Source organism: Triticum urartu, chromosome 2A (assembly GCF_056163025.1).
Source record: "Triticum urartu cultivar PI428250 chromosome 2A, HENAU_Tu73, whole genome shotgun sequence".
Lineage (NCBI taxonomy): Eukaryota > Viridiplantae > Streptophyta > Magnoliopsida > Poales > Poaceae > Triticum > Triticum urartu.
Window position 1 is genome coordinate 676672032 of NC_141874.1, and position 72089 is coordinate 676744120.

Consider the following 72089-nt stretch of genomic DNA (forward strand, 5'->3'; position numbering starts at 1 on the left):
TGAGCATAATAATTTCTTTAGAAACGAGCTTAAAGAACAAAAATATTTTATCGGTTTCATGAATAAAGATCTCGATGATATGCCTAAGGAATTTTATGGTTTGAAATCTCAGTTTGCTCATCTTGAAAAATTAATTGCCCAAATTTCTGATAAGTATACCACTTTAGTTAATAAGATGGCCGCTAAACCAGAAGAGTATGAAAATAAAGATGAAGATCTAAAAGTTATTGATTTGTCTCCTATTAAATCTTTGTTTTGCAATATGAATCTTGATAATGATGGGACTGAAGATGAACCACCTTTACCTAGAAGGCATTCCAAAAATTCGGAGTTTTTAGATCTTGATGCAAAAATTGTTAAAAGTGGGATTGAAGAGGTTAAAACTTTAAATAGCAATGGACCCACTATCTTGGATTTCAAGGAATTTAATTATGATAATTTCTCTTTGATAGATTGTATTTCCTTGTTGCAATCTGTGCTAAATTATCCTCATGCTTATAGTCAAAATAAAGCTTTTACTAAACATATCGTTGATGTTTTGATGCAATCTTATGAAGAAAAACTTGAGTTGGAAGTTTCTATCCCTAGAAAACTTTATGATGAGTGGGAACCTACAATAAAAATTAAAATTAAAGATCATGAGTGCTATGCTTTGTGTGATTTGGGTGCTAGTGTTTCCATGATTCCAAAAAACTTTGTGTGATTTTCTAGGTTTCTGTGATTTTGATGATTGTTCTTTAAACTTGCACCTTGCGGATTCCACTATTAAGAAACCTATGGGAAGAATTAATGATGTTCTTATTGTTGCAAATAGGAACTATGTGCCCGTAGATTTCATTGTTCTTGATATAGATTGCAATCCTTCATGTCCTATTATTCTTGGTAGACCTTTCCTTAGAACGATTGGTGCAATTATTGATATGAAGGAAGGGAATATTAGATTTCAATTTCCATTAAGGAAAGGCATGGAACACTTCCCTAGAAAGAAAATTAAATTACCATATGAATCTATTATGAGAGCCACTTATGTATTGCCTACCAAAGATGGCAATACCTAGATCTATGTTCGCTTTTATGCCTAGCTAGGGCGTTAAACGATAGCACTTGTTGGGAGGCAACCCAATTTTATTTTTATTCCTTGCTTTTTGCTCCTGTTTAATACTAAATAATTTATCTAGCCTATGTTTTGGTTGTGTTTTTTATGTTTAATTAGTGTTTGTGCCAAGTAGAACCGTTGGGAAGACTTGGGGAAAGTCTTTTTGATCTTGCTGTAAAAAAACAGAAACTTTAGTGCTAACGAGAATTGCTGCCATTTTTATTTGGAATGTGCTATTTAGTTAATTCTTTTTGCAGATGATTAATAGATAAATTCCTCACGTACATAAATTTATTTTTGAATTTTTGGGGTTCCAGAAGTTTGCGTTAGCTACATATTTACAGACTGTTCTGTTTTTCGTGTGTTGTTTGCTTATTTTGATGAATCTATGGCTAGTAAAAGAGTTTATAAACCATAGAGAAGTTGGAATACAGTAGGTTTAACACCAATATAAATCAAGAATTAGTTCATTACAGTACCTTGAAGTTGTGTTTTGTTTTCTTTCGCTAACGGAGCTCACGAGATTTTCTATTTTGAGTTTTGTGTTGTGAAGTTTTCAAGTTTTGGGTAAAGATTTGATGGATTATGGAACAAGGAGTGGCAAGAGTCTAAGCTTGGGGATGCCCATGGCACCCCAAGGTAAAATTCAAGGACACCAAAAAGTCTAAGCTTGGGTATGCCCCGGAAGGCATCCCCTCTTTCGTCTTCGTCTATCGGTAACTTTACTTGGAGCTATATTTTTATTCACCACATGATATGTGTTTTGCTTGGAGCGTATTGTATGATTTGAGTCTTTGCTTTTTAGTTTACCACAATCATCCTTGCTGTACACACCTTTAGATAGAGACTCACATGATTTGAAATTTATTAGAATACTCCATGTGCTTCACTTATATCTTTTGAGCTATATTGTTTTTGCTCTAGTGCTTCACTTATATCTTTTAGAGCACGGTGGTGGATTTGTTTTATAGAAACTATTGTTCTCTCATGCTTCACTTATATTATTTTGAGAGTCCTTTAGAACAACATGGAAATTTTCTTTTAGTAATAATATAAAAACTTTTATAGAAGTGCATTGAATACTATTAGAAGTTTGATACTTGATAATTGTTTTGAGATATGGAGATGGCGATATTAGAGTCATGCTAGTTGAGTAGTTGTGAATTTGAGAAATACTTGTGTTGAAGTTTGTGATTCCCGTAGCATGCACGTATGGTGAACCGTTATGTGATGAAGTCGGAGCATGATTTATTTATTGATTGTCTTCCTTATGAGTGGCGGTCGGGGATGAGCGATGGTCTTTTCCTACCAATCTATCCCCCTAGGAGCATGCGTGTAATACTTTGTTTTGATAACTAATAGATTTTTGCAATAAGTATGTGAGTTCTTTATGACTAATGTTGACTCAATGGATTATACGCACTCTCACCCTTCCACCATTGCTAGCCTCTCTAGTATTGTGCAACTTTCGCCGGTACCATCAACCCACCATATACCTTCCTCAAAACAGCCACCATACCTACCTATTATGGCATTTCCATAGCCATTCTGAGATATATTGCCATGCAACTTTCTACTGTTCCGTTATTATGACACGCTTCATCATTGTTATGTTCTTGCATGATCGTGTAGTTGACATCGTATTTGTGGCAAAGCCACTGTTCATAATTCTTCATACATGTCACTCATGCATCATTGCACATCCCGGTACATCGCCGGAGTTATTCACATAGAGTCATATTTTGGTCTAAGTATTGAGTTGTAATTCTTGAGTTGTAAGTAAATAAAGTGTGATGATCATCATTATTAGAGCATTGTCCCAAGTGAGGAAAGGATGATGAAGACTATGATTCCCCCACAAGTCGGGATGAGACTCCGGATGAAAAAATAAAAAATAAATAAATAAAAGAGGCCAAAAAAAGAGAAAAGGCCCAAATAAAAAAATGAATGAGAGAAAAAGAGAGAAGGGACAATGCTACTATCCTTTTTCCACACTTGTGCTTCAAAGTAGCACCATGATCTTCATGATAGAGTCTCCTATGATATCACTTTCATATAATAGTGGGAATTTTTCATTATAGAACTTGGCTTGTATATTCCAATGATGGGCTTCCTCAAAATGCCCTAGGTCTTCATGATCAAGCAAGTTGGATGCACACCCACTTAGTTTCTTTTGTTGAGCTTTCATATACTTATAGCTCTAGTGCATCTGTTGCATGGCAATCCCTACTCACTCACATCGATATCTATTGACGGGCATATCCATAGCCCGTTGATACGCCTAGTTTTTTTGACTATGTTTGATACGCCTAGTTGATGTGAGACTATCTTCTCCTTTTTGTCTTCTCCACAACCACCATTCTATTCCACATATAGTGCTATAACCATGGCTCACACTCATATATTGCGTGAAGATTGAAAAAGTTTGAGAACATCAAAAGTATGAAACAATTGCTTGGCTTGTCATCGGGGTTGTGCATGGTTTAAATATTTTGTGTGGTGAAGATAGAGCATAGCCAGACTATATGATTTTGTAGGGATAACTTTCTTTGGCCATGTTATTCTGAGAAGACATAATTGCTTAGTTAGTATGCTTGAAGTATTATTATTTCTATGTCAATATTGAACTTTTGTCTTGAATCTTTCATATCTGAACATTCATGCCACAATAAAGAAAAATTACATTGAGAAATGTGTTAGAAAGCATTCCACATCACAAATTCTTTTTCATCATTTACCTACTCGAGGACGAGCAGGAATTAAGCTTGGGGATGCTTGATACGTCTCCAACGTATCTATAATTTTTGATTGCTCCATGCTATTACATTATCTATTTTGGATGTTAATGGGCTTTATTTTACACTTTTATATCATTTTTGGGACTAACCTATTAACCGGAGGCCCAGCCCAAATTGCTGTTTTTTTCCTATTTTAGAGTTTTACCGAAAAGGAATATCAAACGGAGTCCAAACGGAATGAAACCTTCGGGAACGTGATTTTCTCAACAAACGTGATCCAGGAGACTTGGAGTGGGCGTCAAGAAACAATCGAGGAGGCCACGAGGCAGGGGGCGCGCCCTCCACCCTCGTGGGCCCCTCGTTGCTCCACCGATGTACTTCTTCCTCCTATATATATCCACGTACCCCCCAAACATCCAGGAGCACCACGAAAACCTAATTCCACCACCGCAACCTTCTGTACCCAAGAGATCCCATCTTGGGGCCTTTTTCGGAGCTCCGTCGGAGGGGGCATTGATCACGGAGGGCCTCTACATCAACTCCATGGCCTCTCCAGTGATGTGTGAGTAGTTTACTTCAGACCTTCGAGTCCATAGTTATTAGCTAGATGGCTTCTTCTCTCTCTTTGGATCTCAATACAAAGTTCTCCTCGATTTTCTTGGAGATCTATTCAATGTAATCTTCTTTTGTGGTGTGTTTGTCGAGATCCGATGAATTGTGGGTTTATGATCCAGTTTATCTATGAACAATATTTGATTCTCCTCTGAATTCTTTTATGTATGATTGGTTTATCTTTCCAAGTCTCTTCGAATTATCAGTTTGGTTTGGCCTACTAGATTGATCTTTCTTGCAATGGGAGAAGTGCTTAGCTTTGGCTTCAATCTTGCGATGCTCGATCCTAGTGACAGAAAGGGAAACGACATGTATTGTATTGTTGCCATCAAGGATTAAAAGATGGGGTTTATATCATATTGCATGAGTTTATCCCTCTACATCATGTCATCTTACTTAAAACATTACTCTGTTCTTATGAACTTAATACTCTAGATGCATGCTGGATAGCGGTCAATGTGTGGAGTAATAGTAGTAGATGCAGAATCGCTTCGGTCTACTTGTCGCGGACATGATGCCTATATACATGATCATACCTAGATATTCTCATAACTATGCTCAATTCTATCAATTGCTCGACAGTAATTCGTTTACCCACCGTAATACTTATGCTCTTGAGAGAAGCCACTAGTGAAACCTATGGCCCCCGGGTCTATCTTCCATCATATTAATCTTTCATCACTTAGCTATTTCTATTGCCATTTATTTTACTTTGCATCTTTATTTCTCTTTATCATAAAAATACCAAAAATATTATCTTATCATCTCTATCAGATCTCACTCTCGTAAGTGACCGTGAAGGGATTGACAGCCCCTTTATCGCGTTGGTTGCGAGGTTCTTATTTGTTTGTGTAGGTGCGTGGGACTCGAGTGTGATCTCCTACTGGATTGATACCTTGGTTCTCAAAAACTGAGGGAAATACTTACGCTACTTTAATGCATCACCCTTTCCTCTTCAAGGGAAAACCAACGCAGTGCTCAAGAGGTAGCATCTTTCAAAATATCAACGCTAAAATAAGCTATCCCTAGCTCATCATGCTCAATCATTGATAGATTCATGAAACACACTCGCATATTAACTACACCCAATGCTCAAGTACGATCATAGTGCCTCCTAGTTGGTGCTTTTATAAGAGAAGATGGAGACTCAAATTCAAAAATAAAAATTGCATAAAGTAAAAGAAAGGCCCTTCGTAGAGGGAAGTAGGGATTTGTAGAGGTGCCAGAGCTCAAAGCGAAAATTGAGAGATAACAACATTTTGAGAGGCATACTTTTCCCAACAATGAAAACGACTTACAGTTCCCAACACTTTCCATGCTAGATATATCATAGGCAGTTCCCAAACAGAAATTAAAGTTTATTCCTTTTTCCACCATACTTTCACTTTCCATGGCTAACCATATCCACGGGTGTCTTCTATACCAACACTTTCCAAGGAATTTATTATTTGACAACATAAAGTAAATTTATTTTTTCATTTCAGGACTGGGCATCCCTAATACCTTTGCCTTACTCTTGTGCAATGACAAGTGAATAAACACTCATCGTGAGAATAACACATCTAGCATGGAAAATATTAGCCACCCCTCACCACCTAACGAGCGGTACAAGCACACAAAAGAGAAAATTATTTTGAATATTAGAGATGGTACATACAAATTTGCTTAGAACGACAAAATAATACCGCATATAGGTAGATATAGTGGACTCATGTGGCAAAACTGATTTAAAGGGTTTTGGATGCACAAGTAGTGATCATACTTAGTGCAAAATGAAGGCTAGCAAAAGATTGAGAAGCGACCAACCAAGAAACGAATAATCTCATAAGCGAGCATTAAGCATAATTAACGCCGAGTAATGCACCACAAGTAGGATATAATTTCATTGCATGACTATTGACTTTCGTGCTTGCATAGGGAATCACAAACCTTAACACCAACATTCTTACTAAAGCATAATTACTCATTAAAATGACTCACATATCACATCATCATATCTCAAAACTATTACTAAGAATCAAGTTTATTTTGTGCAATGATCTTCATGAAAGTTTTTATTATATCCTTCTTGGATATCTATCACTTTGGGACTAATTTTCATGTGTTTCTTTTGACAACCTCCAACAAATATAAGTGAAGATCATGAGCATAATATTTCTTACTCTCAAATTAATTTAAGTGAAGCAAGAGAGAATTTCTTAAAAAATTTATTAACTCTCAAATAAATCTAAGTGAAGCAAGAGAGCATTTCTTCAAAAATACTAAAGCACACCGTGCTCAAAAAGATATAAGTGAAGCACTAGAGAAAATCCATAGCTCATAAAAATTTAAGTGAAGCATAGAGAGCAATTCTAACAAGTCATGGCATAATTTTGGCTCTCTCAAATAGGTGTGTCCAACAAGGGATCAAGACTTAAAACACAAAATAAAACAAGCAAAAACTCATATCATACAAGACGCTCCAAGCAAAACACATAGTATGTGACGAATAAAAATATAGCTTCGAGTAAAATACCGATGGTCGTTAGAAGAAAGAGGGGATGCCACTCGGGGGCATTGATACGTCTCCAACGTATCTATAATTTTTGATTGTTCCATGCTATTATATTATCTGTTTGGGATGTTAATGGGCTTTATTTTATATTTTTATATTATTTTTGGGACTAACCTATTAACCCAAGGCCCAGTGCAAATTGCTCTTTTTTGCCTATTTCAGTGTTTCGCGGAAAAGGAATATCAAATGGAGTCCAAACGGAATGAAACCTTCGGGGGCGTGATTTTTGGGAGAAACGTGATCCAGAGGACCTAGAGTGGACGTCAAGAAATGGATGAGGTGTCCACGAGGCAGGGGGCGCGCGTACCCCCCTGGGCGCGCCCTCCCCCCTCCTGGGCCCCTCGTGGCTCATCCGACCTACTTCTTCCTCCTATATATGTTCACATACCCCGAAAACATCCAGGAGCACCACGAAACCCTATTTCCACCGCCGCAACCTTTTGTACCCAAGAGATCCCATCTTGGGGCCTTTTCCAGAGCTCCGCCGGAGGGGGCATCGATCACGGAGGGCCCCTACATCAACTCCATGGCCCCTTCGATGATGTGTGAGTAGTTTACTTCAGACCTTCTTGTCCATAGTTATTAGCTACATTGCTTCTTCTCTCTCTTTGAATCTCAATACAAAGTTCTCCTCGATATTCTTGGAGATCTATTCGATGTAACTCTTTTTGCGGTGTGTTTGTCGAGATCCGATGAATTGTGGGTTTATGATCAAGTCTATCTATGAACAATATTTGATTCTTCTCTGAAATCTTTTATGCATGATTGGTTATATTTGCAAGTCTCTTTGAATTATTAGTTTGGTTTGGCCTACTAGATTGATCTTTCTTGCAATGGGAGAAGTGCTTAGCTTTGGGTTCAATCTTGCGGTGCTAGATCCTAGTGACAGAAAGGGAAACGACACGTATTGTATTGTTGTCATCGAGGATAAAAAGATGGGGTTTATATCATATTGCTTGAGTTTATCCCTCTACATCATGTCATCTTACCTAAGGTGTTACTCCGTTCTTATGAACTTAATACTCTAGATGCATGCTAGATAGCGGTCCATGTGTGGAGTAATAGCAGTAGATGCAGGCAGGAGTCGGTCTACTTGTCGCGGACGTGATGCCTATATACATGATCATGCCTAGATATTCTCATAATTATTCGCTTTTCTATCAATTGCTCGACAGTAATTTGTTCACCCACCGTAATACTTATGCTATCTTGAGAGAAGCCACTAGTGAAACCTATGGCCCCTGGGTCTATTCTCCATCATATAAGTTTCCAATCTATTTTACTTTGCAATCTTTACTTTCAATCTATATCATAAAAATACCAAAAATATTTATCTTATCATTATTATCTCTATCAGATCTCACTCTTGTAAGTGACCGTGAAGGGATTGACAACCCCTTTATCGTGTTGGTTGCGATGTCTTATTTGTTTGTGTAGGTACGAGGGACTTGCGTGTGGCCTCCTACTGGATTGATACCTTGGTTCTCAAAAACCGAGGGGAATACTTACGCTACTTTGCTGCATCACCCTTTCCTCTTCAAGGGAAAACCAACACAATGCTCAAGAGGTAGCAGGCATCCCCAAGCTTAGTTGCTTGCTCTCTTTTGGATAATAGCTTGGGATGCCGGGGCATCACCAAGCTTAGGCTCTTCTTACTCCTTATTTCTTCATCCATCGTAAGATGACCCAAAACTTGAAAACTTCAATCACACAAAACTCAAGAAAAGCCTTCGTGAGATCCGTTAGTATAAGAAAACAAATCACTGCTATAAGTTTTGTAGTAAACCAATTCATATCTTGTTATTGCATTATATCTACTATATTCCAACTTTTCTATGGCAAAAACTTATCAAAGAAACCCTAGAATCATTAAAACAAGCACACAACACAAAGAAAACAGAATCTATCAAAAATAGAATAGTCTGTAGAAATCTGGATATTTCAAATACTTTTGTAACTTCAAAAACTCTGGAAAATGAGGACGACCTGGGAAATTTGTATATTAATCTACTACAGAAGAAATTTGTATTTTATCGATCTCTGGTTAAAAATGAAATTATTTTCGCGAGAGCAAAAGTTTCTGTTTTTTCAGCAAGATCAAACAACTATCACCCAAGAAGATCCTAAAGGCTTTACTTGGCACAAACACTAATTAAAACACAAAAAACACAATCATAAGAGTATCATAATTGTGCTAACACTCAAGAACAGAAAGAAAAAAGCAAAAATAAATTTTATTCATTGGGTTGCCTCCCAACAAGCGTTATAGTTTTACGCCCTTAGCTAGGCATAAAGCAAGGATCTAAGTTCTGTCATCTTTGTTTCGAGATCCATAAGATGCCCTCATGATTGATTCATATGGTGTCCTAATTCTTGTTCCAGGAAAGTGTTCCATACCCTTCCTCCAAGGAAATTGGAACTTAATATTGCCCTCTTTCATATCAATCATGGCACCGATAGTGCGTAAAAATGGTCTACCAAGAATAATTGGACAAGACGGATTGCAATCAATATCAAGAACAATAAAATCTATGGGCACATAATTCCTATTTGCAAGAATAAGAACATCATTAGTTCTTACCATAGGCTTTTTAATAGTAGAATCCGCCAAGTGCAAATTTAAAGAACACTCTTCAATATCGGTAAGACCAAGCACATCACATAAAGATTTCGGAATCGTAGAAACACTAGCACCCAAGTCACACAAAGAAAAACACTCATAATTTTTTATCTTGACTTTGATAGTAGGTTCCCATTCATCATGCAATTTTCTAGGAATTGAAACTTCTAATTCGAACTTTTCTTCTAAAGCTTACATCGTAGCATCAACAATATGTTTAGTAAAAGCTTTATTTTGTTCATAAGCATGGGGTGAATTTATCATGGATTGCAACAAAGAAATACAATCAATCAAAGAGCAACTATCATAATTAAAGTCTTTGTAATCCAAAAGAGTGGGCACATCACTAGTTAAAGTTTTGACCTCTTCAAACCCACTTTTATCAATTTTCTCAACAAGACTTTCACCCTCTGAAATATCGGGACGCCTTCTAGCTAAAGTTGACTCTTCTACAGTCCCTTTTCCATAAATCTTAACTTTACTAAACAAGGAATCAATAGAAGAAACACCAATCATTTTAAGATCTTCATCACTTTTACGAAAATAGTCACTAGAAAACGGTTTTTCTAAAAATTCTCTTTTAGCTCTAAGCATAGCGGTTCTTTTCTTACTTTCATCCATAGAAACATAAAGAGCTTTAATTGATTCCTAAACTTTAGGCACAAAAATTTCATCTTGAGATTTTCTACATCATGAGAAATTCTATCAACACTTCTGGACAAATCATCAATCTTATTCAACTTTTTCTACTATGGTAGTGTTGGAAACTTTTTGCGTGTTGATAAATTTTTTAATAGTATTCTCAAGATCAGAGGTGTTCCTATTATTATTATAAGAAGGATTTCCGTAGGAATTACCTTAATTATTAGAGGAATTATTAGGAAAAGGCCTAGGATTAAAATTACCTTTATAAGCATTGTTATTGAAATTGTTTCGTGAGATAAAATTCACATCTACGGCATCACTATTTTGATCAATCAAAGTAGACAAAGGCATATAATTGAAATAAACAGGAGCACTTTTACTAGCAACCAATTTCATAAGAGCATCAACTTTTTCACTCAAAGAAGAAATTTCTTCAACCGAATTAACTTTTTTACTACTAGGAGCTCTTTCGGTATGCCATTGTGAATAATTTGCCATAATATTATAAAGCAATTTGGTGGATTCACCCAAAGTAATTTCCATAAAAGTACCACCTGTGGCGGAATCTAAAAGATTACGAGAAACAAAATTCAACCCGGCATAAAAAATTTGTATGATCATCCAAAGATTTAACCCATGAGTTGGGAAATTCCTTAGCATCATTTTCATCCTTTACCAAGATTGTGCAACATGCTCATGTTCAAGTTGCTTGAAATTCATGATCTGCGTTCTAAGGGAGATAATTTTTGCGGGCAAAAAATACTTAGTGATAAAAGCATCTTTGCACTTATTCCAAGAATCGATACTATTGTGAGGCAAAGAAGAAAACTAAATTTTTGCAGAATCACGCAAAGAAAACGGAAATAATTTCATCTTCACAATATCATTGTCCACATATTTTTTTCTTTTACATATTACATAATTCCACGAAGGTATTAAGATGGTACACGTCATCCTCATTAGGAGTACCGGAAAATCGACCTTTCATAACAAGATTTAGCAAAGCGGTATTAATATCACAAGACTCCGCACTAGTGGTGGGAGGAGCAAGAGGAGTGCCAATAAAATAATTGTTGTTGGTATTTGAGAAATCACACAACTTGGTGTTCTCTTGAGACATGATGAATACACAACAAGATTTCACTCAAAAACAGATCCGGCAAGAAAATGGCGAACGAAAAAGAGGGCGAATAAAACAGCAAATTTTTGTGAAGTGGGAAAGAGGAAAATGAGAGAAAATGGAAAATAGTGTAAATTACGAGGAGATGAGGTTTGTGATTAGGAACCTAGTATATGTAGATGATCTCCCTGGCAATTGCGCTAGAAATTCCTTTTGATGGTGGCTTGAAGCTACGTCGGTACTTCCCCAAAGAGGAAGGGATGATGCAGCACAGGGGCGGTAGGTATTTCCCTCATATATGAAACCAAGGTTATCAAACCTATAGGAGGACCAAGCAACAACACGTAAACATCACCTGCACACAAATAACAAATACTCGCAACCTGATGTGTAAAAGGGGTTGTCAATCCCTTTCGGGTAACGGTGCCACAAATTGGCAAACAGACGTGAGAGAGTTGTAAATATTGATAGATCGAACGCCAAATAAAATAAATTACAACAAGGTATTTTTGTATTTTTGGGTTTAATAGATCTGAAAATAAAAGCAAAGGAAAATAGATCGCAAAGACAAATAATATGAGAAAGAGACCCAGGGGCCGTAGGTTTCACTAGTGGCTTCTATCGAGAAAAATAGCAAACAGTGGATGAACAAATTACTGTTGGGTAATTGATAGAACTTCAAATACTCATGATGATATCTAGGCAATGATCATTATATAGGCATCACGTCCAAGATTAGTAGACCGACTCCTGCCTGCATCTACTACTATTACTCCACACATCGACCGCTATCCAGCATGCATCTAGTGTATTAATTTCATGGAGAAACGGAGTAATGCAATAAGAATGATGACATGATGTAGATAAGATCTATTTATGTAGAAATAGACCCATCGTTTTATCCTTAGTAGCAACGATACATATGTTGTCGGTTCCCCTTCTGTCACTAGGATCAAACACCATAAGATCGAACCCACTACAAAGCACCTCTTCCCATTGCAAGATAAATAGATCAAGTCGGCCAAACAAAACCCAAATATCAGAGAAGAAATACGAGGCTATAAGCAATCATGCATATAAGAGATCAAAGAAACTCAAATAACTTTCATGGATAAAAAAGAGATAGATTTGATCATAAAATCAAAGTTCATCGGATCCCAACAAACACACCACAAAAGAGTTACATCATATGGATTGCTACCTCTTTTAACACTGCGTTGGTTTTCCCCGAAGAGGAAGGGATGATGCAGCAAAGTAGCATAAGTATTTCCCTCAGTTTTTGAGAACCAAGGTATCAATCCAGTAGGAGGCTACGCGCGAGTCCCTCGCACCTGCACAAAACAAATAAATCCTCGCAACCAACGCAAATAGGGGTTGTCAATCTCTATAGGGCCACTTACGAGAGTGAGATCTGATAGATATGATAAGATAAGATTTTTGGTATTTTTATGATAAAGATGCAAAGTAAAATAAAGGCAAAGTAAATAACTAAGTAGTAGGAGATTGATATGATAAAGATAGACCCGGGGGCCATAGGTTTCACTAGTGGCTTCTCTCGAGAGCATAAGTATTCTACGGTGGGTGAACAAATTACTGTTGAGCAATTGACAGAATTGAGCATAGTTATGAGAATATCTAGGTATGATCATGTATATAGGCATCACGTCCGAGACAAGTAGACCGACTCCTACCTGCATCTACTACTATTACTCCACTCATCGACCGCTATCCAGCATGCATCTAGAGTATTAAGTTAAAAACAGAGTAACGCCTTAAGCAAGATGACATGATGTAGAGGGATAGACTCATGCAATATGAAGAAAACCCCATCTTGTTATCCTCGATGGCAACAATACAATACGTGCCTTGCTGCCCTTACTGTCACCGGGAAAGGACACCGCAAGAATGAACCCAAAGCTAAGCACTTCTCCCAATGCAAGAAAGATCAATCTAGTAGGCCAAACCAAACTGATAATTCAAAGAGACTTGCAAAGATAACCAATCATACATAAAAGAATTCAGAGAAGATTCAAATATTATTCATAGATAGACTTGATCATAAACCCACAATTCATCGGTCTCAACAAACACACCGCAAAAAGAAGATTACATCGAAAAGTTCTCCACAAGAGAGGGGGAGAACATTGTATTGAGATCCAAAAAGAGAGAAGAAGCCATCTAGCTAATAACTATGGACCCGTAGGTCTGAAGTAAACTACTCACACTTCATCGGAAGGGCTATGGTGTTGATGTAGAAGCCCTCCGTGATCGATGTCCCCTCCGGCGGAGCTCCGGAACAGGCCCCAAGATGGGATCTCGTGGATACAGAAAGTTACGGCGGTGGAATTAGGTTTTTGCCTCCATATCTGATCGTTTGGGGGTACGTGGGTATATATAGGAGGAAGAAGTACGTCAGTGGAGCAACAGGGGGCCCGCGAGGGTGGAGAGAGCGCTTGGGGGGGGGTAGGCGCGCCCCTACCTCGTGGCCTCCTGTTACGTGTCTTGACGTAGGGTCCAAGTCTCCTGAGTTGTATTCGATGAGAAAATCACGTTCCCGAAGGTTTCATTCTGTTTGGACTCCGTTTGATATTCCTTTTCTTCGAAACCCTAAAACAGGCAAAAAAACAGCAATTCTGGGCTGGGCCTCCGGTTAATAGGTTAGTCCCAAAAATAATATAGTAGATAATATAGCCCGATAATGGATAATATGTTAGTCCCAAAAATATAAAAGTGGATAATAAAGCCCGATAATGTCCAAAACAGTAGATAATATAGCATGGAGCAATCAAAAATTATAGATACGTTGGAGACGTATCATGGATCTCCAAGAGATCATTGTATTAAGAATCAAACAAGAGAGAGGAAGCCATTTAACTACTAACTACGGACCCGAAGGTCTGCAAAGAACTACTCATGCACCATCGGGGAGGCACCAATGGAAGTGGTGAACCCCTCTGTGATGGTGTCTAGATTGGATCTGGTGGTTCTAGACTCTGCAGCGGCTGGAATTGATTTTCGTCGACTCCCCTAGGGTTTCTGGAATATTGGGGTATTTATAGATCAAAGAGGTGGTCCGGGGGGCACCCGAGGTGGGAACAATCCACCAGGGCATGCCTGGGCCCCAGGCGCACCCTGGTGGATTGTGCTCCCCTCGGAGCACCCCCAAATGCTTCTCCGGCCCATTGGGTGTCTTCTGGTCTAAAAAAATCCAAAAAAAAAGTTTCGCTACGTTTGGACTCCGTTTGGTATTGATTATCTGCGATGTAAAAAAACATGAAAGAAACAGCAACTGGCACTTGGCACTATGTGAATAGGTTACTACCAAAAAATGATTAAAAAATGACTATAAAATGATTATAAAACATCCAAGATTGATAATATAACAGCATGGAACAATAAAAAATTATAGATACGTTGGAGACATATCATCCATCCAGGTAGATGGTGAACTCCCCTATCACCTCCTGTGGCACTCCCATGAGTGTCCCGGGGGGGCCTAGACGCCGTCTCTCCCATCCCCTCTCCCCCACCTTCTCCCGACAGGCGCCACCGAGCGAAACCATATTTGCATTGGCAGCGGCAGGGCCTCTGCTCCCCTCTTGCTCGTTTCCTAGAGGTTGGTGTGGGACGACCTTGACGAGTAGAGGCACCGTGATATCGTGGGGTGCGGCGGCGCGATGACGGGTGCTTGTGGCAGTGGCGTGCGCACGTGTTGCAGGGCAGCGGCGGCCTGGACACGCACTCGCAGCGCAACGGCTGCACTTGGGTGGCTCCTGGAGGTGGCGTGCTCCACCTAGATCAGGGTCGGACCTCCTGGCTCTGGTGCTAGACATGGGAAGCGGCGCGGGGTGGAGGCAGCGGCTAGGTCGCACTGGGCATGATCTGCGGCAACGCAACATCGCTCCTGCTACAGTGTGTCAGATTCGCAATGAGGAGCAGGTTGGGCGGTGACTGGATTTCCGGCGTCAGCGCGTACGCGGCCGGCTTGTGGTGGTCCTCTTGGATGTCCCTCTTTGGCTACGGGCAGCGGTTGGTCCGGTACTCTCCCGTCATGGGCGAGAGGCTGGACCTTGCCACTTACGGATCTCGCCTAAGAGCCGTGATGGGGCGCCACTGGGAGTGGTTTGTGGGGAGGCCAATGTGAGGGATGGGTGGCTCTAACACGGTTAGGCCACCCATCACCAGCGCAAAGGTGAGTCGGTCATGGACGAGGTCTGCTCCCTTTCCTCCCTCTTTCCCTATTCTGGGGTCTCCTGGATCTACTTTGGTCAAGCTGGTCTCTAGCGGCTCCATCGGTGGTCTGGCTTGTCGGTCGGCGCTCGACTCATGCTCACGGATGTGCTCTGGGAGGTCTGGGTGCCGGGCAGCGACTCGACTGGTGGGAGGTGCGGTGCTCGTGACCGGGGCTCGCAGCTCGGGTGCTAGTTGGCCGTCATGGCCATGTGGGCGGTGTGGAGGCTAGTGCTTGGTGTTCCATGCCTGGGTGGCACGTGTTGCCAAGGTGAAAACCTTGTCTAATTCTAGTTAGATAGACGGAGGCGGCACCCATGGGCGTCACTCCCTTCTTGAAGGCCTCATCGCGGTTGCTCTTTGACCTCCGTATCTCTCCGAATGAAAAACTTGATCCTTTGGATCGGGCGGTGGTGGCGTTCCAGCATCGTGCCCTTCCTGAAGGCACCGCCTGTGGGAGTTCACGGATCATCAACGTTCAGCTTCATCTCTTAGTGTGTGCTTTGATAGCTTCATCATCTCCTAGTGTTGCCTAGTGTTTATCGTGTGTTTGTTGGAAGTCTTACGGAGTGGTGTTGTTGATCATTAACACCTTTGTATCTTGGCTTGGGTGTGTTGTGGTGAAGTGGTGTATTACTCGAGTTGTTCATTGCTTTATAATATAAAGCGGGGAGATACCCTTTCTCGTCAATGTCCATCCAAGTCCAGCCTCGTTCATTTCAAATGCATAGCAACATGAACAAATTAAACTCCAGTGTTCATAGCGTCCGATCACAAAGACGGATGTTTATAGTTTTTACATGTGCGTGATGACAAAAGTTTCAGTCCGTGCAAATAAAGCAATATTTTTGCATTGTCCATGCCTCCTCACTCGCTCAGCCGCCAGCTCCTCCTTTGTTGGGAAATGTAGTAATTTCAAAAAAATTCCTACGCACACGCAAGATCATGGTGATGCATAGCAACGAGAGGGGAGAGTGTGATCTGCGTACCTTTGTAGATCGACAGCGGAAGCATTAGCACAACGCGGTTGATGTAGTCGTACGTCTTCACGGCCCGACCGATCAAGCACCGAAACTACGGCACCTCCGAGTTCTAGCACACGTTCAGCTCGATGACGATTCCCGGACTCCGATCCAGCAAAGTGTCGGGGAAGAGTTCCGTCAGCACGACGGCGCGGTGACGATCTTGATGTATTACCGTCGCAGGGCTTCGCCTAAGCACCGCTACAATATTATCGAGGATTATGGTGGAAGGGGGCACCGCACACGGCTAAAAATATGATCACGTCGATCAACTTGTCTAGAGGTGCCCCCTTGCCCCCGTATATAAAGGAGCAAGGGAGGAGGAGGCCGGCCCTAGGAGGGGGCGCACCAAGTGTGGAGTCCTACTAGGACTCCCTAGTCCTAGTAGGATTCCACCTCCCATATGGAATAGGAAAAGAGGAAGGGAAAAGGAGAAGGAAGGAAGGGGGCGCCCCCCTTCCCTAGTCCAATTCGGACCAGACCAAGGGGAGGGGTGCGGCCACCCTTGAGGCCCTTTTTCTTCTTTCCCGTATGGCCCAATAAGGCCCAATACGTATTCCCGTAACTCTCCGGTACTTCGAAAAATACCCGAATCACTCGGAACCTTTCCGATGTCCGAATATAGTCGTCCAATATATCGATCTTTACGTATCGACCATTTCGAGACTCCTCGTCATGTCCCCGATCTCATCCGGGACTCCGAACTCCTTCGGTACATCAAAACTCATAAACTCATAATATAACTGTCATTGAAACCTTAAGCGTGCGGACCCTACGGGTTCGAGAACAATGTAGACATGACCGAGACACGTCTCCAGTCAATAACCAATAGCGGAACCTGGATGCTCATATTGGCTCCCACATATTCTACGAAGATCTTTATCGGTCAGACCGCATAACAACATACGTTGTTCCCTTTGTCATCAGTATGTTACTTGCCCGAGATTCGATCGTCGGTATCTTAATACCTAGTTCAATCTCGTTACCGGCAAGTCTCTTTACTCGTTCCGTAATACATCATCTCACAACTAACTCATTAGTTGCAATGCTTGCAAGGCTTATGTGATGTGCATTACTGAGAGGGCCCAGAGATACCTCTCCGACAATCGGAGTGACAAATCCTAATCTCAAAATACGCCAACCCAACATGTACCTTTGGAGACACCTGTAGAGCTCCTTTATAATCACCCAGTTACGTTATGACGTTTGGTAGCACACAAAGTGTTCCTCCGGCAAACGGGAGTTGCATAATCTCATAGTCATAGGAACATGTATAAGTCATGAAGAAAGCAATAGCAACATACTAAACGATCGGGTGCTAAGATAATGGAATGGGTCATGTCAATCACATCATTCTCCTAATGATTTGATCCCGTTAATCAAATAACAACTCTTTTGTTTATGGTTAGGAAACATAACCATCTTCGATTAACGAGCTAGTCAAGTAGAGGCATACTAGTGACACTTTGTTTGTCTATGTATTCACACAAGTATTATGTTTCCGGTTAATACAATTCTAGCATGAATAATAAACATTTATCATGATATAAGGAAATAAATAATAACTTTATTATTGCCTCTAGGGCATATTTCCTTCAGTCTCCCACTTGCACTAGAGTCAATAATCTAGTTCACATCGCCATGTGATTTAACAGCAATAGTTCACATCACCATGTGATTAACACCCATAGTTCACATCGATATGTGATCAACACCCAAAGGGTTTACTAGAGTTAGTAATCTAGTTCACATCGCTATGTGATTAACACCCAAAGAGTACTAAGGTGTGATCATGTTTTGTTTGTGAGATAATTGTAGTCAACGGGTCTGTCACATTCAGATCTGTAAGTATTTTACGAATTTCTATGTCAACAATGCTCTGCACGGAGCTACTCTAGCTTATTGCTCCCACTTTCAATATGTATCTAGATCGAGACTTAGAGTCATCCAGATCTGTGTCAAAACTTGCATCGACGTAACTTTTTACGACGAACCTTTTTGTCACCTCCATAATTGAGAAATATTTCCTTATTCCACTAAGGATAATTTTGACCGCTGTCCAGTGATCTACTCTTAGATCACTATCGTACTCCCTTGCTTAACACAGTGTAGGGTATACAATAGATCTGGTACACAGCATGGCATACTTTATAGAACCTATGGCTGAGGCATAGGGAATGACTTTCATTCTATTTCTATCTTCTGCCGTGGTCGGGCTTTGAGTCTTACTCAATTTCACACCTTGCAACACAGGCAAGAACTCTTTCTTTGACTGTTCCATTTTGAACTAATTCAAAATCTTGTCAAGGTATGTACTCATTGAAAAAACTTATCAAGCGTCTTGATCTATCTCTATAGATCTTGATGCTCAATATGTAAGCAGCTTTACCGAGGTCTTTCTTTGAAAAACTCCTTTCAAATATTCCTTTATGCTTTCCAGAAAAATATACATTATTTCCGATCAACAATATGTTGTTCACATATACTTATCAGAAATGTTGTAGTGCTCCCACTCACTTTCTTGTAAATACAGGCTTCACCGTAAGTCTGTATAAAACTATATGCTTTGATCAACTTATCAAAGTGTATATTCCAACTCCGAGATGCTTGCACCAGTCCATAGATGGATCGTTGGAGCTTGCATATTTTGTTAACACCTTTAGGATTGACAAAACCTTCTGGTTGCATCATATACAACTCTTCTTTAAGAAATCCATTAAGGAATGCAGTTTTGTTTATCCATTTGCCAGATTTCATAAAATGCGGCAATTGCTAACATGATTCGGACAGACTTAAGCATATATACGAGTGAGAAAATCTCATCGTAGTCAACACCTTGAACTTGTCGAAAACCTTTTGCGACAATTCTAGCTTTGTAGATAGTAACACTACTATCAGCGTCCGTCTTTCTCTTGAAGATCCATTTATTTTTTATGGCTTGCCGATCATCGGGCAAATCCATCAAAGTCCATACTTTGTTCTCATACATGGATCATATCTCAGATTTTATGGCCTCAAACCATTTCGTGGAATCTGGGATCATCATCGCTTCCTCATAGTTCGCAAGTTCATCATGGTCTAGTAACATGACTTCCAGAACAGGATTACCGTACCACTCTGGTGCGGATCTCACTCTGGTTTACCTACGAGATTCGGTAGTAACTTGATCTGAAGTTACATGATCATCATCATTAGCTTCCTCACTAATTGGTGTAGTAGTCACAGGAACAGATTTCTGTGATGAACTACTTTCCAATAAGGGAGCAGGTACAGTTACCTCATCAAGTTCTACTTTCCTCCCACTCACTTCTTTCGAGAGAAACTCCTTCTCTAGAAAAACTCCGAATTTAGCAACAAAAGTCTTGCCTTCGGATTTGTGATAGAAGGTGTACCCAACAGTCTCCTTTGGGTATCCTATGAAGACATATTTCTCCGATTTGGGTTTGAGCTTATCAGGATGAAACCTTTTCATATAAGCATCACAATCCCAAACTTTAAGAAACGACAACTTTGGTTTCTTGCCAAACCATAGTTCAGATTGTGTCGTCTCAACGGACTTAGATGGTGCCCTTTTAAACGTGAATGCAGCTGTCTTTAATGCATAACCCCAAAACGATAGTGGTAGATCGATAAGAGACATCATAGATCGCACCATATCTAATAAAGTACGGTTATGATGTTCGGACACACCATTATGCTGTGGTGTTCCAGATGGCATGAGTAGTAAAACTATTTCACATTGTTTTAACTGAAGGCCAAACTCGTAACTCAAATATTTTACCTCTGCGATCATATCGTAGAAACTTTTATTTTCTTGTTACGATGATTCTCCACTTCACTCTGAAATTCTTTGAACTTTTCAAATATTTCAGACTTGTGTTTCATTAAGTAGATATACCCATATCTGCTCAAATCATCTGTGAAGGTCAGAAAATAATGATACCCGCCGCGAGCCTTAACACTCATCGGATCTCATACATCAGTATGTATTATTTCCAATAAGTCAGTTGCTCGCTCCATAGTTCCGGAGAACGGCATTTTAGTCATCTTGCCCATGAGGCATGGTTCGCAAGCATCAACTGATTCATAATCAAGTGATTCCAAAAACCCATTAGCATGGAGTTTCTTCATGCGCTTTACACCAATATGACCTAAACGGCAGTGCCACAAATAAGTTGCACTATCATTATTAACTTTGCATCTTTTGGTTTCAATATTTTGATTATGTGTATCACTACGATCGAGATCCAACGAACTATTTTCATTGGGTGTGTAACCATATAAGGTTTTATTCATGTAAACAGAACAACAATTTATTCTCTTACTTAAATGAATAACCGTATTACAATAAACATGATCAAATCATATTCATGCTCAACGCAAACACCAAATAACACTTATTCAGGTTCAACACTAATCCTGAAAGTATAGGGAGTGTGCGATGATGATCATATCAATCTTGGAACCACTTCCAACACACATCGTCACTTCACCCTTAACTAGTCTCTGTTTATTCTGCAACTCCCGTTTCGAGTTACTAATCTTAGCAACTGAACTAGTATCAAATACTGAGGGGTTGCTATAAACACTAGTAAAGTACACATCAATAACATGTATATCAAATATACTTATGTTCACTTTGCCATCCTTCTTATCTGCCAATCACTTGGGGTAGTTCCGCTTCCAGTGACCAGTCCCTTTGCAGTAGAAACACTTAGTCTCAGGCTTAGGACCAGACTTGGGCTTCTTCACTTGAGCAGCAACTTGCTTGCTGTTCTTCTTGAAGTTCCCCTTCTTCCCTCTGCCCTTTTCTTGAAACTAGTGGTCTTGTCTACCATCAACACTTGATGTTTTTCTCGATTTCTACCTTTGTCAATTTCCGCATTACGAAGAGCTTGGGAATCATTTCCGTTATCCCTTGCATATCATAGTTCATCACGAAGTTCTACTAACTTGGTGATGGTGACTAGAGAATTCTGTCAATCACTATCTTATCTGGAAGATTAACTCCCACTTGATTCAAGCGATTGTAGTACTCAGACAATCTGAGCACATGCTCACTAGTTGAGCGATTCTCCTCCATCTTTTAGCTATAGAACTTGTTGGAGACTTCATATCTCTCAACTCGGGTATTTGCTTGAAATATTAACTTCAACTCCTGGAACATCTCATATGCTCCATGACGTTCAAAACGTCTTTGAAGTCCCGATTCTAAGCCATTAAGCATGGTGCACTAAACTATCAAGTAGTCATCATATTGAGCTAGCCAAATGTTCATAACGTCTGCATCTGCTCCTGCAATAGGTCCGTCACCTAGCGGTGCATCAAGGACATAATTCTTCTGTGCAGCAATGAGGATAAACCTCAGATCACGGATCCAATGCGCATCATTGCCACTAACATCTTTCAACACAATTTTCTCTAGGAACATATCAAAATAAACACAGGGAAGCAACAACGCGAGCTATTGATCTACAACATAATTTGCAAAATACTACCAGGACTAAGTTCATGATAAATTTAAGTTCAATTAATCATATTACTTAAGAACTCCCACTTAGATAGACATCCCTCTAATCCTCTAAGTGATTACGTGATCCAAATCAACTAAACCATGTCTGATCATCACGTGAGATGGAGTAGTTTCATTGGTGAACATCGCTATGTTGATCATATCTGCTATATGATTCATGCTCGACCTTTCGGTCTCCGTGTTCCGAGGCCATATCTGTATATGCTTGGCTCGTCAAGTATAACCTGAGTATTCTACGTGTGCAACTGTTTTGCACCCGTTGTATTTGAACGTAGAGCCTATCACACCCGATCATCACGTGGTGTCTCAGCACGAAGAACTTTCACAGCAGTGCATACTTAGGGAGAACACTTCTTGATAATTAGTGAGAGATCATCTTATAATGCTACCGTCAATCAAAGCAAGATAAGATGCATAAAAGATAAACATCACATGCAATCAATATAAGTGATATGATATGGCCACCATCATCTTGTGCTTGTGATCTCCATCTTCGAAGCACCGTCATGATCACCATCGTCACCGGCGCGACACCTTGATCTCCATCGTAGCATCGTTGTCGTCTCGCCAATCTTATGCTTCCACGACTATCGCTACCGCTTAGTGATAAAGTAAAGCATTACAGCGCGATTGCATTGCATACAATAAAGCGACAACCATATGCCTCCTGCCAGTTGCCGATAACTCGGTTACAAAACATGATCATCTCATACAATAAAATTTAGCATCATGTCTTGACCATATCACATCACAACATGCCCTGCAAAAATAAGTTAGATGTCCTCTACTTTGTTGTTGCAAGTTTTACGTGGCTGCTACGGGCTTAAGCAAGAACCAATCTTACCTACGTATCAAAACCACAACGATAGTTTGTCAAGTTGGTGTTGTTTTAACCTTCGCAAGGACCGGGCGTAGCCACACTCAGTTCAACTAAAGTTGGAGAAACTGTCACCCGCTAGCCACCTTTGTGCAAAGCACGTCGGGAGAACCGGTCTCGTGTAAGCGTACGCGTAATGTCGGTGCGGGCCGCTTCGTCCAACAATACCGCCGAACTAAAGTATGACATGCTGGTAAGCAGTATGACTTATATCGCCTACAACTCACTTGTGTTCTACTCGTGCATATAACATCAATACATAAAACCTAGGCTCGGATGCCACTGTTGGGAAACGTAGTAATTTTAAAAAATTTCCTACGCACACGCAAGATCATGGTGATGCATAGCAACGAGAGGGGAGAGTGTGATCTGCGTACCTTTGTAGATCGACAGCGGAAGCATTAGCACAACGCGGTTGATGTAGTCGTACGTCTTCACGGCCCGACCGATCAAGCACCGAAACTACGGCACCTCCGAGTTCTAGCACACGTTCAGCTCGATGACGATCCCCGGACTCCAATCCAGCAAAGTGTCGGGGAAGAGTTCCGTCAGCACGACGGCGTGGTGACGATCTTGATGTACTACCGTCGTAGGGCTTCGCCTAAGCACCGCTACAATATTATCGAGGATTATGGTGGAAGGGGGCACCGCACACGGCTAAGAATATGATCACGTCGATCAACTTGTCTAGAGGTGCCCCCTTGCCCCCGTATATAAAGGAGCAAGGGAGGAGGAGGCCGGCCCTAGGAGGGGGCGCGCCAAGTGTGGAGTCCTACTAGGACTCCCTAGTCCTAGTAGGATTCCACCTCCCATATGGAATAGGAAAAGAGGAAGGGAAAAGGAGAAGGAAGGAAGGGGGCGCCCCCCTTCCCTAGTCCAATTCGGACCAAACCAAGGGGAGGGGTGCGGCCACCCTTGAGGCCCTTTTTCTTCTTTCCCGTATGGCCCAATAAGGCCCAATACGTATTCCCGTAACTCTCCGGTACTCCGAAAAATACCTGAATCACTCGGAACCTTTCTGATGTCCGAATATAGTCGTCCAATATATCGATCTTTACATCTCGACCATTTCGAGACTCCTCGTCATGTCCCCGATCTCATCCGGGACTCCGAACTCCTTCGGTACATCAAAACTCATAAACTCATAATATAACTGTCATTGAAACCTTAAGCGTGCGGACCCTACGGGTTCGAGAACAATGTAGACATGACCGAGACACGTCTCCAGTCAATAACCAATAGCGGAACCTGGATGCTCATATTGGCTCCCACATATTCTACGAAGATCTTTATCGGTCAGACCGCATAACAACATACGTTGTTCCCTTTGTCATCGGTATGTTACTTGCCCGAGATTCGATCGTCGGTATCTTAATACCTAGTTCAATCTCGTTACCGGCAAGTCTCTTTACTCGTTCCGTAATACATCATCTCACAACTAACTCATTAGTTGCAATGCTTGCAAGGCTTATGTGATGTGCATTACCGAGAGGGCCCAGAGATACCTCTCCGACAATCGGAGTGACAAATCCTAATCTCGAAATACGCCAACCCAACATGTACCTTTGGAGACACCTGTAGAGCTCCTTTATAATCACCCAGTTACGTTGTGACGTTTGGTAGCACACAAAGTGTTCCTCCGGCAAACGGGAGCTGCATAATCTCATAGTCATAGGAACATGTATAAGTCATGAAGAAAGCAATAGCAACATACTAAACGATCGGGTGCTAAGCTAATGGAATGGGTCATGTCAATCACATCATTCTCCTAATGATGTGATCCCGTTAATCAAATAACAACTCTTTTGTTTATGGTTAGGAAACATAACCATCTTCGATTAACGAGCTAGTCAAGTAGAGGCATACTAGTGACACTTTGTTTGTCTATGTATTCACACAAGTATTATGTTTCCGGTTAATACAATTCTAGCATGAATAATAAACATTTATCATGATATAAGGAAATAAATAATAACTTTATTATTGCCTCTAGGGCATATTTCCTTCATCCTTATCATCCACCTCCATCTCAACCGCCAAGAACTTCAACATCCTAACACAACTAACGCTGCATCGGGATCCAACTCGTCCATCCTCATGGTCAACATTTTGGTATCCTCTGAAGCGGCTGCGAGCTCAGCCCTCTTTTCTTTGAGCTTGGTCTTATTCTCTTCAATGTTGATCTTCTCGGATGTTGAACCTCTCCACCTTCTTTTCCTCCTTCACGTCATAGCGCTTGACACATGCCTCCTCCTTCTTCGCCAAGACGTCCTCGAACCTCTCCATCATCTTGGTCGTCGTCCCTTCTCGCTTCTCCTTCTCATCCTCCCACTTATTTCCCCGAAACCCCCTTCTAACCTTCTTGGACGGCTCCTTTGTTGCGTCGGTTGGATTACCCGCTTCGTCCTCATTGTCGATGCCACCGGTCTTGATGGAATTGGCAATGGATAATTGTCACTTGGGTTGTGCATTCAACTTAAACCAAGAATGTATGAGGGTGAAGCTCTTCTTCTCCACATTAAAATACAAGTTGCACGCACAGGAGGGCTATCAAAAAAGGCATTGTCAACATGGCGCATATCCGGCTAAATGGCCAACACAGAGATCATATTCGGCCAACAAATTGCATATATACCCGGCAAAATGACAAACATATAGAATATCTTGCTTGGTGATTTTCTCACTACTTGGCCATTGACCGCTTAGTCGTTTGTACTGGTCGGAATACTTGCTCACAAGCTCTTGGATGGTGTACCATCGATGGTCGAGTGACTTTGTCCCACGAGTACATATGACTTAGTCGTAGTAGTAGGGCTCAAACTTCATGTGCTCATGGAACCAAGAATGAATATTGGACCAAAATGTTGCGCCACTTTGCTTCATGCCATAGATAGGATAGATGCTAGTGGACAACCATGCATCGCACAACAATTTTTCATCCCTCGTGTTGAAAATTTCTCCTCTACCCCTCTTATTATTTGGACCGGTCAACTAATCCTATGGATAAAGGCCCATCTTGTCGGTCTACGTGTCCTGCTCATGCTGCCTAGTGCATGAGTCCAGGTGTTAGGTGTACGTGCGCGGCTGCTGGACGTGCGCCTCGGCTGCGAGTCATCCACTTGTCCATCCTCAAAGCCGCCTCCATTGAGGATCATCTCCCTCAAGTCCTCTTTACATCGTCATACATCGTCTCGTCCAGTTGAGACATACCAGCGTACATCGAGCGGGCACCCATTGTATCCATGCTTGGTGTCCATGACCGAACAAGCCGCGACGATGGCGAGTGGGTGAAATGGAGAGGAGCCACGCTAAGGTTAATGCAATATGGCACATACCTAGCAGTGGAGGGGACTGCTATTGACGACTGAGTTGCTTGGTGATATACATGTAGGGCGACTGAAACTACTCTGGCCAAGGCAGCGTGTGCACCGACGACGGCGGAGGTGCGTCTCCATCCCCGCCCATCCCCTGCCCGTCGTCCCCGCCCTAGCCCTTCTTCTTGATCCTTTGTCTTCTTTGTGAGACGACAGGCTTACCTGTCGCCAAGTTGATCTTGCGAGCAACCACCTTCTCTGGATGCTTGCTTCCTCTAAACTAGGAAGTAGTTGGGACCCAAGTGCAATGGTTTGTGGCTAGCAACAATTTCCCTTAAAGTAGGTGAGATTAAGGTTTATCGGACCCATGCGAGTTTGAGAACACATGCAATGATTATCACTTGCATGCACAAATACAAAACTGCCTTGGCCCCTAACTAGCGAGGTTGTCGATCTCACTAGCATTGCTAGTTACAACTTATACAAGGATTAAAAGCCCAAGTGTATGGAAGATTTGATTGCAAGAAAAGTAAGAGCAAGGAATTGGAAAGAGTATTTTATTAATGTTGAAAGAATATTGGACCGGCTTCAATAGGTTCACTAGTGGTTTCTCTCAAAAGGTAAAGCATGGTGTGGTGAACCAATTACACTTGTGATCCTGAAGTTCTGCGCTATCCACCTTCAAAGCAAACACTTTTGGCTCGGCGATGGCATTGGAGAAATTGTTAACATGACGTGGACATAGTTGAAGAAGCATGTCCACCAGTACGAGGCCTCGCTAGACACAAATTTGCAGCTCGTCGATGCTGCCGTAGAACGCCATCAAGGTGGTGGCCTGGAAAGTTTTATTCCTGATGACAACATTAGCACCGACTGAGTGCTGTCATCTCACAAAATTAGTCATATACCAAGACACTAGACAGAAGGAAACCAGGGCTCTCCCGCCGAACCGTAGTCGTCAGGTGACAAGCGAAGAGAAGGGGAGCCTGCAACTGTGTAGGTACAAGAACCGCTCACCTTAATATCGCTTGGTGAAGACAAGGGCAAAAACCGCTCCCTCTTGTTTTAAATACAAGACGACTAACAAAAATACAATTTGCACCTATATAAGGTCACTATATCTTCTCGAGAAGAATTGATTAGACTTTTACCTCACATGATGGTGCTTTTTAATGCAAACATTTCATATGTAGCCATAGAGAAAGAGACACCACATGCAACATGTTTAATTAGCTCTGAATAGAAGAGTTTCTTCACACAATTAATCAAGCTATTTTTAGTTGGTTTTCTTTTCTTTTTGGTGTATGAAAAATGTGATAGTGATCTTGTGCAGAAAACGAAGGGCTCGTGAGACGGTGAGACAGGGCGGATCTTATTCCCCACGTAGGTCAGGGAATAGTGATCAAACGCGTACCCTCCCACGTGCCTCGTCCTCTGTATGGGCTGGGCCATTCGGGGGTTCCTGAACTGTTTTTTCTCTTGTTTTATGTTTTCCTTGATCCTTTTCTCCTTATTTCAAATGCGTGAACTTGTTTTCAACCTCCTTATGTTTTTCCAAATCAGCAAAGGTTATTTCAAATTCGTGAACTTTTAAAAAACCATGGAAAATTATTTCAAATCCAAGAATATTTTTCATTCAATTCCTCAACTTTTAAAAAACACGTTAACATATTTTATATTTGAGAGCATTTTTTGAAAAATCCGTGAACTTTTTTTTTGAATTCGCAAACAATTTTTTAAATTGAAAAAATCAAATTCGTGGACATTATTTGTGTTTCATCAATACTTTTTGAATTCCTGAACATTTTCTTAATTCGTGAGCCTTTTTTATGAGTTCATGAACATTTTTTTGAAGTTGCGAACAATTTTTTAAATCAAGAACATTTCTTGAATTCACAAATATTTTATAAATTCAGGAACATGTTATTGATTCGTGAACAATTTTTGAAATTATGAACATTTCTTGAATTTGTGAGAAAAATCGCAAAAAAAACTAAAAAATATTTTTTTAGTTTGTGAACATTTATTTTCAAATTTGGGTTTCATGAACTTTTTTTGAAGTTAACAAAAGCAAAAAAAATGAAAAAAAGGGAGTCTCGCCCTGTGTTTGGGCCAGCCCAAAGCACGCTCGCGATTCCTTGATTTCCCGTCGGAGAGAGAGAGGATAAGTAGATATAATGTTCAGACTTTGCCGGGCCTTTTTGGTGCTCTACGAAGCCTGAAGGCTAGGCACGGGCCAACGGTTGGCATACCGGGAGCTCCTATTTCTTGAATCTAGCATCAGTCTGGCTTGCAGGGCTCAAGTGTATGGCTTTGCCCATTAGCACTGTCGCTCTCTCGTTCTAAGTACGGTTTTGTCGGGCATTTTTATTCTTTTTATTTACTTTTATTTTATCTTTTGGTTTTATTTTTTTCATTGGTTTCTTTTTTGATTCATTTTTCTTTGTTTCTTTCAAAGTTTTACAGGCTTTTTTTTTCTTTTCTTCTCTTATTTTTATTAGTAATAATGTACATGCAATGCACGTTTATATTAGGTAGGATATTAGTTGCTCGTTATATTAGATAAGATATATCTGTTGCATGTTGGTATTTGGTAAGATATTAATTACTTTTTTCGCGGGAATGATTGGATATTAATTACATGGCAGATTTCATGAGATAGCGTTGAGTCAAAACGTGTTTATAACCAACGACAGTGGTGGGTAATTAGAGCGTTAAACGTGTTTGGTGCTTAACATAGAATTTGAACCGCTAGATAACATGATTTGACGATAGAGATGATTTGGATCTGCCCCTTTGGATCTTTTTATATTGGTATAGATATTTTTACTATTTTTTCTTTCATCATTTTCTTCTTTTCTTTGTTGTATAGGTTTTGTCATTTTATTGTACATTTATGTACACACCAAGAACAAGTTTTAACATTTTGTAAATACATGATTAACATTAAAAAAATTGAACACAGTACAGATGCAAGCACTCTTATACACGCGCATACACTCATCCCTATGAACGCACACACGCACACCCTACCCTTATGAACACCTCCGAGAGACTGAGCCGGCATGTCATCTTGAAATTTACGAAGTCACCGTAGGCACCTCATCATCGACGGGAACGTCTCCTCCCACTGAATGCGCATCACCGGAAATCCTGAAATAAATTCATGAATAAATGCGAGCACCATGACTTGAACCCTGGTGGGCTGGGGATACCACTGTCCCTCTAACCATCCAACCACAGTTTATGTTTGCTTTTTCATTAACATTGTATATTTCTTATACATTATGAACATTTTATATATACACATTTAACATTTTCTAAATTCAAGATTAACATTTTTCTAAATACTTTTATGTCCGCTTTTTTCATACACATTCTACATTTTCTATATATTAGGGACATTTTTATGTACACGCTTAACATTGTCAAAATAGATTATTAACATTTTTCCATACAGTTGTACATTTTTTGTATACATTGAAAATATATTTTCTATACACAATTAACATTTTTTAAATGCATGATTACATTTAAAAAAATGAAAACTTATATTGGTTGTTTTCTACTTTACACATTCTTAAATGCATGATTACATTCCATACGCATCGTGCATTTTTTGTATACACCAGAAATATTTTCTTCTTTACACATTTAATATTTTTCTAATGTGTGATTAACATTTTCAACTTTGTGTATGAAGTGCTTTTGATAATATAAATATTCAAATATTTCAAAATGCCGGTGTCCATGCTCGGTACTATCTCGCTTCAAGCGAGACATAGGTGCGCCCTCCTATTTGGCGCACAGGGCGCTGCCTAACACCAAAACACACACTGAGGGGGTGTTTGGTTAAAGGCCTGGGCACCCTGCCTCGAGGAAACTCATGCCTGGATCGAGCCTGGATTGTTGAAAAATTTTACGTGGTGAGGCTAACCTGACGCACATGTGTTTGGTTTGTGCCCTGAGCCTGGTGTTGCTTTGCAGTACAACTAATACATAAAGAAATCCACACCCATCAATCATATGTAAAAGAAATAATAAACTAATACCAGGCGGTGCGGCAGGCTCACACAGGCGCAAGACATGAGACGCCTGGCTCAGGCTAATCACGCTGCCAAGTGGCCGGCCAGGCTAATCCTTTTGTCAGGCTGTGCAGGCCATGCTAGACTCGTATGACCCAGGGCACCAACCCAACATGATGCATGCAGGTTTCAGGGAAGCTCCAGGCCACGCAATATTTCATCAAGGCAGCAACCAAGCATACCCTGAATAATTTTTTTTGAGAAAGACACCCTGAATAAATGGCGTGCTGGTATGGGGACGCGGGCCGGCCTAATAGAGGCCTGTTATGGCTTGCGCATAAGATTTGTACCACCAGCCCGATCAGCCCCTTGTAAATCTGGTGTGTCTGACTCCCAGCAGCGCACAGATGAACATGGCAAGGCAGCATTTTTTTGAGCAAGTATGCTTGTATTCAAATCGTAAAATAATACAAAGTCCTTGACCCATACAAGTACACCCTAACACACCGAAATCACAAAAATATATTAGTCTTTTTGGCTTCTTGAAAAAAGTTGGGAATTTCAAAATAGATTTGAAATTCAAAAATAAAACAATAAATTTATAAAAATGTTCATCATTTTTGAAAACGAACATTTTCTGAATTTTGTTGAATATTTTATTGCATTTTGATCAGAACGCTTCGAAATTTCTATGAACATATTTTGAGTTCTGTTGAATTTTCTCTTGCATAAGAAATTTGAATTGCATGAATTTTTTTTTCAAATTTATGGATATTATTTGCCTTGATGAACAAATTTCATACTTGATTAACAATATTTGAAGTTTATGATTTTTCTCAAATTGATGTAAAAAAATTAAATTCAACGAACAAAAATGTTTGTGAATTCGAATAATGTTCAAAACTTGGAAAAATATACTTGTGAATCGAAAATTGTTCATGACTTGCAAAAATAGTTCACAAATTAACAAATGTTCGAGAAATCATAAAATGTCTGCACATTCAGAAAATGCTCGGGGTTTCGAATAGATGTTTGTCAATTCAAAAAATGCTCATGAATTTGAAAAATGTTCATGTATTTGAATTTTATGCACAAATACAAGTAATGTTCACGATTTTTTAAGAAAATTCATAAAAATCTAAAAATGTTCCAGAATTTCTAAATTTTCCCTAAATTCTAGAAAAGAAAATCATCAGTTGAAAAATGTTCATGAATTCGAAAAATATTCATAAAAAAATGTTCATGTATTTCGAAAGTTGTTCTGCAATTTCAAATAATATTTGCCAATTTTCAAAAAATGTTTGCAATTGTTCTAAAAAGTTCATGAATTCGGAAAATGTTCACAAGTTTAATAAATGTTCACGAAATTGTAAACATATTCAAAAATTTAAAATTGTTTATGATTTGATGAGAATGGTCATGAATTTAAAAAATATTCATGATTTAGAAATATTTGCCAATTTGAAAGATGTGCCCAAAAATGAAAAAGGAAAAGAAAAAACCCGACAAGAAGCTGAATTAGAAAATGGAAAACGTTAAAAAAGGAAAAGAAATATAAAAGAAAAATGAAAAAGACAGAGAAATTTAAAACTGGAAGAAACAACAAAGGAAAAACGAGAAAAACCGGTATGGTGCAGAACTCTTTTTTTTTAGCATCAGTACAAACACAAGCGCTCATATACACGCGCATACACTCATCCCTATGAACGCATACACGCACACCCTACCCGTATGAGCACCTCCGAGAGACTGAGCCGGCATATCATCTTGAGATTTACGAAGTCACCGTAGGCGCCTCGTCGTCGACGGGAACGTCTCCTCCCACTGAAAACGCATCGCTGGAAATCCTGAAATAAATCCAGAAATAATGCGAGCATCAGGATTTGAACCCTGGTGGGTTGGGAATACCACTGTCCACCTAACCAACTCAACTACAGATTGATTCGCGTATGGTGCAGAACTCGTAATGTGCCGGTCAACATATTACCAAGCGAGCGACCTACGGGAATAGGGTTCCCGGCCTGGACGTTCGAGGCTTGTCCGTTCCGTGCTGGCCGGGCCGGCTGACCCGAGCTCTACGCGGCCCGAGGCACGACGGGACTGGGCCGTGCTGGCCTGATCAGGCCCAGTTTCCATCATTTAGTGGATAGGGAGAATGCTCGGTGCAAAACTGCTGCCGATAGGCTGCGGCGGCTGCGATTCTGGATAGGAGCGGCGGCGCGGTTGAGCAAAGGCGTCGGCGCTCGTGGTGCAGCCCCTCTCCCCCACCCCCATCTCTCCGCGACGGCGCGGTTGAGCAATGGTTCTCCCTCTGTACTTCTGTGCTGGGCTCTGACCCCCTATTCCTCTCTGCAGCTAGCACGAGCGAGTCGACGACAGTAAAAAGCAGCGGCGTCATGGGCGATTTTACCTTGGTCACGGCGAGGGGATTTTGTAGGTGCTCGGGCACCTCCTCGTCTGTGAGGTCGAGGCCGCGTGGCGCGTACGCCGGCCATGGGGGCTATCCTCGATCCGGCATGGCTCCAGCTCGCTCTTCGCTTCAAAGAAGCCCGGCGTCACCGGAGGTGAGGAAGCCTTCAGTTTCTTTACGGGTGATTTTCCCATCCAAAATTTCATTGTTTAGAGTTTAGATGAAGATGTTCACCAATTTTATTGTTATTAACTGAATGGAAACATGTCTCTATCAACACGGCTTCCTGATGTTTACTTCCTTCAGAGTTTAGATATGTACTAGAAGTGTTTCTGCGCCGTTTTATTCCTAGCATTTCAGACTGAATTTATGCCTCCATGGCTAAGTTTATGTCTCTTTTAACCTGTCTATGCGAAAAAATCAGGACAAAATTACTGAGGCTGTAAATAGGGGAAACAAATAGAAAAATATATTAGAATTGTATCTTCTAGGAAGCAGAATATATAATGAAACTACACCTGGTGCCAACAGACTTTAATTATGGCTCGACGAAATACTTCTTAATTATTGAAAAATCTTATACACTTAGAGAATAGGCTTTCACCCCACTTTATAGATAAAGCCACATGGCCGAATACGATATAAGGTGTTGAGCTAAACCTCTTAGAAAGCTGATCAAAGATAGCTAGACTATACAAGACTAACAACACAAACAAAGCACCAGGGGTGCACTGTTGGGCTGCGCCAGCTTGTCGTCGAGCAAAAGCATGGGAGTGGCAGAACCACCCCAAGAAGAGCCCACAACGCCTGATGAAAAATGACCTCACGACTCCTTGATGAACCGCCGGATTTTGCCACCAAGTCCCACCTCATTGTCGTCGGAGAGGGCCACTACCCTCTCGCTCTGGATCGGGGAGCACCAGCCCTGTCGGTGACCAGAAGGGGACCTGAGACCTCGACACTACGATGTGTATATGACAGGAGGCAAATGAGAGTGGTCACCGTCGGGACCGAGGAGGCCTCAAGAGACGATTCCAACTAGACCAAGAACGCCGTCATGGCCGGAGGAGACCCGCACTCACCAACGACGTCGCAGGAGGGTTAAGACGCAAATGCGCCGCCATCACCAAGTCTGCCGATACGGACAAGGGTTTTCACCCATAGTGTTGACATGGGGATGTAGGAGAACCATGCCCCCCTTCCTCGAAGGCTTGTTCAGTTAGGCAAGGTTTGGAGGTTTGAAAGGGATTGAAGGGGTCAATATCCCCCTCAAACCTCCCCAATCCCCTTCAAATCCTTTGGTGAGGGGATTAATCGAACAAGGTCCAAAGAGGGAAGGGACACCTGCAATGTCGCTGGCGCCGGCGTTGAAGCGCTGAGCTTTTGCTCAGTACCTCCCTCATACATTGTTGTGGGACCTTGACCATCGAGCCCACCCCAAGGAGAGGCCCACCACCGCCATGACGGATTTGGGCCTTCAGATTTGGATCAGGGTCCGACTTCCACCGCCAGCAGCAACCTCGCCACGGGGCTAGCCGGAGAGCCGCCTGTGCGTCCCACCCTCCAAGACTGACGCCCCGGCATCCAAGACCCTACACCACCTTCTGTTGTCAAGTCCTTCATCCACCGAAGGACACCCCTGCCTCATTGCCAAGACCAGATTTGGGCGAGAGAGCCGGCCTTGTCGGTAACCTGCTAGATCGGACAAGCGCCGACTGCCGTAGGAGGGACAAGAAGGCTCCTCCTTCCGCATCCCAGGGCACCCATGCCTCATTGCCAAGGCCGATTTTTTTGTGGGAAAGCGGCCACGCCAGCGACCCCCGACCAACCCCGCTAGATCTGAGGAGCGTTGACCGTTGGAGGAGGGATGTGAAGGCGCCTCCTTCCATGTCCCAGGGCACCTTGGCCACCCTCTATGGCCGGAACTGAGGGAAACTAGCTTTTAATCAAAGGCATTACGCTAGCTTTAAATTAATAAAGCCCCAAACAGTAGATACTAAGTGTCGATAGCTTTATCGAAAAAGGCTTTCGCCCCGCTTTATATATGAAGCAAACCACCAAGCCACAACAATGCAGAAGAGTTCACGACACACACACACACAACAAGAAGTAGCACGGACACACAGGTTCAAAAGAGGGGTTCTGCTAAGGGCACAACTCAACAAGCCCTAAATGAAAAAACACAAATGGCGAAGCAACGGCTACCAAGTGGCTAATCCGGCTCTAGAGGTGGTGGAGGAAGCGGCAGCGCCAAGTGGAGAGCCATCGCGCGCAGGTCGGCGATGAGAGTGTCGATGGCGTCTCGGTCCTGCGGGCTGCTAAGCGTCCGCCAAAGCTGCATATAGCCACACATTTTGAAGATCGCGTCAGTAGCACGTCGGAGAGGCATACGCTGAATCACTAGCTTATTCCGAATCGTCCAAAGCGTTCAGGCGAGCACCCCAGTGCCCAGCCACCTAATGTGGCGGAGCCGCATCGGTGAGGCGATGAGTTCCGCGAATAGGTTGGGGAAATTAGTGTGGCACCAACTTCCACCGACCGCCTCCCGGAAGCAGATCCACAAGAAATGCGCGACACTGCAGGTGAAGAAGATGTGGTTGGAGTCCTCTACCGTCGCACACAATGGGCACATTCCATCACCCGGGTCATTCCGCTTAAGTACCTCCACCCCTGAAGGTACCCGGCCGCGGATCCATTGCCGGAGGAAGATCTTGATCTTCAAGGGCAGTCTAACCGTCCAGATCGCCGCGAGGGGTTCTGGGCCTGGAACTGCCGCGATAGCCTGGTAAAGCGATTTCGTGGAGAACCGACCTGAAGGCTCCAGGCGCCAGGAGATGCGGTCAACTTGTTGGTCAACATCTGGTTCCTGGAGCGTAATACACTCAAGGAGCTCGTGCCAAGCATCAAGCTCTTTGGGGCCAAACGGCCGACGGAAAGCAAGGCGCCCTAAGTCAATAAGGGCCACCTCGACGGAGATCCTAGGCTCTATCGCGGCGGAGAACAGGTCCGGGAAATGCGCCTCGAAGGCAAGGTCACCTGGCCATCTGTCGAACCAGAATAGGGTTGAGGCGTCGGAGCCTACCGCGATGGAGGTCCCGATACGAAGGACCAGGAGCAGTTGGATGACGGACTGCCAGAACTAGGAGCCACCGGAGCGTTGGCAGAAGGCGAGGGGCTGTCCACAGAGATATTTGTTCTGAATTATGTCAAGCCACAGACCTCCCTCCCCGTACGCGATGCGCCATAGCCAGCGTGTGAGTAGGGCGATGTTCATGCGTTTGGAGGACATGATCCCGAGCCCGCCCTAGTCGCGCGGCTTACAGATCTCAGGTCAGCGAACCATGTGGTACTTCTGCTGATCGCCCTCCCCCGCCCAGAAGAAACGTGCCTGAAACTTGGCTATCTCATGATGAAGGGTCTCATGAAGGCTGGAGAAGCTCATGATGAACAGCAACAAGCTAGATAGCGAGGAATTAATGAGTACTATTCGGGCCGCCTTGGACAGCCACCTATCCTGCCAGGGTTTGACTCGGTGTTGTAGCTTAGTCACCGTTGGGCGCAGCTCCGCCACTATCAGCCGATAGTCACTAATGGGTATCCCTAGATAGGACGTGGGGAAGGAACCCAACTGGCAATTAAGGCAGTCAGCAATACTTTGGCATTTGTCCGGGCCGTAGCCGAGAACCATGACCGCGCTCTTGTCGAAGTTAATCTTGAGACTCGACATCTGCTTCCAGCAGATGTGGAATTTCGGATTTGTGATGTCAACCGCGGAGCCTTCCACCATGATAATGGTGTCATCGGCATATTGTAGGAGGGAGACCCCACCCCCTCCTACAAGGTGAGGGACTATACCGCGGATGTGCCCCGCGGCCTTGGCCTTGTCTAGGATGGTGGCGAGAGCATCGACCACCATATTAAATAGAAAGGGGGAGAAGGGGTCGCCCTGCCTAACCCTGCATTGGGTGGGGAAGAAGGGGCCGATCTCCCCATTGATGTTAATCGCGGTACGACCGGATGATACCATCTGCATGACCTGGGTAGCTCACCAATCATCAGACCTCCTGAAGGAAGGGCCAATGTGCCGTGTCATAGGCTTTATGGAAGTCGATTTTCAGGAAGACCGCCTTCTGGTTTTTGGCGCGCACCTCATGAAGGACTTCATGGAAGACCAAAACCCCATCCAGAATATATCGGCCTTGGATGAAGGCCGACTGATTGGGATGGGTGACACGGTCGGCCAGCGAGGTCACCCTATTGGCGTACCCCTTCATCGGGATGTGGAAGATCACGTTAACCACCGTGATCGGGCGAAACTGGCGGATGTCTGAGGTCCCAGGTACCTTGGGGATGATGGTGATGATCCCGTAGTTAAGCCGGGTTAGGTCAATGGAGCCCACGGCCTTCGTCAGCTCTTGGTTGGCCAGACACCGTCACAATGCCTTCGTCTCTGTTGACACTACCTTCGTAGAAGGCCCCCTGCCCTCTCGCCCTAGATCGAAGGGTGCCACACCATCGGAAGGAAGAGCATCCCACCCGATAGCATGCATGAGCACTTATGGATGGCTTGCCAAGGGAGAGAACATTGAGGACGACCACCTCACACAAATATTTCGTTGTTAAATTCATTCGATAAGCGAAGTAACTAATATTGATTCAACTTGCCATTACCCCTTGCTGAAGCCTAGTGTATTTTTGTCCATTTTAAGGGCATCCTTCCTAGAAATTCAAAGGAAATTTGTAGGATTAGAATCCTTATGAATTTTTTTCAAGGCTTGTTTGATTTGTAGGTTGAAAATCCTTGTGAGTATTTCTTATGGTTAACTTCAAACTCATTTCGAAGGAAATTTTTATCGAGTTCAACCTTTTGGAAACTTTTCTATGTCTATTACAACTTTGGCACACACATTATCCCTCTGAAATATTCTGTGTTTTTCCGGTGCTACAACTAAACAACTTGTAATTCTTATTCATGTGGTTAAATTCCTGTAGGAAAGGACATATCATCACATCCAACTCCTGCAATTTTCCTATTCTTGCGAACCAAAGAAGCCCTAAAGGAGGCCATACAGTTAAATTTAGTTTGTCCAAAGTACAAAGGGATTTCCCGTAAGCAAAACAATCTTCTTGCCTGCCACTTTCTTCCATTTTGTATATTATATTTTCTGTAAAGTGCGAACAATATCTAATTTACTCATGCTTTCGATTGCAGAATTTCACATTAGTCTAATTCTTTGGAATATAAGCTTATTGTTTGAGGTATGTATATGTCTGTTGTAGGGATGCCTGCAAAAAATTGGACGAGGTACTGACGTGGAAATATTTGGTTTAAAGATTGCCAACTACAGAATGCACAGGGCATTCAATTTTGAGTGTTTTGCTTCCGGCGGGGGTGGATTTGGGACTGATTTTACAAATAAGAAAAGAGTAGGTTCCCTCAGTCTTTAATTTCCCCCTCCCCTACTTCTGCTTAGCCGCAGTGTGTTCCATCTTTGACTAATATAATTATTAAAAAATACGGGACTGCATTACTTTCTTGCCCTATATATTAGAGGTTCTTGATTTTATGAAATTCTCTTTACTGGGGTCCTACATCTTATTCATGCTATGTTAAGAAGTTCGATTCCTTGATGGTCTACTTTGCCTTTGCATTATCACCAGATTAAAAGCAGGAAGAGGGCAAAGGATGTTGTGCAGGACCCAAGGTATTCAAACTTGCTGCAACTGATTTCTTTCGTCACATTATGAACTGACTCTGTCCTTGTTGCCACTTATGGTTGTGGTTGTCATCACATTTTTTCCATACCATGTACCTCTTGTATTATGTAACATCTAAGTACATCTCAAAATTCTAATGGAAAAAAGTGCATAATTGAATTTTCATGTAACATTTGATATATGAGTATTTTCACCAAAATCTATGTACGTAAGTTTTAAGTCGGCACCACAATTATACTATATAGTATACTCTGGATGCAATGTGCACGGTTCTACTAATGTTTCATGTTAGACATGGCTAAACAGCACACCCCTTTCCAAAATTGATGCGTTGGAGATTCCAGTCTCCTTCACTGGTATTAGTTGCCGAAAACATACTTATTAATGCTACTGTATGACCCAACTCATTAATAGTCACAGAGGCAACAAACAAAAGCATTGCAATAAAAAAACGTAGCAATGCATTATGATTATTTCATTTGTAAGGTTTTCTGAAACTGACCAGGTTATTCTAAGTCTGAAAGATATGGAGAAACACAATTTTCATGTAATCCCCCTGCCCATTAGTGTGGAGGCCCTTGTACCCAGGTGTATCTGTGGTGGTTAGTCCCACATAGAGAGTTTGGACAGGTTTGGTACTTTGGTCCATCGTATATACCCTTGTGTTTTCTGAAAATAACACCTTTGGGTTAAATCTTTTACACACATTGTGGAAGAAAGTGTAAGCGGGGTGCAATCCATACGTGCACTCCCATCCCACTTGTGGGCGGGTATTAAACAAATTTTAACATTTAACTAGGGTGTTACAGGTGATCCTGTTCATCTCCCGTGTATGCTTGTGCTGACAATCTCGTCAGCCCTTACAGGGTGAGGGAAAGTTGAGTTTAATACCTTGATTCGTTAGTGTGGATGCCCTATTGACCTTCATATTGTTTTCAAGTATGTTGTCCAAATATTTCTGAAGACATTAGAAGTCAAAATTATGAAAGTTTGATTTTACCTGTGTCCAAAATGGGAGCTTTTAGGGAAATTTGAGGTATTTAACTCTTAGGAATATGTCCTCATTTGAAACATTATTTGATAATCTTTGAAGCTCAACTGTTTTGTCAGCCATTATACAGAATTTAATGTGCAGATTAAAGTGTTAAATATATCTTAATTGTGAAACTGTTCGGCTACATACCACAATATTGCTTACATGGGGTCGGCCTCTTGCCAACAACTTCGCTCTGTTTATCATATCTGTTCTACCTACGGGCTATAGCTCATTTGTTATGCTTACGTGTTAGATCTGGTTCTCAATACAATTTAATTTGTAGATTCCAGAACAACCTATACAATAAATTGTATGTAAAAATATCCTGGTAATTCAAGGCCATGATGTATGAAGTTGTGATGCATGCAGCTAAACTCCAGAAGTTTGGGTTCTTTCTCTCTTCTTTTTGGGCTTCAGATGTGCCTTGTTATCTTCTATGTTGACAGAATCTGCAGCTCAAACTAAAGACTTTAATATTTTTTCTTATTCATATCGTGCTATACTTCATAGTGATATTTAGTTTAATTTAGTTATGATTTTTTTGGTTATTCATATTATTATCAACAACTTTCTTTTGATGCAGCAAGGTAGCATCTGCAGACTCAAAGAACCAGGAACAGTGTGAGTGCACTTCAAATTTTAGTTTCATTTGTAATTATTGTGTGGCAAGTATGTTACCAAGATTGCTAAGTGTGCTTGTCTAGCAACTTGAGATATGTGTTGTTTTTTTCTCACCACATGCTCTCACTCCCTTACTTTTTTTACTTGTGGGCCACTGGGCCCATACTTTGTTTCCTGGAGTTAGTATCAAATAATCAACATACAATTCCACAAAAAAAGCAAGCATTGTCTAAAAAAAAACCCGAAAAAAGCAAGCATCTCCCAGTGCAACGTAATTATTGATGCCAAGAAAGGGAAGTGAGAGTTAGCATCGGATGGCCTTAATGCTGTGGTTGGCCTTATGGAATATTTGTATCTTTCTGTGTTTTCTTGTACTGGATTTTTTCCTGAACGCGCATCAATATATTAAGAAGAAAGGGAGTCTAAGCAGAAACATACACACCTGTTAGGGTAGGGTTTAATACATGGCCTTCACTGAGGAAAACAAAAAGAAAAATGACCAGCGGCCTATACAAACAAAGGCTATGGCCAGATGCTAGTGCTACTGAGGCCTTTAGCCCCTGCCATACACCACAACTTGGCCTCATCCCTTATATCTTGCATAATGACACTGAAATTATGAGAGGCCCCCTTAAAGACACATCCATTCCTATGCTTCCATAATCACCAAGCGACCAAAATTACTAATGAGCCGAAGCCTTTGCCGTATTGCTTGACAACTTGCCGTGAAGCTTGACGCCGCCACCTGGTAAAAACAAAAACAACATCCTTTGATCTATATATATAAACAAACTTATTTTATGCATTTAGCCTTTAATGTTTTTTAGATATGATTTTATTGCCACTTCACCCACCGCTGACACTTCTCAATACTTGGACATTTACGTTTTCAGGGGCACCAGAGTTAGGAATTGGAAGAGAAAACAAATCTGATAAAACGGTCATGGATAAGAAATTTCTGGAAAAAGTTGAAGCTGTTCGAAGGTACTCAATAGTTACCTCATGCTATAGTGAGTGAAAAGGCAAATCCATTGTTCAACTGCTGCTGCTTGAAAGTTTGTGAGCAAGTTATTGGATACACGAGATACCGAGACTCGATATGATATGGAAGCAAGAGGTTCATAGTTAAACTTCTGTTTGGCCAATGTGATGAAAAATATAAAAAATGTAGAAGAATGTGCTGCGTTTCCCACTTTTCCAACCCACACCTGATTTGGCTAGTGTCTTTTTAGCATGCCGCGTTCTTGCACGACTGCCAGGATGTAGACTATAGTTTTACAGCCATCCCATCTCTGCCTACAAGCCCAAATGACCACTATCATTTTGTATCGCTGGAAATTTTGGTTGAAACTGTTGTCCGTTGTGGCCTTACATCATGCCATTCTGCTGGAAATCTGACAGAGTGGACCCACCTGTCATTGTTAGAGCCTTTATGGCTGGGCTTGCGCTTGAGCCAGGGTTTTTTGCAGCTCCCCGAGCTTCCCTAAATCACCCACTGCCTTTCTGTTGTGGGAGAGGTGAGGGCGCTGTTGTTGATTTCCGCCACCGCCCTCGCGTCCATCTGGCGGCAGCTCGCAGGAGTGGGTGAAACACAGAGGATTGAGAGTGAGAGGGCAGAGTGTGGGCGATTTGAAGAGGCTCGGGCGAGCTGGCGATTTGAAGAGGTTCGGGCAAGCTGGCTAAAAAACTGGCTCTAGCTCAAGCCGAGCCAGAAGGACTCTGACAATGAGATGGAGACCCATTCAATGATATTTCAGTTAAAGGACTAGGCAGTGTACTTTTTTTTCTTTGCTAAAGGTTAGCCTTGGGGTGTTAGTGTTAAAATCCCTCGGAGCTATAGTTTTTTGTTACACCCTCCCTCGAAGGTGTATATATTTTTTCTTTTAATAAACTTTTACTGCCGGGACCTCCCCTACAGTTTCAGTTCAAAAAGGAGTGTTTTGCTGTAATTTACTCTTCTTTGAATCTAATGTTTTTATTCATGTTCTAAGCTTGGGGCTTCTGTTGTTAATATGTTCTTTTACAGGTCTGCACTTGATAAAAAGAAAGTTGAAGAGAACAAAAATTATCAAGCTATTGATTATGATGCTCCAATTGAATCAGATAAGAGCACACTTGGCTTTGGTACAAGGGTCAGTATACATGTACATCATTTACGTGTTTTCACTATTTGGTAGCTTCCATATCATGTACAGCGGAATTTCTCTGGCAGGTTGGGATTGGCATAGCTGTTGTGGTTTTTGGACTAGTCTTCACTTTTGGGGATTTCCTCCCTTCTGGAAGGTGCTTAACATCTACTACACTAATGGACTACACATTTGTTACTTTAGGAAGTAGCAAGTGAATGTGGTTTGTGGTTTTGGACTAGTGTTAAGAGTTTCTCTAGGAAGCTTTTGAAGTACTGAATGTGTTATATTAGATATATTTTTAGTCAGTCTGGTTTAGCTTAGTCCAATCTGTTTAACATACATTGTACGTGTGGATCGCACTTAGCAGGATGTGTAAAGTGTAATTTACAGACAATTAGTTACGTTAGGAAGTAGCAAGTGATGATTTAGAGTCTGATGGGCCAGTACATTTTTATGCACTAGAATATTACTATCAAATACTTAATTTATAGAGTACTATTTTCTTGTTTGAAATATCTAGTAACAAATCTATTGTACAATTAAGTGATGACAGTTTTGGAAATACAATTACAGCTTACATCATTTTTCTCTTACATGTGATGCTGGCAAGTAAAGTGATTCATCTATGAACAAAGCTGTAGGTCATAAGAGAAAAATAGTTATTCTATTTTGCAGTTAAAAGTTAGACTTTTCATTGTATGCCTATGTACATAATCATTTTCTTATGAGGAACTAGTGGACCACATTTGTTACGTCAGGAAGTAGCAAGTGAATATGGTTTGTGGTTTTGGACTAGTGTTAAGAGTTTCTCTTGGAAGCTTTTGAAGTACTGAATGTGTTATATTAGATATATTTTTAGTCGGTCTGGTTGAGCTTAGTCTAATCTGTTCAACATACATTGTACGTGTGGATCGCGCTTAGCAGGTATGTATAGAGTGTAATTACAGACAATTAGTTACTTCAGGAGTCTGATGGGCCAGCACATTTTTATGCACTAGAATATTACTATCAAATGCTTAATTTATACTATTTTTGTGTTTGAAATATCTAGTAACAAATCTATTGTACTATTAATTGGTGGCAGTTTTGGAAATACAATTACACCTTACATCATTGTTCTCTTACATGTGATGCTGGTAATTAAAGTGATTCATGTGTGAACAAAGCTGTAGGTCATAAGAGAAAAATAATTTTGCAGTTTAAAAAGTTGACTTTTCATTGTATGCCTATGTACATAATCATTTTCTTACGAGGAACTATACTCCCTTGTTACAGTGTTAGCCCTAGCAATGAAAGCACTGTGGTTAACAAACAGCTTTCTGAGGAGGAAAGAACAAACTATAAGGTACCCCCCCCCCCCCCCCCCCACCCATCCACCCAGAAAATATTGCTGACTTTTAAATATATGAACCACTCCAGTTACAGCGAATGTTATAGTGTATGTGTAGTATTACCCACAAATTGTTCATAAAAGGTTTTGCTTTTGAAAAATAAAACCATGTCCATGTCACCCTTATAATGTTTTATAGCCATGTGATTTTCTGTCGCAAGATGTAGCTCAATAAAAAGGAAGCATAAGCAATCAGTCTAGACAGCAGGCGTACTGCGTAGCGGTCATGGCCATCATCTAAGTATTCAGAATTGTAGTAAAAACAAATGCCATGCTTAGAAACAGTTGTGGAATGTGCTTGCTTATGAGCTGTATACTTGTATTGATTTGTATTGTACCTCTGATGTTTCATTTCGACACAAAGGGTCAAAGAATTATTTTAGCCGCAATACCAAAAATATCTAAGGAAATGTTTTCAGTTCAGTTTGGTACTTTGTTATTGTATTAAGATATTGTCAATTGTTTTGATTAGAGGGCACTTGAAGGGTACGAAGAAACACTGACCAAGTCGCCTAACGATCCTACCGCTCTCGAGGTGAACTGTTATTTCCTTCTTTCTTTTACTTGGGTTATGCATCCTGTCCTAGAACTTTCTGCTCTTACCATGTGATTTCTGTCCACATTGGTACTTCATTTGTTATTTATTGATGCAACTTGCATAACAAGACTCCTCGTTATAATTGTCCATGAATTATAATTGCTTAGTTAGTAAAAGTTTAATTGGCCACCGGCGATTACTGGCCTTACTGGTGTGTCTTGATGTTATTTGGGGGCAAGAATACAAGAGGAGTGGCCACCCAAGGTGCACCCTGTTCAGGCTGCACCAGATGGGGCGCCCATGCATCACCCCCCCCCCCCCCCCCACCCCCCAGTTTGAGAAAAAAAATTCGTCTCTTTCTCTCTCCCATAAATCCTACCACCCTCCTCCATAGCCTCACCGCTCCCTCTCCACCTCAATCTCTGCTGCCGCAATCACCATAGGCGATCTTGTGGATCATGATGAGTGTCAAGTATGGTGAGCAGCAGAAGCATCGCAATGCTGTCTTCGACAACGCACAGCCCAGTATCTTCAGTTTGCTCGACACGATCAAGGTCGAGGCTCGGTCATGGGCAAAGGCAGGGGAGGTGGGTCTTGGTGTACTACTTCCGTCGATTGCTCCTTAGGCGCGTGGAGTTGTAAATTGGAGTATTAGTCCGGTCCTGGGCTTGCACAAATCTTGGTCTCTATCAATGCATCGAGATGCAAGTTTTTGCGTTTTCTTGAACAAAAGATCTGTATTTTATATTTGAGGGTGTCCGCATCTATACAAGGAGACCCTGGCTGTTGAATAAAGCAGACAAGAAGTTACCCTAATTTCTCCCGTCTCTTCTCTGTCCTCTAATCCCAGCGGCACCACCCTCCTCCATAGATGCAGTATGCAGCAATACATCCAGCCCAGCTGCACCTCCCTCTCCACCTCAATCTCTCCTAACCACGGGACACCTTTTTGTTTTGTTTTGAGAAACCTCGTCACGAGGGCAGGGGGTTCCTGCATTTTATCAAGAAGAAGAGAGATGATCCCCAAAACCTAATATTCTCGGTTAATCAGGGAAAACCGAGTGAAAACCCAAAAAAAGAGAAGAGAAAAAAAGGGAAAAAAGACACTAGAGCTTGGGGATAGGGACAAAGACAAATGGAACATCAAGGGACATTGTCTGAGCCAGACACCAGAGCGCCAAGGCCCAAAGCAATAGGGTGAGGCTCAAGTGCAACCAAACTGACCACCGCTCGCCGGAGAGAACTCATCCATATCGAATGACGCCTCTGCCTCAACATGGGAGCATCAAGGTCCATCTTTCACTTCCTGGCAATGACCGCCAAAGTGCTCAACGCCGCGATCACTTGTGGTGAAAGCGGTTTTTTGTACATGACCACGGGACACCTGGCATGCCACCTTTGGTTGGGATAAATTTTGGCAGTTTCAGGCCAGTCATATGCTAGACTCCATCATATTTACTCCACTTATCTTCTAGTAGCACTACCTCGCAAGCTAGTGCTTGTGTGGGTGAATTGTACGTATGACCCCTTTTTGGAATGCAATTGTACTATTTTCTTTATCTTGTTGAGATTGATGTGTCAGAAAGAAAATTTTGAGAATAATACATGCATATAAATACTTGAAACATTGTGGAAATATTTAATTGAATTTGAAAACTGCCAATTTTGTTCTATGACATACCTGTTTACTTTTCACATGGCCTCACAGGGTGCAGCAGTATCGTTGGTTGAACTAGGTGAATATCAGAAGGCCTCAGATCTACTTGAGAAGCTAGTTAAGGTACCCTTATTTGGTGCAGCTTGTATTTGCTATTTGGAGTTTTTGTCTTTTTAGGAAACGGAAGCTTTATTACCCCAGGCCTCTTCATCACAGATACAACCTCAATTATTACATCATTTATTACAAAGTCACCAAAAAGTAGCCTAATCAAAAGCCACATAGACCACACAGATCATCATCACAGACTAAGATGCCTATCACTGGGGGGCGCCATTCATGCTGGAAGACGCGCTCGTACCATACTGACCGAGTCCTTTGCATGTACTTCGTCCACTTCGGCGTTCTCCCATTGCGCCCACAGCGTGCGCACATCGTGCACCCATTCGCGTCTGTAGCTCAGTCAGTTGTATAGCAAACTGTTGTAACCAAGCCATGTACTTGTATTTATACCATGCCATTGCACATGAATAGAATTACGAAGAGTTCCTCAATTCTTCTATGGTATTTGAACAGAACAGGGAATGAACTCCGAGTAAGCCACTCGAGCTTCTTGGTGCCAAGCTCCATCGACTCCTTGTGTTGCACTTTCTGTAACAACGTCCAGGACCACAGCCAACTGGTAGACGAGAGCAACACCTGCATACAAGATTGAACTCATCTTTTTGTCAAGCATAACATCATTTCTACTTCCTTTTTCACAAATACAAGATCATTTCTACATAGCTAAATGGGCCAAAAAACTGCTGCAGCCTGACCATAATAAGCGTAACGACTAACGACTTATCTACCCCCTGCAGCCACCTCGGAAATATTTGCAGGTTCTGTCTAGCTTGTGAACTTCTTATCTAGCAGAAATGCACATTTTACTTGATGTAGGTAATCCCTGACAAAGCAGAAGCATACCGCTTGTTAGGTGAAGTAAAGTTTGAGCTCAAGGATTATGATGGGAGTTCTTCATCATACAGGAACTCTCTATCTGTAAGCAAGTATTGATGCACATTTATATTTATACAAAATATATGTTGTCGTTGACTAGTTATCACGATACAGGTTTTTTAACTCTAATACTTTGTGATCAGTCATCTGACAGCATTGATTTTGACGTTCTCCGTGGGCTGACAAATTCATTAGTTGCTGCTAAGAAGCCCGATCAGGTCTGTAAATAAAATTATGATCAAGACATACCTTGACATATAACTTATTTGAAGTTAAACTCTAATTTTGCCCAGTTTGTACAAATCAAAATATCTGCCATATTTTCCCAATTAACCGACCTTAATTTCTGATAGGCAGTCGAAGTAATTCTATCTTGCCGTCGCAAGTTGAGTGAAAAGCGTCAAACCAGGCAACCTGATTTGGAGGCTGCAAATGAGAATGGTGCTCAGGAGTCTCGAGATATCGATCCTATCCAAGTATGTTGTTTCTCATCACAGGATCAGCTGTTACTAATATTTTTGTAAATTACTTGGTTTTTAGCAGAGTTAGTGAAGCTTTCTGCTTAAAATATTGACAGCATACATGTTGAACTGTGATTCATAATGGGATAGCTAGTGTGCTGAATACAGCCAGAGGGCGTGCTGTGAGGAATTTGATAGGCATAGACTTAAAAGGCGCAGTTCCTGGCCAAAGCCGTCAGTATGACAAAATTCCACACGGCTTTACCTGGGCAGGGTGCAAGGAGGCTAACATCGGCAACTCTCTGGTCAATTGGAGCTGCGTCTGCTGCCTTCTCGAGCTAGGCGACCTAGGCATCCTTGACCTCGACAGAATGGGATGTATCTGCGCCCTACATCTACATGGCTTTGGTTCAGCAAAACCGGCCCATCCAAGCCTTGGAACGAGCTTGCTACTCAAACCTCATCCTCAGAGCATGCCCTGTTCCACACCTCTACCTACACCAAGCTGGGTAATAGTTAGTCCTGCTGGTTTTGGTCTGAATGACGGCTTGACGGCATGCGGTGTCAAAAATTGCACCTGACATCCTTGCCAAGGTCCCTAAGCGTCAAAAGAAGTCTGCACCATAGCACAGGGGCCATAACGGGACTTGGATCGATGACATCCCTGGTGGCCTTTTGCTGCCAGAACTGCAACTGTTTCGTGCTGCTCTGGTGGGCTATGGCCGCAACTGACCTTTCCGATGAGCCAGATTGCCTTATCTGGCGCTGGACAGTCTGGGGTCTAGTCCGCCTGATTGCTACAGGGCGACCATTCACGGTTCCATCTGCTGTCATGCTTGGAAACTAACTTGGAAGTCTTGGGCTCCATGGAAGGTGAAAATTTTCTTCTGGCTGGCTGGTATGAACTGCTGCTGGACAGTGCAGCATCTCGCTCTCAAAGACTTGCCGCACAAACCAGCTTGCTTATTCCGCGGCCAAACCTTGGAGACAATGCAGTACCTTTTGGCTAACTGCCTGTTTTCCAGAGTGATCTGACACGAGGTTCTCTCCTCGATTTGTTCCACCTTCGGAGGCCTCGTCCCTGGTGAAACCCTCGTTGACCAGTGGCTTGAAGCTAAGCAGAGGGCATCAAAAGAGAGGCACAAGGGCCTTGCTAATACTGTGCTCCTCACGTCCTTGATGATCTGGAAGCACAGAAGCGCCTGCACCTTCACAATGCACACCCAAATTCTCGTGTCCTCCTCAGCAACATCATTCATGAGGGTTGTGAGTGGGTTAGAGCGGGAGCCACCCGGTTGACAGCGTGCCGGCCTGAGGGCTGGGATGTTCATTGATTTCCCGAGCAGTGTTTTCATTTTCCTTTTTGCTCTACCCGTTTGGGTGTGTGATTAACTTTGTTCCTACCTTTTCAATACATCGAAACGCAAAGCTTTTGTGTTTTCTCGGAAAAAGATATGTTTTGGTATATATGCCAATATGTATGTGTAATTGCGTAATTGTGTATTAGTGTAATTCTATCAAGTTCCTCAATTCCAAATTTCCAACCCATATACATGCGCTTCTCGATACCTTGCCACCCTCAGAGGCCAACTAAGTTTTCTCGTGGCGACGCAGAGACTGGCCCATGATTTCCTGTGCCTTGTTCCCACAAACACATTGTTATGGTGCTGCTAGAAGGAGGGCGCAAGAGGGCCGTTGTTATGGTGCTGCTAGAAGGAGGGCGCGAGAGGGCTGGCCGGGGGCCTTTTTTGCCCACGGCCGGGCAAGAGGGAAGGGATTTCCTTCATAACAATTTGGTATCAGCTAGGTTCGGTTCGATCATGTCTTCACCGCCGCCCAACCCGTCTCTTCCGCTGCCGGTCACCTCGTCGCCTCCGGCGACCACCACCACCGTCGCCCCGCTTGTGCCCGCACTGGGATCCTCCGTCGCGCCGGCCTCCGCCGTCCTCACCCCGGAGGTGTCCGGGGCACTGTGGGACCTAACCCAGGCGGTCTAGGAGATCCACCTGTTCTTGGTCGGGTCCTACAGGCCGCACCCGGCTGCGCCGCCACTGCGCCGCCGTGGCTGCCATGGCAGCCGCCGCACCAGGCGGCCTCCGCCGCGCTTGTCGGGCCGCTGCAGCTACCATCCACCGCCACCATCGCCTCCGCCGCAGCAGCCACCGTCGGTCAGCTCCGGCCCCGCATCGACCGCGCTGGCTGGAGTCCCGATCCAGCAGATCAAGTTCCCGCCATCGCCGTCACCGCTTCCGGCTTGGATCACTACCCGCCACGTGTCAGCAGTGGTGAGGCTGCAGGCTGCTGCGCGCGGCCTCCTAGCACGTCGGCGTGTGCGGGAGATGCGTGGTCTGCAGCTGCCGCTCCTCCCAGTTGCACTTCGCTGCGCAAAGGATCTCAATCTCGTCCGCTGCGTCGAGGATCTTGGGCATGCTGTTTTCCCCACGGACAGCGACCTCAAAGTCTGCGACATCGGCGGTTGGGGGGGCGCACCCCTCCTCGTCATTCTCCATCCCAAGCCCTCCACTCTTCTCTGTGCGGTGCAAACCAACAGCCGTCCGGCGGGGAGAAGGCAGGGTGTCACCGACAGGAGTGCACCGCGTAGCACCACTGCATTCCGCCGGCCGCCGCGAGGGCGCCTCTGCTGGTCGCTCTTGCGACCACTTTTTAGGTGGCCATACACATGCACTCCTTTTGTCCAGATGGTGTCCATGGGATCCAGGTGACTGTACACGTGCACGTCCGACGTGCGGATGGTGTCCACTTTTTGTTAAGGGGTCCAAAATAAATCGTCCCAGTCCATTTCAGGTCGAGAGTAATAAAACAAGCCTAGATGTAAAAGGCTTGTTTTTAGGTGTTAGGTTTGTGTTGCGTCGAGTCAATGGTTATAAGTTGGTTAGGCTGCAGCTCGAGGACAAGCTGCATGTCCAGGTGGGGTGTAGTGTTAGAGTACGTAATGGGCCTAATGGCCTGGGCTGGCGGTATAGCCCGTTAGTCTTAGGGTTAATTAGAGATAAGGGTCGCTTGCTTAGGGGTCAAGTAAGCCTTGCTTGGGAGTCAAGTAAACCTCTCTATACAAAGAGAGGAGATGTATCAATCTAATCAAGCAAGAATTAAGAAGGAAATCCCTTCCCTCTTGCCCGGCCGTGGGCAAAAAAGGCCCCCGGCCGGCCCTCTCGTGCCCTCCTTCTAGCAGCCACATAACACACGTGGGCCCACACCAACTAAATCTACCGATGCGGTGATGCATTGAGCCAGTGTCCTCGACAGCCAATACTGCAGTCCATGGCACAGACCTGCTGCTATCCGTTCCTCTCGAGGTGCACCTACTCTCCTCTGGCCTCTCTCAGGTCGGTTGGTTTGTTGTTGTCACAAAAGAAAATAAAACTCCACATGCCCCACGCTTGAAATCCTGGTGCGTCTACTGTAGCACTGTTTGTTAGGACAATCTACTTTGAGTTACTGACTGTTAATATGGGAGTTTAGAGTGCTCAGTTATTTTAATGTGCTATCACAGGTTGACCTGCTTCTCGGAAAGGCCTATTCTGATTGGGGCCATATCAGTGACGCTGTTACTGTTTATGATAACTTAATCACTGAACATCCTGAAGACTTCCGTGGTTATTTGGCGAAGGTATTGATAGAATGCATACTTTGCGCTTTACCTTGGAATTTGGAACTTTGAATTGTGCTTTTTAGGACAACATAAAGAGTGAACATCAGCTATGTCCTTAATTTTTCAGTAGATTCGACATGCCAATTCATTATACACAATATTAACAAAATAAATAAGGGGGCATATCTAGCCATGGACTGGGGTGCATGGAAGTTAGCTATCCACGTGCCAGAACCATGACTAGGTTCGAGATCTTATGGATTTCAACTCTAGCCTACCCCAACTTGTTTGGGTTTGAAGACTTTATCGTTGTTGTTGTTGTTGGAGATATTTAGAACATACCATGATTCAGCTATTTGATTTTACCACTAAGCAAAGTCACTACTTTGAATAGTTGTGGACTCTCAGTAGTCTAATCTTGACCAGTTATTTGTTTCTACTGTGAAGTGACGGTATACATTTTGATTTCACTTTCACAGGGAGCTATACTGAAGCAAAATGGTAAGGCAGGTGATGCAGAAAGAATGTTTATTCAGGTATTGTCTTCGTTTGTGATATCTCCTTTCAAGAGCATGTTTCGTTTTTGTTTGTGACATTACATACCAACGGTTTCAATGTCTACTGGCCTCAAAATTAATTACTACTCCCTCTGTAAAGAAATATAAGAGCGTTTAGATCACTACTTTAGTGATCTAAACGCTCTTATATTTGTTTATGGAGGGAGTACAAATCAGTTATGGTACCTAATAACACCCAGAAGGATAGAGTTGAGTTGAGCACTTCACCAACACTTTAAATTGCAGAAGAGGGGATTTCCATTCCACTTAATTGGGGCTACCTCTAAGGACTGGCCAAGCCATCTGTAGAACACTTCTTGCCTATGTCTGAATATGCTATTTTAGACATATATAGGTCCATCGGTGTCGAAGTGTAGGCATATTACCGTGCCCTTGGACCATTTATACTATATAACAGGCCCTATGGGCCTAGGTATGCAAAGCCTTTGGGGCTCCTAATTAAGCATGGCAAGCCTATCTGACTTGGAGAAGAAGTAACGGAGAGCCCAATCCGGGAAGGATTCTCAGTCTACCACCACCTCTCCAGTCATACATAGAGAGGCCAAAGACTTGCAAGAAGACCAAGTTTTAGAAACCCCATGACTAAGCAAAGATCTACTTTCGTTGTAATGAAGCCACCAAAGTTCTCAACTGTTAATTGTAAATTAATATGCTATTTAAACATACCAGTAACAAGAAATGATTAGACATCCGCCTTAAGTGACATAGTTTTCCATCTGAGGAATAATCAAGAGAATCCAGTGTCTTTCCATCTTCAGGATGCCATTTGCGACTAAATTTACTCCCTTCCATGCAGGCCAAATTCTTCGCCCCAGAGGCAGCAAAGGCACTTGTTGATATTTATGCACAGAGATAGTCCACGAGAGGCAAAGGAGGAAAAGCTTTCGTTTGAGGTACCAACGCATTCCTTTTATTGAAATGAGGTCGTCCTAATATGTTAATATCACAACAAAGGGGTCAAAATTACAGATGTATGGCATATCCGGTGGACTGCCTCACTTCACCAAACTTAAGCTGTCGTGGACTGTTAGCACTTAGGACATTACAGGCGAGGGCAACAGTCCATGTTAAGCTTGTACTAGAAGATAAAGCAGTCCAAGTGAAGGAAGGAAAAACCAATAGGAGAAGAGCAAGAGTTCGAAGGGAAGGAAAAGAGTTTGAAAAGGTTTTGGTCAAAGTCTTAGGACGCATATATAGTTCAATCGGTTAAGTTCAAAGTTCAGTTTGTGTCTGCTATTCTGTTCATGTTCTAAAAGGACAAAAGTTACGAAAAAGTGGTTACTCTGCTTGAGAATACTCCCTTTCATCAAGTATGATGTTCCATTGAAACACCAATATGTAAAAAAGGGTTCAACCTATTGAGGTTTCTGTAATTCGCCACCGCCGAAGGTATCCTATGTCCAAGTAAATTGGGTACCTAAAGACTACTCTCACCGCTGAAGCCACACAAGATTAACTGATTAACTGGGTTTGCATTGAGAACCAGGAACATTTTATGCTACAAGGATGTACCGGCATAACGTTTTATGCTATTGTATAATTCAATCACGGGCTTTCATTTTATGATTCCTTTTTTCAGTCTTAACCTGGTTGACCAACTTGCTCTGTTTGAAATTTCAGAACGGCAAGTCAGAGGCACTTGCAATGTTGTACTCGTATTAGGCAATCAGTCTTCATTAGAAGACAGATTGTTGGTGACACATTTTTCATAGCTTGGCTGTCAGTGTTTCAGCTCATTTTTGTGGTATGGAAGTATAGCAAATCATGATTTTGAGGTATTGCTAGAAGGAAAAGGAAAATAGGGCAGGGCTGCAGGACCCCGCTTCGTTTCCAAGTATGGTCAGAGACGTTTGGCTCTCGGGGCCATGTGATACCTATTTGCATACAATTCAAAACCAAGTTTATTTGGAAATTAAAAAAATATGTACAAAAAGTATGTGTGTTTGGCTCTGAAGGTCACATTTTTTTTCATATAGCTTATCTACGAATGGCTCAACTCCAAAGCAAACCTCATTCACAATCACATCTCCTACAATAACGACTGCCCAAAGTGTGGCCATGGCCCAGAAGCAGCAGTAGCATATCTTCATTCAATGATCTCTTAACCGCAAACTGTGGCAACACATTGGCATTAATCTGGGATTGGACATTCAAGCTATGTGGCATTCGATCCTACTCGTTATCCTTCGGAAGATCTGAAACTCTGAATAATGGGGTTGAGATCCTCTGTAGAAGCCTACATGGTGTTATGGTGTAGTAGATGGCAAATGGGACCGGGCCCACATGACAGCGATGGTACTGCCCCATGTGCTGCTGTAGAGAGTCCTAACCCTGAATACCGAGGTCTTTCGGAACGAAGACATCCACGACTTTCACACCACGAGACTACTCGTCGATGATTAAAATCTTTGAAAAGCAACGCAGCCATCTCACCACGCCACGCCGTGCCGTGTCATGTATTGGCCGAAGAAACAAAGGGCCTGTTTAGTTGTCTATGTCAATTTTACACCTCCTGCATCCGTGTCCTGGCTCAGCCTGATTGAGTAGAAACAGGCTCTAGGTCATGTTGTGCACCTCATTTGATAGCTTACATTGCATATATAGTCATTTTTGTGTTGTTGTTTTGGTTGCTTGCATGTCTACATTGGTATGATCAATGCACTGATCATCGCAATGTGCATTACTTTGGTCAATGCACTGATCATAGCAATTTGCATTGTTTCGATAATGCATTGACCATAAACAGTTTGATAATGCATTGACCATACACAGTTTGATAGCTTATACATTGCACACCCCTTTGATCAATGGACTGATCATACAGTGTTTATGTATGCACATATAGCAATCCTAATAATCAATCAGTATACACATATGCACTACCTGTCCACATTGCTAGCAGTCCACACATCTACTCATATGTTGCTAGCAATCAGTCCACAGATAACAAAGCACAAATGGTGCTAAAATGAAATCTAGTCAACAGTTCAACATTTGTCGCTTTAATTAGTGCGGAGTGGTGAATCAATGCACAAACTAATCGATCCGGACCAGCAACTGCCTAAAAAACTAAGCGCTAAAATCAAAAATCAAATCAAATCTACAAAATCTAAAGCACTTACAACGGATGCCGCCGAAGGTGGAGCGGGAACAAATGGCGCTGGAGGTGGAGAGGGAGCGGATGGGACCAGAGTAAGGGAAGAAACCCTCGTAGGGAAGTCAAAAACCCCACCCCCACCAAGGCCGATGTGTCGATACCCGTAACCCCCATCGTGTCACCGCGGTCGACGTACCGGCCACTGATGGGTGGCCTAGTGCAGATGGGGGGAGGGGGATTTAAACATTCGAGGCAAATCATCATTGTTGTAGATTCCCACGGTCAGGGAGGCGACCCAGTGGTCGGGATTGGGACCGCCGGCATGGGAAGGAATGGGGCGGACCATCGCCGGCCATCGGTGAGACGGAAGGGGCGGTGAGAGAAAAATGTGTGAATGGTGTTTGGGCGGTAAGGGGAGAGAGGAATGCGAGTAACGGCCTGGTCGAAACGTCTCACACATCTCTTGTGCTTCCCAATGCATGTCTGGAATAGAAATGTGTGTCTCACATGAATCAACTCTGAAAAAACGGCTGATCCGACCGTTCCTCCTTAGCCAGGCACAGGGCTGCTTTCAAATTCACGTAGGTCAGGAAAATGATGTAGATCAACCTATCAAACAGACATAAATACATCTTAGGATGTGACTGATGGTGAAGCGGACTACCAAACACTTCAAAAGCTTAGAGTATCTCCAGCCGCGCCCCAGAAAGGCCTTCCCAGACTATTTTTTCGCGCCGGCACTGAAAAAACGGCCCAGTCGCGCCTCAGGAACCCGATTTTCACCGGCCTAGGTCGAAATCAGCGCCGGCGGACCCAGACCGAATCCGGCGCGCTGGGGGGCGCCGGGGGCGGCGGGGCGAGCGGTTTTGGCACGAAAGAGTCACGGGCCAGCCGCGTCAGCAACACCGCGCCTCGTCTTCCCCCAACGCCTCGGTTTCCCGCGGGGAATCAATGGCAAGGCTGCCGCCGGTCAGCCTTGCCATTGACAGCCTTGCCATTGATTCCTCACGGGCGGCGCGTCACGGGGCGGCGCGCCGACGCCTCCCCTCCCTCGCACGCGTACACACTTGCGCGGCGCGGCTATATAAGCCGGTGGCCTCTCTCGCCTCTGGCCACACCAGCCCCGCCCTAGCCGCCGAGCTCTACCTCTCTCGAGCGCCGCCGCCGAGCCCTCCCTCTCCCTCTCCCGTGAGCCGCCGCCGAGCCCTCCCTCTCTTGATGGCCGAGCGTTTCACCAGAGACGAGGCGGCGGCCAACGGCTTCGGCCGCCGCACACTCCGCGAACAGGAGTCGTGGCTCCTGTTCCAGGCGAACATCCCGGCGCCGCCGGACATGCGCGTCGGGCCGACGGGATGGAGGCTCAGCAACGGGGGAGTGCCCATTCCCCCGCTGCCCGACGCCGTGGCGTGCCCCTCCTACTTCGTCGACGAGGTAGAGATCGTGCACGCCTCCCTCCCCGACGCCCAGCTCGCCCTCCCCCAGTATGCCGCCGACAACCACGCGGCTTGGGCGGCGTACTTCGAGCGCCGTCAGCAGCAGAGGCTGGCGTCCACGAACGGCGCGGCGGTGGTGGGCGGCCTGAAGAACAGCGAGGGGCGCCACCTGTGGTGGGGTGTCCCCGGCCGCACGCTCGAGGGCGGCAACAACCCGCCGTTGGCATACCCCCCCGGCGAGGGTGGTCGCCCCCGCGCACCGTCGACGCGACGGGCAATGGATGCCAAGGAGGTTCGGCTCCTCCTCTTCTTCCTCCTCGCGCTCTTCCTCCCACTCCTCCGTCTCTCCGGCGTTGCTCGACGTCAAGGCCGAGCCCGCGGCGGAGACGCCGCTCGGCCGGCGCACTCGCAGCGCCGGCATCGTCATCAACGAGGGCGGCCGGCGCGCCTCCTCGTCGGCTCCTCCTCCGCGCTTCGTCAAGCCAAAGACGGAGTCGGGGCTCGCGCCGGTGAAGACGGAGCCGGGCCTCCCCGCCGTGAAGACGGAGTACGGCGACGTGGAGCTCAACGACGACGCGGCCTTGGAATGGGCACGCCAGGACTCCCTGAAGGTGGCGAGGGAGCGCTAGTGCGCCGCCCTGCGGCGCTTCGCGCAGCGCCGTCGGGGCTGCGACGAAGGAGGAGTCGTCGTCATCGTCGACAGCGACGATGACGACGCGCCGCCGCCACCACCAGTCCGCCATGGCGACGCCGGGCAGGGATCCAGCAGGGACGCCCGCGTCAAAGAGGAGAAGGTCGACGGTGACAACGGCGGTGAGGATGGCGGCGACGACGGCGACTACTCGGCGTTCAGCCAGTTTCTTTTTTAGATTAGTTATATATTTTGCTATGTAATGAAAATCCGCGAACATGTCTAATATATGCCCAAGTTTGCCGAAATTTAGTCGTGTTTAGCCGAACTTTGCCGAAATTTGCTATATATTTTTTCTTTCTTGAACGCGCCTGGGGGCGGCCCTGGGGCCGGAGGCTGGGGACCAACTCGTCCTCAGGCCAATTTTTTTGCGCCAGCTCATCCCCAGGCAGCGATTTTAGGCGCCCCCTGGGAGGCCAACGGCTAGAGATGCTCTTAGCGTACCGCGAACCCACCTATGGTTGGATGGTTAGGAAGGACAGTGATATCCACAGCCCAACAGGGTTCAAGCCCTTAACTTGACATTGATGCTCACATTTTTTTGGATTTGTTTCAGACCTTACGGTGATGTGCGCTCAATGAGAAGAGATGTTCATGTCGACTATGAAGACGTCTGTGACGACTCCGTCAATCTTAAAATGATGTGTCAGTTCAGTCTATTCATAGGTATAAAATGTATGTGCTCATAGAAGTGAGTGTATGTGTGTATATATATGCGTGTCAACGCAGAGGCGGAGACAGGGGGTGAGAGCAGAGGGCAGACACCCCCCAACGTCTCGCCCCCCCTTGGAATGTTCGCTAGGTATATACATATATAGACAGACATAGCTGACGTACTGTTCTAGAGTTAAACGACCCATTACTCCAGTTCAAAGGCCCAACACAGAGAATCGCTAGTTACCTATGCATGGAAATAGGCGTACGTACAGCCATCGATCCAGTAGTCAGTTTCGTTCCTAATTTTATTCATGGCTTCGTGCGCCCATGCGCCGCCGCCTCTCGGATCTCGCTGCTCCTTTCGTCGCTGCTGGAGCCCTGCGCATTCATTCTGTGCTTCTAATCCAGCTCCTTCATCAACCGGTTTTGACACAATTTAAGGTACGTTACTGGTATTATCGTAATACAACAAACTCCCAGTAATTTTTTCAGATCAGACACATACGGTGAACTAGTCCAACTACATATAAAAATAGGTTGATCTACCTATTAGATGTGGTAAGGTTACAATTTAGAATTCAAATTCCACTCTCTGCTCAATGTTTCAATGGTTGAAGTATGAAGAAGAAGAATATAATGAAAGTAGGTTTATTTTTAAGCGGAAGGCTTCCAGCTCCAATATTCATGCCACCCAAAATAAAAATCCCATCTGATGTACTCATAGAGTTAAATTGAAACTAATAGAGATGTAGAGTTTTGTACTGTCAAATATTAGTTGCCAATGCTTTCCTATCAATGCTACTTCTGAAACAAAATTCATGTATTGGCTCTCTTGAATATAGTATCTTTCTTGCCCCCCTCATGTCTAAATCCCGGCTCCGCCCCTGTGTCAGCGTGTGCATTTGTGTCTGTGATATGCAGAGGCGGAGACAGGGGGGTGCGAGCAGGGGTCAGACACCCCCATTGTCTCGCCCCCCTGTGAATGTTCGCTAGGTATTCGTATACTGGTAGCGTAAATATACGTATATAGACAGACATAGCTGACGTACTATTCTAGAGTTAAACGACCCATTACTCCAGCCCAAAGGCCCAACACACAGAATCGCTAGTTACCTACGCATTAGGAAGTTCTCAAAAAAAAAACCTACGTATCAGGAAAATAGGCATACGTACAGCCGTCGATCCAGTAGTCAGTTTCGTTCCTAGTTTTATTCGTGGCTTCGTGCGCCCATGCGCCGCCGCCTCTCGGATCTCGCTGCTCCTTTCGTCGCTGCTGGAGCCCTGCGCATTCATTCTGTGCTTCTAATCCAGCTTCTTCATCAACCGATTTTGGCACAACTTAAGGTACGTCACTGGTATTATCGTAATACAACAAACTCCCAGTAGTTTTTTCAGATCAGACACATACGGTGAACTAGTCCAACTACATATAAAAAATAGGTTGATCTACCTATTAGATGTGGTAAGGTTACAATTTAGAATTCAAATTCCACTCTCTGTTCAATGTTTCAATGGTTGAAGTATGAAGAAGAAGAATATAACGAAAGTAGATTTATTTTTAAGCGGAAGGCTTCCAGCTCCAATATTCATGCCACCCAAAATAAAAATCCCACCTGATGTCCTCATAGAGATAAATTGAAACTAATAGAGATGTAGAATTTTATACTGTCAAATATTAGTTGCCAATGCTTTCCTATCAATGCTACTTCTGAAACAAAATTTATGTATTGGCTCTCTTGAATATAGTATCTTTCTCGCCCCCATCATGTCTAAATCCTGGCTCTGCCCGTGATGATATGTTAAAAAGAAAGAAAAAATTGCGCCGTGCGTCGTGCGCGTGAGCCCCATCGCCGATCACATGGCCGCACCATCCGCTTCCCCTGCTCGGCTTCCCGCCTTGTCCGCTCCCCTCCAATCCCCTCCCAATAGTACTACTAGCGGCAAAGATGGATCGCGCCCAACTCTCAGCCACAGTTTTTGACAATCCCGCTGGCTGCCTCGTGCCGCCGCGCCACCACGGGACCGCGGTTTGCGAGTTTCTTGCGTGCGTGCGTCGTCACCGTACGTGGCCAGCTGACGCGGGACGGATCGGATTCCGATCCGGTGCTATCTGCCTGCGCTGCGTCCGGCGTAAATGCCGATTGGCCGGATCGCCCGTGTGTCTGCAAGTTGTTGGGCCATGCCCGTGGCGTTTCTCTTGCGTCCCTGTCAACTTCGAGCCTTCAAGTACTCCCGTGCACGCACGCACGAGGTGATGGGGCTAGTCTTTACTCCCGCTGTGCGATGTGATGTCTGTTTGTCCTATTTGTCCTCCCTACTATTTGTGGTGTTTTCATGTTGCAAAAAAGTTAAGGGGAAATGATCTAGCACAAACAATTTCTCAAATAATGGAAATACAATTTTTTTAAAACATAGTCCAAATATAATTCACTTTTTTGGGGTGGGAGCTGCATCACATTGCCGTCCAGAGAGATGGCGAGATCAATAGCGTCGGTTGCGCCAGCTGGATCAAGGGGGAGGGTGTGGGCGGAGGACCACATCAGGTGGAACCGTGGGAGGAGCTACACAACGGTGGCAACATGCTCGGGGTGGGCGGCAAGGTGGAGTGGAGGACGGGGATAGCGGATAGACTTCGACAAGGTGGAGTGGCGGGAGGAGCATGGTGTGATATGCGTCAGTGTTGCTCGTGTAGGAATAGAGGAGAGGAGAGAGAGAAGAATGAACATGGTGGTCGGGTGGGGTGGCCCGGGACGGGCACCTCTATTGAGTTGATGTCCATCTAATCTCGAGCTCAAATGATCTTTTATAAACATCATAGAATAAAAAATAGTTTTCCGGGACATTAATTTTGTTTTTTTCTTTCCCAGATCAATAGGAATGTTTTTTCTTTATAAAAATTTGCACATATGTAGAACATTTTAAAATGTTTGTTGCCAAAAAAATCAGTCTTGTTTTTGATTTATTGTCCATGGGGGAGCATTTGAGCTCAAAAGCAGAAACTCCACGTCTTACAATAAGGTCCTTGTTGGATACTCACTCTTTCCACATTATAAGTCAAACTTTCTAAAGTTCGACCAAGTTTATAGAAAACAATACCAACATTCACAATACCAAATCAATATAATTAGATCCATCATGAAAATATTATCATATTATATTTTGTTGGTATTGTGGATGTTGACGAATTTTAATATAAATTCCGTCAAACATTATAGAGTTTGATTTAATATAAAAAAGAAACGAAGTGAGTCATTTATTTTGAAAACAATCAAAACTGTGGGATATCTTCTTTCAAAAACCAAACCAATTCTTCGCTAACTAACCTTGCCTATGGCCAATTATCTAATACCTAAATTGCAATTTGTAGACTTTGTAAAAAAATGTTTGAATATACAAGATACCAAATTGCTAATTGTGAATTTGAGCTGATGATGTGCCCATGTGAATTCCATGCTTTTGTGCAATTAGGGGAAGAAGGGAAATTATTTGTGCTCAGTGCATGTTGATACATCTCCAACGTATCTATAATTTTTAAAGTATTCATGTTATATTTGCATCATTTATTTATGTTTTTGGCATAATATTTATTTGGACTAGCCTATTAATCCAGTGCCAAATGTCAGTTCCTATTTTCTAGTGTTTTCGAAAATATAGGTTAAAAATTCACAGGGTCGGAACGAGCTGAAAGTTTTTGTGAATTTTTTATGGATAATATCATATTTTTGGGCAAAGAAATCGGTGCAAGGTGGTGCACGAGGGCCCCACACCCCCTAGTGGCGCGGGCAGGGCCCATGCCGCTTGGGGTGGCAGCGTGGAGGCTCTGGAGGTCGGTTGACGGCCTTCTTTCGTTGCAAGAAAGCTAATTTTTGAAAGAAGAAAAAAATCCTCTTAGAATTTCATCCCAATCTGAGTTACAGGAAGAAACGGAGAGAAAAAGCGGAGGAGAGATCCAATCTTGGAGGGGCTCTCACCCCTCTGGGAGCCATGGTGGCTAAGAACCAGAGGGGGGAACCTTTCCCCGTCTGGGGGGAGGCCATGGAAGAAGAAGACGGAGGGGGGCCTCTCTTCCCCTATCTTCTGGTGGCGTCGGAGTACCGCCAGGGGAACTATCATCACTGACATATTATCACCTTCCTCACTTCTATTCAGCGGTCCACTCTCCCGCAACCCGTTGTAACCCTTTACTTGCACATGGTGTTGGATGCTATTTATTATTATGATGATGATTTCTTGCATCTTGTTTATGTCTGAGTAGATTATTGTCGTCCTATGGGTTAATTGGTGAATTGCTATGATTTATTTTAGTTGCATGTGGTTATTTTACTGTATTTTGGTGCCCATCATATGAGCACATGCGTGGATCACACCTTAGTGTTAGTAGTATGTTGATAGGACTATGCATATGTCGGTAGGAGTGACCGAAACCTCACCTCACCATGGAAAATGATACCTATAGGGTTGAAGGGAGACCAATATATCTTAATGATGTGATTTGATTTACCTGAATGAACTTGTTAGTAGTTGTGGATGCTTGCTAATAGTTCCAATCATAAGAACGTATGACTCAAAGTACGGATAGTATGTTAGCAAAGGCCTCTCACACATATACCTGCAATAATGATCGGTTTAGTAACTGAGTTAATTGCCTAGGGACAATTCCGCACACCATATCAACACTATTTCACACTCGCTTTTTATATTATATTGTATATGTTGTACTATTACTTAGGCAACACCTAACTTTTATATTCAAGTTCTTTAGTATCTAGCAAACCTATCCTCTCATACCCGCAACGTAGTTTTATTTTTTGTTTCTAGATAAAGCAAACATTCAGTGTACGTAGGGTATTAATAGCAGATAGGAACTGGGAGAATATCAATCCTATCATTTGCTCTTTTTGGGTTCGACACTGCATACTTACCACATCCATCTTTGAAAAGTGCTACGACAATTCCTTGCACTTGGGATTATCACATGTGTGACAGTGCAGCGGCGCCCTAACATAGCTGAGGGTCGGGCATCCAGGCTTAGAGCGGCAGGAAGTCTCTTGTGCATTTGGACAAGCTAGCGAGAGGAAAAGCCTACTCATGAAGTGTGATGCGTCTCCAACGTATCTATAATTTTGATTGCTCCATGCTATATTATCTACTGTTTTGGACATCATTGGGCTTTATTATCCACTTTTATATTATTTTTGGGACTAACCTATTAACCAAAGGACCAGCCCAGAATTGCTGTTTTTTTTGCCTATTTCAGGGTTTCGAAGAAAAGGAATATCAAACGGAGTCCAAACGGAATGAAACCTTCGGGAACGTGATTTTCTCAACGAACAAGACCCAGGAGACTTGGACCCTACGTCAAGACACAAAAGAGGAGGCCACGAGGTAGGGGGCGCGCCTACCCCCCCCCCAGGCGCGCCCTCCACCCTCGTGGGCCCCCTGTTGCTCCACCGACGTACTCCTTCCTCCTATATATACCTATGTACCCCCAAACGATCAGATACGGAGCCAAACCCCTAATTCCACCACCGCAACTTTCTGTATCCACGAGATCCCATCTTGGGGCCTGTTCCGGAGCTCCGCTGGAGGGGGCATCGATCATGGAGGGCTTCTACATCAACACCATAGCCCCTCCGATGAAGTGTGAGTAGTTTACCTCAGACCTACGAGTCCATAGTTAGTAGCTAGATGGCTTCTTCTCTCTTTTTGGATCTCAATACAATGTTCTCCCCCTCTCTTGTGGAGATATATTCAATGTAATCTTCTTTTTGCGGTGTGTTTGTTGAGACCGATGAATTGTGGGTTTATGATCAAGTCTATCTATGAACAATTTTTGAATCTTCTATGAATTCTTTTATGTATGATTGGTTATCTTTGCAAGTCTCTTTGAATTATCAGTTTGGTTTGGCCTACTAGATTGATCTTTCTTGCAATGGGAGAAGTGCTTAGCTTTGGGTTCAATCTTGCGGTGTCCTTTCCCAGTGACAGTAGGGGCAGCAAGGCACGTATTGTATTGTTGCCATCGAGGATAACAAGATGGGATTTTCATCATATTGCATGAGTTTATCCCTCTACATCATGTCATCTTGCTTAAGGCGTTACTCTATTTTCATTAACTTAATACTCTAGATGCATGCTGGATAGCAGTCGATGAGTGGATTAATAGTAGTAGATGCAGGCAGGAGTCGGTCTACTTGTCTCGGACGTGATGCCTATATACATGATCATACCTAGATATTCTCATAACTACGATCAATTCTGTCAATTGCTCAACAGTAATTTGTTCACCCACCGTAGAATACTTATGCTCTTGAGAGAAGCCACTAGTGAAACCTATGGCCCCCGGGTCTATCTTCATCATATTAATCTACCAATACTTAGTTATTTCCTTTTGTTTTTACTTTGCATCTTTATCATAAAAATACCAAAAATATTATCTTATCATATCTATCATATCTCACTCTCGTAAGTGGTCGTGTAGGGATTGACAACCCCTTAACGCGTTGGTTGCGAGGATTTATTTGTTTTGTGCAGGTACGAGGGACTTGCGCGTAGCCTCCTACTGGATTGATACCTTGGTTCTCAAAAACTGAGGGAAATACTTACGCTACTTTGCTGCATCATCCCTTCCTCTTCGGGGAAAACCAACGCAGTGCTCAAGAGGTAGCAAGAAGGATTTCTGGCGCCATTGCCGGGGAGGTCTACCCAAAAGTCAACATACCAAGTACCCATCACATACCCTTATCTCCCGCATTACATTATTTGCCATTTGCCTCTCGTTTTCCTCTTCCCCACTTCACCCTTGCCGTTTTATTCGCCCTCTCTTTCCGTCCTCCTTCTCTTTCCCTAATTGCCTCTTTTTTCCCGTTTATTGTTTGCTCGTATGGTTGGAATAGTTGTTTATTTATTACTAAACAGAGAACCTAAGATCTATGGATCCTCATCCACTTGCTAATCTTTTTAAGAGATCCAATTATGATGAACCAGTTGCTAGTGAGTTTTGTGCACTAGATTATCTTTATGAAGTTTTGCTTGAAATTCGTGAATCTGAAAAGTGTGATGAATTACTTTATGAAGCGATTCACGATAGATCTTTGAATAAAAAGCATGATTGCAATGATTTTATTATAAATTATATTTATGCAAATTGTGCTAATAATATGCAACACCCTAAGCTTGGGGATGCTAGTTTTGCTATGTCCTCTACTTGTTGCAATGATCATGATTGGGGTGATTCTTATTTTGATCTTAAAAATTTATTTCCTCCCCAAGATGATTATGAGATTGATAATAGTGTTTGCAATAATACTGAAAGTGGGTTTGGAAGAGTGTCAACTTTAGATCCCACATATTTGGATAATGTTCAATCTTATGAAGTTTTTGATAAAAGTGGGTTTGAAGAGGTCATGACTTTAGTTAATGTTAATCCCACTATTTTGGAAGAGTGTCAACTTTGCATGCATGTGGATCGTGTTGAAAATATTTTATGTGATAGCTATTTTGTTGAATTTTCTTATGATCCTACATATAATTATTACGAGAGAGGAAAATATGGTGGTAGAAATTTTCATGTTACTAAATTACCTCTCGTTATGTTGAGATTGTTATTGTTTCTTTCCGCTTCCTTGCATATGCTAGTTTTTACTTGCCTTGATAATTTGTTTGCCTATAATATGCCTATGCGTAGGAAGTATGTTAGAATTATATGTGTTTGTCACGTGTTTTATGATGCTCTCTTTGTGCTTCAATTCTTGTCTTTCATGTGAGCATCATTGAAATATTATGCCTAGCTATAAGGCTTTAAAGAAAAGCGCTTGTTGGGAGACAACCCAATATTATTCCTTGCTGTTATGTAATAAATAATTTGTCTAGCCTCTATTTTGGTTGTGTTTTTTGTGTTTAATTAGTGTTTGTGTCAAGTAGAACCGTTGGGAAGACTTGGGAAAAGTCTTGTTAAACTTGCTGTAAAAAGCAGAAACTTTAGCGCTCACGAGAACTGCTGTCATTTTTATTTGGAAAGTGCTATTTAGTTAATTCTTTTTGCAGATAATTAATAGATAAATTCCTCACGTCCAGCAATTTATTTTAGAATTTTTGGGGTTCCATATCTTGCGCTAGCTACAGATTACTACAGACTGTTCTATTTTTGATAGATTCTGTTTTTTGTGTTTTGTTTGCTTATTTTGATGAATCTATGGCTAGTAAAATAGTTTATAAACCATAGAGAAGTTGGAATACAGTAGGTTTAACACCAATATAAATAAAGAATGAGTTCATTACAGTACCTTGAAGTGGTCTTTTGTTTTCTTTCGCTAACGGAGCTCGCGAGATTTTCTACTTTGAGTTTTGTGTTGTGAAGTTTTCAAGTTTTGGGTAAAGATTTGATGGATTATGGAACAAGGAGTGGCAAGAGCCTAAGCTTGGGGATGCCCATGGCACCACCAAGATAATCTAAGGACACCTAAAAGCCAAAGCTTGGGGATGCCCCGGAAGGCATCCCCTCTTTCGTCTATTTCTATCGGTAACTTTACTTGGAGCTATATTTTTATTCACCACATGATATGTGTTTTGCTTGGAGCGTCTTGTATTATTTGAGTCTTTGATTTTTAGTTTACCACAATCATCCTTGCTGTAGACACCTTTTGAGAGAGCCATACATGACTTGGAATTTGTTAGAATACTCTGTGTGCTTCGCTTATATCTTTTGAGTTATATAGTTTTGCTCTAGTACTTCAGTTATATCTTTTAGAGCACGGTTGTGGATTTGTTTTATAGAAACTATTGATCTCTCATGCTTTACTTAGATTATTTTGAGAGTCTTAAATAGCATGGTAATTTGCTTAAAATCCTAATATGCTAGGTATTCAAGATTAGTAAAATTTTCTTATGAGTGATTTGAATACTAAGAGAAGTTTGATGCTTGATGATTGTTTTGAGATATGGAGGTAATAATATCAAAGTCGTGCTAGTTGAGTAGTTGTGAATTTGAGAAGTGCTTGTGTTGAAGTTTGCAAGTCCCATAGCATGCACGTATGGTAAACGTTATGTAACAAATTTGAAACATGAGGTGTTATTTGATTGTCTTCCTTATGAATGGCGGTCGGGGACGAGCGATGGTCTTTTCCTACCAATCTATCCCCCTAGGAGCATGCGCGTAGTGCCGAGATTTTTGATGACTTGTAGATTTTTGCAATAAGTATGTGAGTTCTTTATGACTAATGTTGAGTCCATGGATTATACGCACTCTCACCCTTCCATCCTTGCTAACCTCTTCGGTACCGTGCATTGCCCTTTCTCACATTGAGAGTTGGTGCAAAGTTCGCCGGTGCATCCAAACCCCGTGATATGATACGCTCTTTCACACATAAACCTCCTTATATCTTCCTCAAAACAGCCACCATACCTACCTATTATGGCATTTCCATAGTCCTTCCGAGATATATTGTCATGCAACTTTCCACCATTCCGTTCATCATGACACATTCATCATTGTCATATTGCTTAGCATGATCATGTAGTTGACATAGTATTTGTGGCAAAGCCACCGTTCATAATTCTTTCATACATGTCACTCTTGGTCCATTGCATATCCCGGTACACCGCCGGAGGCATTCATATAGAGTCATCTTTTGTTCTAGTATCGAGTTGTAATCATTGAGTTGTAAATAAATAGAAGTGTGATGATCATCATTTCCTAGAGCATTGTCCCAAGTGAGGAATTATAAAAAAAAGAAAGACCATAAAAAATAAAGAGAAAGGCCAAATAAAAAAATGAGAGAAAAAGAGAGAAGGGACAATGTTACTATCCTTTGCCACACTTGTGCTTCAAAGTAGCACCTTAATCTTCATGATAGAGAGTCTCTTGTTTTGTCACTTTCATATACTAGTGGGAATTTTTTATTATAGAACTTGGCCTGTATATTCCAACAATGGGCCTCCTCAAGTGCCCTAGGTCTTCGTGAGTGAGGGAGTCCTAGATTAGGGGTGTTCGGATAGCCGAACTATACCTTCAGCCGGACTCCTGGACTATGAAGATACAAGATTGAAGACTTCGTCCCGTATCCGGAAGGGACTTTCCTTGGCGTGGAAGGCAAGCTTGGCGATACGGATGTTCAGATCTCCTACCATTGTAACCGACTCTATGTAACCCTAACCCTCTCCGATGTCTATATAAACCAGAGGGTTTTAGTCCGTAGGACAACATACACATCAACAATCATACCATAGGCTAGCTTCTAGGGTTTAGCCTCTCTGATCTCGTGGTAGATCTACTCTTGTACTACCCATATCATCAATATTAATCAAGTAGGACGTAGGGTTTTACCTCCATCGAGAGGGCCCGCACCTGGGTAAAACTTCGTGTCCCTTGCCTCCTGTTACCATCCGGCCTAGACGCACAGTTCGGGACCCCCTACCCGAGATCCGCCGGTTTTGACACCGACATTGGTGCTTTCATTGAGAGTTCCTCTGTGCCGTCACCGTCAGGCCCGATGGCTCCTACGATCATCAATGGCGATGCAGTACAGGGTGAGACCTTCCTCCCCGGACAGATCTTCGTCTTTGGCGGCTTCGCACTGCGGGCCAATTCACTTGGCCGTCTAGAGCAGATCGAAAGCTACGCCCTTGGCCGTCAGGTCAGATTTGGAAGTTTAAACTACATGGCTGACATCCGCGGGGACTTGATCTTCGATGGATTCGAACCACTACCGAGCGCGCCGCACTGTCATGACGAGCATGATCTAACTCTGCCGCCGAACGGTGCCCTGGAGGCCGCACCCGCACCAGCTCCGACCCTTAGTTCGGAGTCAACTGCGCCGATCGAGGATGGGCGGTTGGACGCCACCTCGGGGGCTGCGATCCAAACGGCGGTTGAGCTGAACACCAGCCCCGTACTCTGTGAGGCTCGTGACTCCAAGGAGCCGGGCTCCTCTCCGGACTCCGAACCCTCCGCGCCCCTGCCAGTCGAATCCGATTGGGCGCCGATCATGGAGTTCACTACCGCAGACATCTTTCAGCACTCGCCTTTCGACGATATCCTGAAGTCACTGAAGTCTCTCTCTTTATCAGGAGAGCCCTGGCCGGACTACGGTCAGCAAGGTTGGGGTACGGACGATGAAGAAATTCAAAACCCACCCACCACCCACTTTGTAGCCACTGTCGACGACTTAACCGACATGCTCGACTTCGACTCCAAAGACATCGACAGTATGGACGCCGATGAAGGAGATGATGATGAACCAGCACCTACTAGGCCCTGGAAATTAACCTCGTCATATGACATATACATGGTGGACACCCCAAAAGAGGGAGAGGGCGATGAAACAGCGGAGGATGACCCCTCCAAGAAACAGCCCAAGCGCCGGCGTCAGCGGCGCCGCTCAAAATCCCGCCAACACAAAAACGGTGATTCCAGCATGGGAGATAATAATACTCTGGAGAGTGCCGAAGAAAACCCCCTCCAGCAAGGTTTAGCATAGGAGGATGGAGAAACCAGCCCTCATGAGAGAGCGGTAGACAGAGAGGTTGAGGACGATAATTATATGCTTCCCTCCGAAGACGAGGCAAGCCTCGACGACGACGAATTCGTCGTGCCAGAGGATCCCATTGAGCAAAAGCGTTTCCAACGCAGGCTTATGGCCACGGCAAGAAGCCTCAAGAAAAAACAGCAACAGCTCAGAGCTGATCAAGATTTGCTAGTTGACAGATGGACTGAAGTCCTTGCGGCCGAAGAGCATAAACTCGAACGCCCCTCCAAGAGTTACCCAAAGCGCAAGTTGCTACCCCGATTAGAGGAGGAAGCACTTGATGCGGCCGAACGACCACCTCGTGGCCGCGACAGAGAGGCCTCCCGGCCCTCCACTCAAGCCGCACCCCGTACCAAGGCACGGGAATATGCGCCGGACTTATGAGACATGTTGGAGGACAAGGCAGGGCAAACATGATCGATGTACGGATCGCGTGGGCACCCCACGGCTCGAGACGGTAACCGTCACGCCGGTCACAAATTCGGCAGGGCCGAACACAGTAGACAAAGCTCATTGGAGCTACGTCATGATATCGCCCAGTACAGAGGCGCCGCACACCCACTGTGCTTTACAGACGAAATACTGGATCATCAAATCCCCGAGGGTTTCAAACCCGTAAACATCGAATCATATGATGGCACAACAGACCCTGCGGTATGGATCGAGGATTATCTCCTTCATATCCACATGGCCCGCGGCGACGATTTTCACGCCATCAAATACCTCCCACTCAAGCTTAAAGGACCAGCTCGGCATTGGCTCAACAGCTTGCCAATAGGATCAATCAGTTGTTGGGAGGACCTGGAAGCCGCATTCCTCGACAATTTCCAGGGCACTTATGTGCGACCCCCAGACACCGATGACCTAAGTCACGTAATCCAGCAGCCAGAGGAATCGGCCAGACAATTCTGGACACAGTTCCTAACAAAGAAAAATCAAATAGTCGACTGTCCGGATGCTGAGGCCCTAGCAGCCTTCAAGCACAATATCCATGACGAGTGGCTGGCCCGGCACCTCGGACAGGAAAAGCCGAAATCTATGGCAGCACTCACGACACTCATGACCCGCCTTTGCGCGGGAGAAGACAGCTGGCTCGCTCGTAGCAACAATATGACCAAGAACCCTGGTAGTTCGGACACCAGGGACATTAGTGGCAGGTCGCGTCGCAACAAGCAGAAGCGCCGCATTAACAGCGACAATGCTGAGGATACGGCAGTTAATGCCGGATTCAGAGGCTCTAAATCCGGTCAGCGGAAGAAGCCATTCAAAAGGAATCCTAGGGGCCCGTCCAGCTTGGACCGAATACTCGACCGCTTGTGCCAAATACATGGCACCCCCGAAAAGCCGGCCAATCACACCAACAGGGATTGTTGGGTGTTCAAGCAGGCAGGCAAGCTAAGCGCCGACAATGAAGACAAGGGGCTGCATAGCGATGACGACGAGGAGCCCCGGCCGCCGAACAACAATGGACAGAAGGGTTTTCCCCCACAAGTGCTGACGATGAACATGATATACGCCACCCACATCCCCAAAAGGGAGCGGAAGCGCGCGTTAAGGGACGTATACGCAGTAGAGCCAGTCGCCCCAAAGTTCAACCCATGGTCCTCCTGCCCGATCACCTTTGATCGAAGAGACCATCCCACTAGCATCCGTCATAGCAGATTTGCCGCATTGGTTCTAGACCCAATTATTGACGGATTTCATCTCACTAGAGTCCTCATGGACGGCGGCAGCAGCCTGAACCTGCTTTACCAGGATACAGTGCGAAAAATGGGCATCGATCCCTCGAGGATTAAGCCCACCAAAACGACCTTTAAAGGCGTAATACCAGGTGTAGAGGCCAACTGTACAGGCTCAGTCACACTTGAAGTGGTCTTCGGATCCCCGAATAATTTCCGAAGCGAGGAATTGATCTTCGACATAGTCCCATTCCGCAGTGGCTATCATGCACTGCTCGGACGAACTGCATTCGCCAAATTCAATGCGATTCCGCAGTGGCTACCAGGCCCTCGTGGAGTGATTACGGTCAATGGAAACACCGAACGCTCCCTCCGAACAGAGGAGCACACGGCGGCCCTTGCAGCAGAAGTACAAAGCAGCCTCTCCAGGCAGTTCTCCAGTCCGGCCATTAAACGTCTGGACACCGTCAAGTGCGCCCGGAGTAACCTACAACAAGACCACCTGGCACGTTCCGAGCAGGCGTAGCAATGCGGCCCCAACCCCAACCCTCGCAAAAAGGCGACGCCAGTACTTCGCGTCCATAACTACGCTCTGGAAATACCATGGGCATAGGGGGAGGGGCACCATCACGGCACGCCCAAAACACGGCTTAAACCGCACCAGGGGCTGCCGATTTTTTACTTTTCTCTTACTTCCAGGACTCTACTCTTCGGAAGGCCTGTTCGGCAGTTTAATTGCCGCACAAACGATACAAGGACCAGGGAAGCAGACAAGCCATGCCGCATTACGGAAATCCCAGGTGGTCTCTATCACGAGCAGTATACCTGTTTCGCATACTATTCCGTAGCTTGCCCTGGAGCAGACATGTTAAATAGTCCAACTTTTCGTTTATCGCATTACTTGTATCGTTCTGCTTTGATCGCAGCTATTTTTAATAAACAATGCATAGCTTTTGTCTATTTTTTGCATTATATTTTTATAAATAAATGTTCCTTAACGACATGTTGCACCCGTACAACTTGGTACGGCCAAAATACGCCAGGGGCTTTTAGCACCCCTCAATATGGCGTGAGAAGTCCGAACACTTTCACAAGTGCGGCACCCCGAACTTATAGCACTATATGCATCGGCTTCGAATCATGTCTTGGGTCAATAGTTGGGTTTGCCCGGCTCCTATGTTTTGGTGCCTTACGTTCCGCTATATCGGCTAAGGTAGCACTAGGAGAACCACTGCGATTGTGCCCCGGTTGAGCTGGGTCGAGCACCTCAGTGGAGAAAGCTAAAACTGACTGTCATGATGAAGCGAGAGCTGGTCGCTGTTCGAGAGGTTTTTCGAGTCCCTAAAGACTTATGCCGCTTAGGGCGAGGAGCCGACTCTGTCCGGCCAAGGCGTGGATAGCGCCCCGAACTCGATCTTCCGAATACTAGGGGCTTTGCCGAAATTTAAAATTATAGAATTCTATGGGTAAG

General features: G+C 43.6%; 1 protein-coding gene across 2 annotated transcripts; it reads left to right on the forward strand.

Moving 5' to 3' along the window:
- The first annotated feature begins 32518 nt into the window (after positions 1-32518).
- Positions 32519-53099, forward strand: LOC125539651 (Tetratricopeptide repeat (TPR)-like superfamily protein). Of its 2 annotated transcripts, none has more exons than XM_048703150.2 (18): positions 32519-32634; positions 32742-32950; positions 38077-38223; positions 38458-38501; positions 40134-40171; positions 41065-41155; positions 42198-42303; positions 42384-42454; positions 43576-43645; positions 44163-44225; positions 45937-46008; positions 46825-46926; positions 47028-47102; positions 47238-47360; positions 50860-50976; positions 51438-51494; positions 52333-52429; positions 52506-53099. In XM_048703150.2, exons 2-17 carry the CDS (start codon positions 32783-32785, stop codon positions 52390-52392), a joined length of 1404 nt encoding a protein of 467 aa, XP_048559107.1. In that variant the 5' UTR covers positions 32519-32634; positions 32742-32782; the 3' UTR covers positions 52393-52429; positions 52506-53099. The 2 variants fall into 2 exon arrangements, with proteins under 2 accessions (XP_048559107.1, XP_048559109.1); XM_048703152.2 differs by lacking the exon at positions 32519-32634 and adding an exon at positions 37789-37905 and having other exon boundaries at positions 32791-32950.
- The last annotated feature ends 18990 nt before the right edge of the window (positions 53100-72089 follow it).

Coding starts and splice junctions, on each gene's coding strand:
- LOC125539651 (XM_048703150.2), top strand. CDS start 32,783: ATGGGCGATTTTACCTTGGTCACGGCGAGGGGATTTTGTAGGTGCTCG. Junction 32,951..38,076: donor GAAGCCCGGCGTCACCGGAG/GTGAGGAAGCCT, acceptor TGTCTGTTGTAG/GGATGCCTGCAAAAAATTGG. Junction 46,009..46,824: donor TACTTGAGAAGCTAGTTAAG/GTACCCTTATTT, acceptor TACTTGATGTAG/GTAATCCCTGACAAAGCAGA.